This window comes from Leiobunum rupestre, chromosome 1 (assembly GCF_980474605.1).
Source record: "Leiobunum rupestre chromosome 1, qqLeiRupe1.1.hap1, whole genome shotgun sequence".
NCBI classification, from domain to species: Eukaryota; Metazoa; Arthropoda; class Arachnida; order Opiliones; family Sclerosomatidae; genus Leiobunum; species Leiobunum rupestre.
This window is the reverse complement of record NC_143384.1, coordinates 98,158,782-98,230,870: the sequence shown is the minus strand read 5'-3', so window position 1 is coordinate 98,230,870 and position 72,089 is coordinate 98,158,782. Positions and strand designations below refer to the sequence as shown.

The window sequence follows — 72,089 nt, the reverse complement described above, 5'->3', positions numbered from 1 at the left end:
ACAAAATCGGTGTGTTACACCTCGGGTAGTCTCCTTGTAAGTGTTGGACACATTCCTAGATGTAATATCATTTTAAAGGAAAAGTCCAGGTTGGGTAAAACTTCGGTCTATTTGAAAGATCATGTTTAAATATACTCAAAAATATCAGTCGTAAAATTGTATATTTTTTTAATGACGATAAATTAATTAATTTGGCTCGTTTAAAAATTAATTTCTCGTCATTAAAAAAAGATACAATTTTACGACTGATATTTTTGAGTTTATTTAAACATGATCTTTCAAATAGACCCAAGTTTTACCCAACCTGGACTTTTCCTTTAATAAAATATTAACTTGCAGATAAAATTGATTTCGGTTGTGTGAGATTGGTAATTTTTGTTAAATAGTCTTTTAAATTTACATAGAGTTACATAATCACTGACAAGTGGGTACTGGGGTTAAAAAAGGTGGTATAAAAACAAGAAGGACAGCCAACATTTTGCTTTACCCGTCAGAATTAGAAAAGGAATTTATTATCACTTGAGCTACATGACTTTGACCGATCACAATATTTTGAGAGGTTTATTTCCTCAGTACTTGTGGTAGTTTTTTGATTTAAGAACTTGCCAATCATTTGAGACCGCTCCCGAATCTGTAGGGGTAATAGAACGAACGTTACAGCCATGTTTGTGCATTTTGACCTCCATTTTCTAAGATGGCGGTGAAAGCACAAACGGGAGAGTGTTAAAACGCATTCACAATTGTATACGAATTGAACGAGAAAAATTATCTTACATTTTGTTTATGGCAACGAAGCTGCGCAATAAAGCTTAAATTGGTTATTCTCTAGTTGCTTAGTACATTTTGGAACATCAAAATAGTTTGACCTTTCCAAACCAATTTTTACGTCCATTTCCATGGTAATCACCATGGCCACCCCATCAGCCTTCTTCAGACATTACACGGGTTTAACTGACGTAGTTAAATGTTTAATTTTAAAGTTATATTATTGAAAAGAAACATCTTAAAACAAAACACGCTTGGTTTTCATTGAGGTTGTTGATCTAGTAATTGGGTCATTATTGGAAAAATTAGCATAATTTAATTTGGTGACTTGGCGTATCAATATCACATAATTGTAAATATTTTTTCCTTATTCAGTGATTTCAGTCTCACGTGACACGACGTCATCCATGCTTTTTCGCATAGATGAAAAAAATCCGCACAAAAGGGCGGTCATAGTCAAAGCTAGGAAGTGAAATTACTCTATAGATAGCCTTAATAATAAAAGATATTTCATTATTACTATTAGCTCTTTTAAACTCAACGAACTCTTGAAACTGGTTTAACCGTGAAAATATACGTGATTTATTTGGTGAGCCTTGAAAATTTTAACTTGAATTATTTTTTCCCTTCGTTTTTTCTGAAGAAAATAATAATCTTGTAGGACGTTTTTAAAATTTTCAAAACATTGAGGGTTGTTTTACTAATAAAATATTTAATTCCATCGCGCCTTAGTTAACGGACTAGATAGATAAAGTATTTGACTTTAAGGTTATACCATAAGTAACATAATACACCTAAGTATGACACTTGAAGCCTTGCTCATGCATTTTATCTTACTTATCCTTTCTTCATTAAAGACAAATCAGTAAAACGACTAGCAACTCTGTGACCCGGAAGTTTAACACTCTTTGTGATTTCAATTTGTCTGTTGGTCATTCAAAAGGAGTCAGAGTTCAAATTCAGCCAATCATTTAGTGCTGTTGCTTGTCCATAGTACGGCTAAATTCGCGTTAAGCCTAAAAATGGCGTTGTTCCAAATCGAGCGCCCAATTCCCGGAATATAACTTTAACGGAAGTTGGGGGTTAGAATAGTTCAAGGCGCCGCTACCGAGGGGCGTTATTTAGAATTTTTTGCCGTCACTGTGAAGAAGGGATGTCGTACTTAGGGGTATTATGTTACTTATGGCTATACCGAGAATGTTCATATTTACGGAGAATATTCTCTTCGTCATGATCGAATTTCCTTCTCGACACGAGAGGGGGGAAGGAAATACGTCACCGGCGAGTGCTTCAATCGCGTCGGGAAACGTCAGTTTTAGACAACCAATGAGATTTGGTTTTAGGGAGGAGGAGCTTACTCTTTGAGCGTGAGGGGGATTCAGAGCAAAGCTACAAATTGTCTCAATATAGTCTTTCTCACTAACCTTGTAAGTAGAAATAACATACATTCATTTTAATATTAATTTCGTTGTATTAACGTTTTAATTTACTATAGAGACACCTAGCGGTCAACGCGAGAAGTACACTTCTTTCACAAATGAATATCTAACAGCAAACTGAGCTTTTAAGTGGCTTTAGAGCCGGATGCAAAAGTATGTTTGTCAAGGATTTGCCAATATAACTTCTATGGTCGAATCCTTGCCAAGCATACTTTTGCAACAGGCCCTTAATAGGCTAATTGACGATTTGTAAATGTTCTGTAATATAAATTTTAGTTCTGTTAAGCTACTATAGTAGCTAAATAATTTAATTTAAATTTAAATTAAATTATTTAGCAACTAGTAAATGAAATGAAATGGTACTTTTTGTAAGCCGATTTTTTAATCGATTTTTATTATTCAGAATATTTTGAATTTTGGAATTTTTAAAATTTAAAATACATTGGGTTATGCCTAAGTATAGGTAAGAAACTTGATCCAAGAAAATGAGGAAATTAAATTATTCTACAGCTAATTATCGTTATTTATATTCAGTTTGCGAAATGGAGATCGATAAAATCAAAAATATATTATTTTTTTACGATTCTGTAAAAGTTTTAAAATGTTACTATAGTAACTAATTTTTACCGCACTATTTATTTTAAAATGTATTTTTAAAAATCAGTGGTAGTCTGCTAAGGTACAGGTTTCAAGCGAATAACATTACGGAGACAGCTTTTCATCTATATGTATAGATTATATTATAAAGATTGTTAACTAAAAAACTGTGCAGGGCCAATAACTGAAAATGTGTTTGAGCTAGGAATTTGAAATTTTCAGGACACAATTTATCTCGAGAACCATTAGAGATACAAATTTGGTTTCAATTAGAAAAGTGTTCGCCGTCACATTTTAAGCCAAAATAGCTTGGACACCACCTAATTTGACCAATAACAAGTCGATGCCATTCAACTCATGGTTCAAGGTCATTCAAATTTATCTCGAGAACCAAAGACAACTCCGCTAAAATCAAAAATTTAACTGTAATAAACCATATTTTCCCGATGAAATACCGTTTTGTTAAAAATCAACCAGAGCCAGCGTTGATAGATGTTTCAAGCGAATAACATATTATATATACTTCTGGTTTTACGTATCACATCATTACAATAATTTATAAGCCAATATTTTTATAGCACTGTTTGAAAATTTCGGGGACATCAGTTTCGTTCCCTACGCAACGAAAAAAAAACTACTTTAAAGAACTTTGTGAAGAAAAAATATTCAGAGTGCAACTAGCCTCCGAGGCCACTAAGCGAGGCGAGCGAGTTGTGCTAAGGTAGTTCCTTTATATTATCTGGGAAGTCGGAAAAAATTTCTTATAATTTCCCCTCTCGTCCACTAAATCGGAGGTTCTATCTTCCAGATAAAACAGGCTTTTGAACCGCCGTTGGAGGAGTTACTGGCCCCATTTCGAGTTCGGCTTTGGCTGCGCGGAATCGCTGTAGTACTTTCTATTTTCGTATTTCCTTGTTACATTTAAAGTAAGGGTTTTTTCGTGGGTGAAATTATGAAAGTTTCGGTTCGAGATCAAACGCGCGTAATTGTGCAGCATATTTTGGAAATACTGGCTTTGTTATTTAAGAATATTTTCCAACTGTTCACCCCGAAGAGTTGGAGGTTTAAGGAGATCAAGGGTGAAATCGCCCTGGTTACCGGTGCGGGGTCCGGCCTGGGACGGTTGCTGGCCGTCGAGTTGGCCCGTCGCGGAGCTGTCGTGGTGCTGTGGGACGTCAACGAAGCCGGAAACGGCGAGACCCAACGGATCATAAACGAAGCAGGAGGCACGGCGCACGCGTTTCATTGCGACGTCTCCAGCCCGGACCAGGTGTACGCCGCCGCCCGATGGGTGAAGAAACGGGTCGGCGCCGTGTCCATCCTCTTCAACAACGCCGGCATCCTGGTCGGCGCTGATTTCCTGGACATACCGGACGCGAAGATTCGCAAAACGTTCGAAGTGAACGCGATGGGACCCATGTGGACTTGCAAGGCGTTTCTTCCGGACATGATGGCGAATAACCACGGGCATATCGTGAACGTGGCCAGTATGGGCGGCCTGTTCGGTTTCCCGAGGTTAACGGACTACTGCGCCACCAAGTTCGCCCTGGTCGGCTTCGACGAATGTCTCAAAGTCGAATTGTTTCTGGCTGGCCACGACGGCATCCGTACCACTCTGGTTTGTCCGACATTCTTTCGTTCTGGAATGTACAAAGGCTTCCGCGGGAATTTCCTCCAAAAGGACTTGTCCGTTGACACCGTTGGTCGGGAAATTATCTCCGGTTTCCTGGCCGAAGATCAAAGAGTGTTGATACCAGAGATTGGTCGTGTCTTCACCCTTCTTAAGCCTTGGGTTCCTATCGATGTGGGTATTAGATTTTTCAAATTGATTGGAATGTACTATCCTATGAAAAACTTTAAAGGTGCTCGATCATTCGCGGGTAGTTCGGTGACAGACCACAATCAAAATTGTCCCGATTTTATTCGTAATAAAATATCTGTAACGGGTTAATTTTTCAGGGAACCTTATATAGTTTTGTAGTCGTGCGTGTGATTTAGAATATTTCTAATTCTTAATTTTAAATATTATCCTACCGAATGTTTTAATCACATTTTGTATTCGTTAAATTTTAAATAACGCATGATAATCACGTTGATCGTGGTTATGAAATCTATTTTACGTTTGACTGTATTAGAAATATAACATGTCATTAATATTCGCGTATCAAAAATAAAATTGATGGCGATTTGGTTCGCATTATGGAACTGGTTTTCTTTTACCACTTTTATTCTCCTAATTAATTGGTGGATTTTAAATTCAGTTTGCGCGTTAAAATACGCCGCATCTTAGGGTAAAATAGCGGATTAATAAGCCTGATATACCACTTGATGTAAAGGTAATGCCAATTGCTGCAATTAACAACCATTATATCTATTGGACGCTAAGGAGAAGTGATAATTTAAACGATGTCAACTTTAAAACTTATGTTTGTTTGGTTAAAACAACGATGAATTTAGGAATCTGAAGACGAAAACAGTTAAAACATTAGTTGTAATATTTTTCGAATTGGAAAATCCAAACGCTTTTAAACGATGTACCAGCTTATTGGTCATCGAATGCTGTTTTCACCTTTTCACCTTATTTTTTTGTGTGATTCAATAGCATTAAAATGATCATCTGTTGAGATTATTAAAATGATCATCTGTTGAAATTATTAAAATGATCATCTGTTGAGATTATTAAAATGATCATCTGTTGAGATTATTAAAATGATCATCTGTTGATATTATTAAAATGATCATCTGTTGAGATTATTAAAATGATCATCTGTTGAGATTATTAAAATGATCATCTGTTGAGATTATTAAAATGATCATCTGTTGAGATTATTACCGATTTTATTATTGTCTGCTATGGTATTACTTGTAGAAAAATTCAGAAATTAGGTTTAGCCTACCGTTAATAACTGAATTTCATTGGTTGAATTTCAAATATCCGTCTTTAAATCATTGTATATAGACAAATCAGTCAGCTATCCGAAAAAGACTGTGGTTCTCCAATAAGTGTACCAACATTTACTATTCACAAAGACCACAGAATCGTTTGAATTTCGTAAAAGTGCCAAATTATCATTTTGAAGATCTGCTACCACGAAGGGGAGGAGCTAGTTCTAATTCTGGGCGAAATTTTTCAAAGGATTCCTGAACGTTTAAACTGCTGAAAAGTTGACCAAAGAAAGTTGTAAAGTGTGAAGACTCATTTTTACATTAAGCTTTGAAATTACAGAAATTAAGCCCGTAGGAGCTATATTTTATATCCATGCATTTAGTCTTAAATTACAATTATTTATTTTAAATTACTTTAATACTTGTATTTTAACAGTAATTATTAAATTAAATACAACATTTTATTAAAAAATACGTAACAAAAATGTATTTTAATATATTCGACTTAAAAGATAATATAAGATTGGTAGCGAAATTTCGGAGAAAAAACATATAATGCTCTCGAGCGGCCAGTCCAGTCCCCTCGGGCCTCGACCCGGAAGTTGTTTCTGTTATTAAAGGCCTAGGATTTCTTCTGCCTGTTTTCCTTTAAGTTTTCTTCCCACCGCGTAATTATCCTGGTGGTAGGCCAACCGCGGAACACGTTGGCCTACCACCAGGATATTTGCGCGGTGGGAAGAAAACTTAAAGGAAAACAGGCAGAAGAAATCCTAGGCCTTTATAAGTCCGGCTTTCCACAGCAACAAAGGCGCTCGAACAAAGGATAACTCTTTCCTCGTCAAAGTGTGCGGGCTTGGGAATTCCGAAAGTAAACCAGCTGCGCTTCTATAGAGTATAGACTCTTCTTTTTTTTATTTTTCTGGGCGCGTTCATGTTGAGTTTACGCCCCTTAACCCCCATTCTCCATATCCTGGGACCAAAGACCCGAGCCTAGACCCCCCACCGGTGGTTCCAGGTAATGGCCGACTAGCGGGCGGCCAAAAAGAGGGGTCGAAAAGACCGTCCCCCCCCTTTACAATATCCCATGTGGCGGCCGCCATGGGCGTACTACCTATGCCTCCACTATTGAAATTTCTTTCCTCTAACGGGTCCTCTCCTCATGTAGTCAAGCTATGGATTCCCCCACGACTATTCCGTCCAGATTATATTCTTGTGGCATTTGACTAATATTTTTAAAATATCACGTAAATAAAATTAAAGCAAATTGTGGTAAAATAGAATATAAAATTTCATTTTTCTACACTGGAAATGTTACAGATTTAGGCCGCGTTCAGTAACAGCAAACGGTTGGACGCTACTGTACGACTTTTTTCACTTCCGGATTGACGTCACGTTTGCAAACGGAGAGCAAAGATAATATAACTACGTACCCTAGATTCGAAATCAAGCTGCTTTCACGTAACGCAGGCTCTTACTGAGTTCCCAAAAAACTGCCTCCATGGAGCTGGCAATACTACCGACATCTAGTTAAAACGTAAAGTTTTAGTGAAAATTGCGCCGTGGTTTTTGACTCGCGGTTTTCAAGATACCAGATATTTTGGCGTTATATTGTTAAACAATAATGGATCATGCCTGTAGCTCTAAAAATGTTTCTAAATGAAAGAAAACTAAAGGTGAGTAATATAATCTTGTGTTATCTATTGAAATTCCTTATTTCTCACCGTGCTATGGAGCCCGATTTTTCCGACTTCCGGCGCGAACTCGGTAAAAGCCTCACGAGAAAACGCGCTATCTAGAAACGCCGTGATTTCGAATCTAGGGTACGTAGTTATATTATCTTTGCGGAGAGTCAACGAAATAAGAGGCTGGAAGAGCCGGTTATTTTGTTGATAAACGCAATCGTGACGTCACAGCACGCGGGAAGGCTAGTTGCAGACGACACGACAGACGATATTTTATAAAATTTACAACAATCGTAAAAAAGCGTTCAACAGACGTGGCGTCACGATTGCAAACGGAGATCAACGGTTAATTAACAATTTCCCCTCTGTTGAGCGTCACTGAACGCGGCCGTTGACCTAAGAGACACTAAAAATTTAAAATACAAAATTCTCTTCTCTGATTGGATAGTTTAAAATTGTATTATAATGCCATCTATGGCGGAGAGTGCTAACTACTCTTAAAATTAATGGTTAATTTAAATTACAAAAATTATATATTTTTAATAAGAATTTAAAGTACTATAATTTAGTAATTAATTAATAACTTTTTAAAAAGTTTATTTTTCATAAACTTTATAGTGTTGCCATCTACCTCAAACATTATTAAATAGGAAGGTACCTCGGGTGGATTTCGCCCATTTTTGCATATTTCCCTGTAGGCAATATGTGAATGCGTCTATTGTATACCGATCTAAAAGTTCATAATGAATTACAGATTCTCCACTTTAGTGGAGTTACTTATTAAATTCCTTAACATTATGTACCACAACGGCCAAACATGAACTCATGTTAACACAAAATTTATATTTCATTTCATTTAAATAAAAATTAATGTTTTTTAGATCAAAAATAAAGATTTTAACTAAAGGCTAAATATGTTTCAATTTTAAGGGGAAACCACTTTACAGTGTGCTGGGAGACCGAATTTGTGGCCAAAAATCCAATGCGTATCTACCTATAACATTTATACATATTTGGCTTTGTTTTGGTGAGGTGATGTCTAAATTATAACTTTGGAGACGATAGCGCCAGCTGGTGGCTACTTCGCCTGCAAGGAGCGCTACATGTCCGTGCTTTTGATTATTGATATATATCAATATCATAAACCTATCATACGTTGATTTTTACACGAAGTTAGGTTTTATTTGGACTTAATCAACACTTCCAAAAATTGGGATTTATGTTGAAAACAACTGAAATTTGGCCGTTTCAGTCAACTTTAACCCTAAATATCTAAAAATGCGCAGCTACAAATGCCATAGAAACATTTTGCGGTATTTTGTAATTTGATTTCGAAAGTTTCAGCTCGGTAACTCATGGAACTTTTAAGCAACTAATTTTTAAAGTAACGAGTAAACTACCTGAAAATGGCGGGTGTCTTCCATAAATAATAATTGCAAATGAACAAAAAAATACAAACGAAAATAAGAAAATCATTTATTCGTTTGAATTTAATTCTAAATTATCCAGAACATTAAAGTTCTCCGAGAGGAATGCAGATGTTGGTTCTAAAATTTCACTTTCTTCGTCGTCGTCTATATGTTATAGAAAGAACGTGAGTTTGTGGCTCAGTCAACGATTGACGTACTCCTTGAGGTAAATCTTAATGAATAGTTCGAGATGACAGGGTCAGACGATTCCAAAGATCTATTAAAAACGTCTAATAAATTAGCGATGCTACTAGACTTTCTAGCGTTAAATTCTCTATACTGCCGATATAATTTATTTCTAGATTCGCCGGCTTGTTCGCTCAACATTCCGACTGGTAACGTTGAGTTTAAAATTATGTCTCCTCCAAATATCAACACCTTGTGTAAAGTAACCGGCATTTAGTACCAAGAATAATTTGTGAGGTACTTTTTAGCGACGTTTAGACGGAATTGGCCAAATAGTTTCGGATCAATAGGTAGACCACACGAAATTGTTGACAGTATGACAGAAAGATCCTCTACTAGCCACTTTTCTAAGTTAAGGATTTCTGCAAACAAATTTCTATACTTGTCGCAGAAAGCTATTCTGGCAGTATTGCCGTCATTTGTCGTTCCACTGCCTCCAGATTTAGACTCTTAATCCCATTTCTTTTAGAAATCTAGTTTGAATGCCTTGTTTTCTCTGGGAAAATATATTTTTATTTTCGGTTCCCTCAACTCTCCAGCAATATAACCCTGGAAAATTCCTATACCCAAGATATAGACAAAATTCAAAAAAACGTATCCACGCATGAAGTGTGTGTCAGAATTTATAGCCCGGAGTACCTAGTAACAGAGACCATACCACCGGAGGTCTATCATCATGTGCCCTACGCCAGCGTCCACCTACCCCGGACAGGTGACAAATCCAGCACGGGTAGTAGTACCCTACTACTGATGGTCGCACCGTTGACGCAAGCCACTCAACCCAGCAGAAGTTGCAGCAATGGGTGGACTATTTCCCACTTCGCACACAGCAGTGGGATTAAGAGTGGATGCTGTAGCAACTCCAGCCGACACCCTACCTACGTAGGTAAAGAGTCAAACCCTTTGGAGAGAGCTCCTAAAGGGGAACGCCGAGCACACAGCAGCCCAAGTAACCCGGCACAGCTGGCACCGGAGATCCCGGTGTGGCTCCAAAAGGCTGGGAAACAGGACCGCCGTGCCCTCATACGGAGGCCCGCCGCCCCACAGCAGGCCACTCAATCCGCCGAGGTGGCCAGTTTCGACGCATGAAGTGGACTAATGCCGTAATGCAAATTTTCAGGTTTTGGTTTAAACCTGAGAGAAGCATTTTCAAGGCGGTTAAACATTGTTGGTTGAGCGCCACAAACAGGCCACGTTACCTGAGATTTAGTATTAGTCAAAATACTTAATACTTTTTCATCAATCACGGTCATATGAAAGTTCACTTTAGTCGGTACGTTTAATTCAAGATCTTTGTCACATGTAAATTCTTGAAGATTTTCTATTTCGAGTCCACTGAATGTTTTTCAGCCAATATCGTTTCTTTAGTTTCCTTCAAGAACTTCAAAGAAAGAGGTCGACAGTAGCGAACCGACTGAGGTGCAGGGTTCTGCCATAGTACTACGTCCAACGATTTTAGCTGAAGTGGTGTGACAGTGGTCGCTAGCAAAGAATTCGGATCAAAGGGTTCATTACCAGTGTGGATTTGCTTGTATATTGATTGGCCTGTACTGCCATCAAAACCCCAGGAGCAAACCAAAACCAGATCGATCATTTATATTGAGGTAGACTTAGAAAATTGGTTCAATACTTCACGCTGTATCTCGATAATTCTTTTAGCGGTATGGTGCAGTAGAGAGTTAAGAGAAACCGATATACAAGTTTCACTGACCAACTTGAATTATTGAGGATAAACTTTTTCTTTATCTTGAGCTACCTTAGTATAAGGAGGGTATAATTGAAATCCACGACTATTAGCACCTTTTCTTAAAATTTTGTAAAGGTTTACGGAAATATCGCCATCTATCAAAAGAGCTAGCGCTTCTTCTGGAGTGTAAGAAGACAAAGTGCTCGTCATACATGCTCCCTTGTTCTTTTTCAATTTTTCTGCAATTTTGTTTGCTCGGTTTGGGCTCTTCAACGATTCGTTTAATACGTAAGCAAGCCCTGAATTACCTTGATCTTCGGCTACCTTGGCGACCGCTTTGGAAAGTTTCAAAATTGGTTCTGAACTTATTTGGTCTTGGAGTTCAGTGACAAGACGCCGTTTAGAACGACTCGAACCTTCTTCCCAGCAGTGGCGGCGCCAGGATATTACTATGGGTAGGCTACTTAATTCTTTAATTTGGCCCCCCCCCTTTACATACACTAACTAAACAAAACTGTGACAAAACCGGTTTATTTTTAATAATTTACAAAAGAAATGTACATGACTGTTTAAATGTACTCGGAAGTTATTTTTTTTAGTCGATGAGCATAACAATGCACATATGGGCAACATCCTCCAACAGAATTCTCCATTTTCACTTACAATTGTTGCAAAAACACTTGCCAGTTGCCACGCTTTATTTTATCTTTATTTTGGAAATTGGGACTCGGTCAGCGATGCCAGATCGAAAATCTGAAATTATCGTATCTAGGCCAAAAAATTATCTATTTTCCTGGAAAATTATCGTACATTTCTTTTTGGCGCTAAATTTTAATTCATACAAAAATGCGTTGAATTTAGATGATTTTTTTAAAGCACTACAGGAGTTTAATTTCGGGGAAATAAACAAAATGTCTATTATCATAATTAACTGAACTGAATATGATTAAAAATGTATTAAAAAATGCGGTAATAGCTAGAAGTAATAAACTCACACTCAGGACTACGCGTACAGAAAATGTATATCATTCATTTTTAAGAAGAAAAGTTATATAAATTAATAATATAATAATCGTTCGTAGGTTTTTAAAAAAATCTAAAGATTATCGTACATTATAGTACGTTAAGGCAGAATTATCGAAATAATGGTACGATATCGTACGCCATGAAAATTATAGTACGCCCTAAAAATATTGATTAAATTATCGCACTGTGCCATAATTATCGTACGTCTGGCAACGCTGGACTCGGTCCCTCGGAGAGTCGGAAAACCGCGCAATTTATCATCTGTCTAACGATGCAACACTTTTTGAAGTAGCTAGTTTAGCAACTACAACGAATCAAGGCTGCGTTCGAAAAAATATTAGAAATCACTGTTCAGTGTTCGCAACTTAAAAACAGCAGGCTTTTAATTCGGATTTTGATATTTCTAGTTTCGCAAGTCATTTTAGGGGGCTGTTCGGGGCCCCTTCATCTAGATTTGGGGCCCTTACAAGCGAAATAAAAGTAGACTGTAGGGGTAGCCTGGCGCCGCCACTGCTTCCCAGGATACTTCTGGTCGACCCTTCTCCAATTGAGGCGCTTCCTCGACTCCAAAATGTAAGTTAAAACTCAACCACTTTTCATTAGCTGCGAAGAACCTTTCTCTATGACGATGACTATCACTCCATTTGTTTTTTAAATTTCGGTTTTAAAAGCCTAATTTGATCTTGAATTTGTTTTTCAATTGACGGCTTTTAAAATTCATTTTGCGCGTGAAAATACCTCTACATGTTATGGTCAAAAAAGCAGGCTGTGTTCCCAAGACATGTAACTGTAGTGTCGCGCGCTAAAACGTCATTTCAAAATCCGTCAATTGAAATATTTGTATATTCAAAAAGATTTTGAATTTCGTGAAGCTCATCTGCGGGGTTTAACCGTTTTAGAAATACTGTACAAATATCTCCCCGAGAAACGATACTTTTGTTAAACGCCATCTTCTTCGGCACGTTTCAAAATGCTGGTCTACTTTACGGTTAATCATTGATTTCAATCTTAAGCCAATTTTTTACTCGTTTGCGTTTTTAAAAGACGGAAATACGTTAAGCAATAAAATAATAAAAACAGGCAATCGAAAGGTTTTCCGACGCTTGTGTAATAAAATTTAAGTGATGCCCCCCACCATTTTCAGGTAGTTTACTCGTTACTTTAAAAATTAATTGCTTAAAAGTTTCACGAGTTACCGAGCTGAAACTTTCGAAATCAACTTACAAAATACCCCAAAATGTTTCTATGGCATTTGTAGCTGCGCATTCTCGCGCCATTTTCAGATATTTAGGGTTAAAGTTGACTGAAAAGGCCAAATTTCAGTTGTTTTCAACCTAAATCCCAATTTTTGCAAGTGTCGATTAAGTCCAAATAAAACCCAACTTCGTGTAAAAATCAACGTATGATAGGTTTATGATATATCAAAAGCACGGACATGTAGCGCCCCTTGCAGGCGAAGTAGCCACCAGCTGGCGCTATCGTCTCCAAAGTTATATTTTTGACATCACCTCACCAAAACAAAGCCAAATATGTTTAAATGTTATAGGTAGATACGCATTGAATTTTTGGCCACAAATTCGGTCTCCCAGCACACTGTGCACTTTCACCACATAGGGTTTTATAAAGACTTTTAATATTAAAGTAACTAATCTCTTAATGATTTAGAAGAAGTACATATGTTTTTGGAATTGGTTTAGAAATATACGATTAAGGGTGTAAAAATATACTTAATATTTTGCTTAACCCTATGTCTCATACGGTTTTCGGTAATGGTTTATTTATAAACTAAAATAAGTTAAAATGTCGAAAAATAATATTTTTAATGCACTTAATGTAAATAACATTATTTTGAAAGGTCTTTTAATAAAACCTATTGGACCCCTACATTACATTACATTTACATTACATTCTATTATATTAATTTACATTATATTTTATTATATTGTATTGTATTGTATTATTCTACATTATATAACAGTTACATAACATTACATTGCAATGGTCAATTCAGAATACATCTACATAAATTCAAAATTAGTTTACGATTACGAAACGTCCACGAAGCACCGTGTAAAAACTAGGCGCCCACTGGCTCTCCGTTTCGTATCCGTCCTGCCTTCCACAAGGCATTGTCTCCGTTACGAAGCAAAGGCTTGTGGAAGCTAGGACGGAGACGTTACGAAGAGCAGTGAGTGCTTGGTCTTTTTGTAACGTAGCTGCTAAGCCTGTATACTACACAAATGAGTGTGCGGTGTACGTTTATAATTATAGTTGTGACGAGTTCACTGACGGCCTCAAACCGCTGTACGCCGTACGCTCTCACTTGTTTGCTATTATACAGCGCCACATTTCATATTGTGAAATATGGAGTCTTCGCTTGGCGTAGTTTTGCAGCGAATTTTGGAAATATGGGCGCTGTTATTTAAAAATATCTTCAACCTGTTAACACCGAAGAGTTGGAGGTTTAAGGAGATCAAGGGTGAAATCGCCCTGGTGACCGGTGCGGGGTCCGGCCTGGGACGAATGCTGGCCGTCGAGTTGGCCCGTCGCGGAGCTGTCGTGGTGCTGTGGGACGTCAACGAAGCCGGAAACGGCGAGACCCAACGGATCATCAACGAAGCAGGAGGCACGGCGCACGCGTTCCATTGCGACGTCTCCAGCCCGGACCAGGTGTACGCCGCCGCCCGACAGGTGAAGGAACGGGTCGGCGCCGTGTCCATCCTCTTCAACAACGCCGGCATCCTGGTCGGCGCCGATTTCCTGGACATACCGGACTGGAAAATTAAAAAAATGTTCGAAGTAAACGCGATGGGACCCATGTGGACTTGCAAGGCGTTTCTTCCGGACATGATGGCGAATAACCACGGACATATCGTGAACGTGGCCAGTATGGGCGGACTGCTCGGCTCCCCCAAGTTATCCGATTACTGCGCCACCAAGTTTGCCCTGGTCGGCTTCGACGAAACTCTCAAAATCGAGCTGTTTCTGGCTGGTCTCGACGGCATCCGTACCACTCTGGTTTGTCCGAATCCGTTCCGCTCCGGACTGTACCAAGGCTTAGACAAACATTTTCTGAGACTGGAGTGTTCGGTTAGAACCGTTTGTCGCTACACTATGGCGGCTTTTCTCGCCGAAGAACAGGTGGTGCTGATTCCCCCCCTTGCTCAGGTTCTGATCCTGATGAAGCCGTGGATTCCAGTCGATGTTTTTTTGAGAATTTTCAAGTTGATGGGATTTTACGATATCTCGAAGAACATGAAGGGTGCTAGATCTTTTGACATCCAGAATAAAAATAATCTAAATTAAATTCGCGATAATCTTCGAGTTACGGTTTGATTTTGATTGTTTCGCAATTTTTGATTTAAAGCTCACGATTTGAAATAATTTACAGGTTAATTAGTTCACAGATCACCTATTTTTTATTTCGTAATGTAAAGGATTTTCTGGTTGCTGTAAAAAAAGCCAAGCCACTTTTGAGACACCTTTTTCGAGGTTGATGCTAGTCCTTCTTGGGGTAGGTGGTCTGTAATTAGGTTGGCCCTCAAATTTGTCAGACCAATTGGGAGTTAAATAAAGCAGTGTGAACATTTAAAGTTGGTACCCTTTTTGTGGTCTACTGACACAACGGTTTTCTGGTACTAACTTTTGGGTGTACAATTTATTTGAGATATACAACTATTTGAAATATCAACTATTGAAATTGAGTTATTCCGTGACGTCGTCTGCTTAGTGCTTACTATATAATATGGTTTTTTTTATCAAAGTAGCCGCATTTTGTTTAATTTCTAAATTTTTTACAGGAAATAATGTAGCAGATTCAATCGGAGAAAACACGAATAACTATACTTTACTTTTCAATATTATGGTATAGATCCCTTGCCTACGTTGTTAAAAAGACCCGTGTACGGGAAATATTTTGTCAATTCTGACCAAGTGATTCTCTAGTATCCGCACCTCGATTCGTGTCATTGAAAAAGTTTTAATGGACACACTGGCGTTTGAGTTTAAACTGTTTCAAGCGCTTGTGGCCTTGTTTCCAGAATATAATTAGCCGTATTGGTTACCACCTAGGAGCAACAAACACAAGGAGAACGCAACTAGTCTTTAAACGCGCTAACGCAGTACATATGTTGCGAACTAATTTTATTGGACGAGCCTTAAGCCTTTACGCTGAACGTTTTACGGAAAGGGGGAAGACAATTTCCGAATTTTCCCCTTCCGACGGCAGCAGGCGCTAAAGCGTCTAACCAATGAAAACTGTACGCAAGAAAATCCACGACTTTTGACGGGTTGCGTTCTCCTTGTGTGGGGTACTGTGTTTGTTGCTCCTAGGTTACCACGTGGGAAAATCGAGGCCGAATTTTTTCAAACGCCGGTTTGGCCCTTTTTTTTTATTCGATTGTGACGTGTGGGACAATTCAGTCCTCTCGTCCATTTGATTAATCAGGGCGAGATATGTGTAACGGCCACGCCAACGGGGGGATACGTGGGGACAGGGGTGGGGACACCCGTGGCGGAAGTATTCCGACCACCCGTTGGGGGATTGGTGGTCGTCCTCACACGGCCATCCACAAACTCTGCCTCCCGGACGCCTGGGATTACAGGAGTGAGCCACTACTCCCGGCGTGTGGCCCTTTAATCTGAACTTTTTGAAACCCCTTATTAACGCTAGATAAGGGAGCCATCTTCCGTGAATCAGCGTCGTTAAAATAAATCCTTCCATGTTGCGAAGCGTGCACGTGTCTTTACTATAAAGTAGGCAACTATTGTACTTGTACCTTTAGATTGTTTACACTTTCAGCAAGTTTAATTTTTTGAAAACTCTAGTGACGTACAAAGATAAAAAAAATCTCAATGCATTCTACTATAATACAGATTACAGAGTCAAGCAGACGATAGACTAGTTCTATTTTGTAAATGTAGATAGGGTGACTGTATTTTGAATATTCGTTTGTACTGATTTTTCTTTAAAACAATATAGTGTATAGGCGTTGTATTTATTTCTTTATCATAAAATAAATGTTTTCATAATTTGTCGTTAAAGGGGAACGGCCAAACTTTTCCAAATACAATACAATTTACATACACGTACCTTATTTTGTCTTGAAAAAATAGTTTTTTTCCTAAAAAGTTGAAACGCAAAATAACGCCAAGTATTTGAGTTGGAATTTTCGCCGCCATCTTAAGGTGTATCGCCAGCGCCAGCAGCACTTTAGTGAGCTATTTGCGAACTATCCTAACTTTTAAAATCGCCCAATTTAGGATTATGTCTCGTATAACTGGAACACGCCGCGCGTACCAAACAAACAGTGCTTCCACTTGGACGATCTCATTTCTCCCTCTGTCGGTTCTAATAAATCCCTTTTTATCCCTTTCACATTTTTTTAACGAAAACAATAATATTTATAATTTTTAGGTCTTATATAAAGAAAAAATTCTTAAAAATATTTTAAAATCTATGACACACTTCCGAATCCCAGTTTATTTCATTCGTTGATTCCAGTAAAGGTAGAGGCGCGGTATTTTAAATACTAGACCAAAATATTTCTAGCGAAAATTAGAAAAATTCCCAAAATCCTTAATTTTCGAAATATCCCTCAATTTTCTAATTTTCCCTCTCTTCCAAAATGAAATCACTTTTAGGTCTGAAAATCCCTAAAAAGGGATAAAATCCCTCAAAGTGGAAGCACTGCAAACAAATCTTTCGCGTCTTCAGCAGCGCGCGCTTCACCGATTTCTCACCAGGTGTCGCAGCGAACGCGCGCTTTACAATTTCCCGAAATTTCTTTATTTTATTAAACATTAACCGCTTAATATTTTTATGTGGTTTTCGCCATAAATTTTAATTTTTAACGTGCTATATGGCTATCTAACTGGTTAAAGCTTGACCGTTCCCCTTTAAATTTATTTGACTAATTATTTCGGGTTTAAACAGAGCTTGAAATAGGCACAGTTTTAATTTCCGTGTAGACTACCATGTTTTTTAAGAGTCCGATGTCGTTATCTAGTGAGCGGAATCGAAAGTATTAACAATGAAAGCTTTCACAAATATATAATTTTATAAATTTGTAGCGAGCTGCGACGTACTTCTAAATAAATTTTTGGAAAATTCTGTAACAATAGTTTTTTTTATAAACTGACGTCGTGAGTGCTTTTTATAATATTAATTTATATTGAATTTAATTCGGATAGCGACTCTAGAGAAAAGATTGCTTTCCGTCGTATGCCAAAGAAGTTGGGGGAAAGGGGGAGCTTCGGAAAGTGACTCGAGATAAAAGATTGCTGTCCGTCGGAAGCCAAAGGAGTTGGGGGAAAAGGGGAGCTTCGGAAAGTGACTCGAGATAAAAGATTGCTGTCCGTCGGAAGCCAAAGGAGTTGGGGGAAAGGGGGAGCTTCGGAAAATGACTCGAGATAAAAGATTGCTGTCCGTCGTAAGCCAAAGGAGTTGGGGGAAAAGGGGAGCTTCGGAAAGTGACTCGAGATAAAAGATTGCTGTCCGTCGGAAGCCAAAGGAGTTGGGGGAAAAGGGGAGCTTCGGAAAGTGACTCGAGATAAAAGATTGCTGTCCGTCGGAAGCCAAAGGAGTTGGGGGAAAGGGGGAGCTTCGGAAAGTGACTCGAGATAAAAGATTGCTGTCCGTCGGAAGCCAAGGGAGTTGGGGGAAAAGGGGAGCTTCGGAAAGTGACTCTAGAGAAAAGATTGCTGTCCGTCGGAAGCCAAAGGAGTTGGGGGAAAGGGGGAGCTTCGGAAAGTGACTCGAGATAAAAGATTGCTGTCCGTCGGAAGCCAAAGGAGTTGGGGGGAAAGGGGAGCTTCGGATAGCGACTCTAGAGAAAAGATTGCTGTCCGTCGGAAGCCAAGGGAGTTGGGGGAAAAGGGGAGCTTCGGAAAGTGACTCTAGAGAAAAGATTGCTGTCCGTCGGAAGCCAAAGGAGTTGGGGGAAAAGGGGAGCTTCGGAAAGCGACTCTAGAGAAAGATTGCTGACCATTGGAAGCCAAAGGAGTTGGGGGAAAAGGGGAGCTTCGGAAAGCGACTCTAGATAAAAGATTTCTGTCCGTCGGAAGCCAAAGGAGTTGGGGGAAAAGGGGAGCTCCGGAAAACGACTCGAGAGAAAAGATTGCTGTCCGTCGGAAGCCAAAAGAGCTGGGGGAAAAGGGGAGCTTCGGAAAGCGACTCTAGAGAAAAGATTGCTGTCCGTCGGAAGCCAAAGGAGTTGGGGGAAAAGGGGAGCTTCGGAAAGCGACTCTAGAGAAAAGATTGCTGTCCGTCGGAAGCCAAGGGAGTTGGGGAAAAAGGGGAGCTTCGGAAAGTGACTGTAGAGAAAAGATTGCTGTCCGTCGGAAGCCAAAGGAGTTGGGGGAAAAGGAGAGCTTCGGAAAGCGACTCTAGAGAAAGATTGCTGTCCATTGGAAGCCAAAGGAGTTGGGGGAAAAGGGGAGCTCCGGAAAATGACTCTAGATAAAAGATTGCTGTCCGTCGGAAGCCAAAGGAGTTGGGGGAAAAGGGGAGCTTCGGAAAGCGACTCTTGAGAAAAGATTGCTGTCCGTCGGAAGCCAAAGGAGTTGGGGGAAAAGGGGAGCTCCGGAAAACGACTCGAGAGAAAAGATTGCTGTCCGTCGGAAGCCAAAGGAGTTGGGATAAAATTGGAGCTTCGGAAAGCGACTCTAGAGAAAAGATTGCTGTCCGTCGGAAGCCAAAGGAGTTGGGGGAAAAGGGGAGCTCCGGAAAACGACTCTAGAGAAAAGATTGCTGTCCGTCGGAAGCCAAAGGAGTTGGGGGAAAAGGGGAGCTCCGGAAAACGACTCTAGAGAAAAGATTGCTGTCCGTCGGAAGCCAAAGGAGTTGGGGGAAAGGGGGAGCTTCGGAAAGCGACTCGAGAGAAAAGATTGCTGTCCGTCGGAAGCCAAAGGAGTTGAGGGAAAAGGGGAGCTTCGGAAAGCGACCCGAGATAAAAGATTGCTGTCCGTCGGAAGTCAAAGAAGTTGGGGGAAAAGGGGAGCTTCGGATAGCGACTCAAGAGAAAAGATTGCTGTCCGTCGGAACCCAGGTTTTAATATTGCGCGCCTTTTAAAAATTAACAATAAGAGTGGACTATCTGCCAAAAATACAGAACTTGAAAGGCTTAAGATATATGCAATGGCTGTGTACAGATATTTTTATTTTGTTTTATCTTTACCAAATAAACAGTAATCTTTGGTAAATTATTTATCTCGCTTTTCTTTCTCTACTTGGGTTTAATTAATCTAAGCATAATTAACCACTGGATTTGCAGCTCAAGTCAGCGTTGAAAATGCCGTTTTCGGTTTTTGCGAAGACCTAGTTTAAATAATAATACTTTTGTATAATGCCTCGTGTTGCGTTAAAGAGATCTAAAATCAAGATGAACACTGAAATAGGGTCGAACGTCGGTATAACCATGGACGAATTAACAACAGGGATGAATCATTTTGAACAGATAAGTGTAAATTTTAGTTTCATATCGAATATATATTCGAAGTGACACTATTGCTATGGACGGAATGTCGTTAAGTTTTGTTCTTTGTTTGTTTGTCGTGGAAAAGCGACGACACGGTAGATGGAGCTGCGAAAAATAGTTTCTTGTATAGAAGACACCGGAATTCGAACTGAGATTTCTGGCCGCATAGTCTCCAAAACCGACGCCTTTATCAAGTGATTCACGCCGTCTTTTTCGGAAACCTCGCTTGAATTTTTAGCGTTGAACACTTTTATAGTTTGTATAGTTGGTCCAGAGATTTTCCGCCCCCTCCAACCAACCCCCTTTAAGGGAGAGTGACCGAAAAAACAAGTTGGTCTCATTTTATAGAACTCTTTGACGCGCACGCAGTGCCGTTAATTTCCGCCCCCTCCAACCAACCCCCTTTAAGGGAGAACGACCGAAAAAACAAGTTGGTCTCATTCGATAGAACTCTTTGACGCGCACGCAGTGCCGTTAATTTCAGCCCCCTCCGACCAGCCCCCTTAAAGAGAGTGACCGAAAAAACAAGTTGGTCTCATTCGATAGAACTCTTTGACGCAGTTGGTCTCTCTTTTTTCCGCCCCCTCCGACCAACCCCCTTAAAGCGAGAGTGATTGAAAAAAAAAGTTGGTCTCATTCGATCGAGGGGTCGGACATTTGCCAAAATCCCGTACACTTTGTCGAAAATCGCATAATCTTTTAACTCTCTCTATGGTAAACTAACATTGAAATCACAAAATCACTTCAAAAAGTATTGATAAAATCGCCAAAATTTCTACGAAATCCCTAAATCCCGTACAAAATAATGGCAAGTGTCCGACCCCTCGCATTCGATAGAACTCTTTGACGCGCACGCAGTGCCGTTAATTTCCGCCCCCTCCGACCAGCCCCCTTAAAGGGAGAGTCACCGAATGGTACGATATCGTACCCCACGAAAATTGTAATACGCCCTAAAAATTGCGATGAAATCATCGGACTGACGACGCCTTCAACTGATTTCCTATTTCCCGCAAAATTACATTCATGGGTATTTTTATTATGAATTGGCGAATTTACATGACTTTTGGTGCCTAAACTACCCAAATGTTTGATATAAATTTCCTAAAATAAACACATTTGAATCCCAGTTTAAGAATTTCTTTAAATCATATTTCCACCATAGAAACTACCACAGGAATAGAAGGCCCTGCCATTGTACGTACTTTACTAAGATGACACGGGCAACAGGTTCTCCCTTCATTTCCGGTTATCTCTGGTCCAATCAAAAAAAGCTTTGGAAATGACGGTCAATTAGATTCAAGCGGAAATGAACGGAGAACCTTTTGCCCGTACCGAGACCGTAACACTTTCATCGACTCTTTCTATTCCTCTTGTAGTTTCTGTTTCCACTAATTTCAATAATTTAAAAGAATTATGTTCGTCGTGTTTTGCTTACCTATTTCACCTTTGATACTTTCCGTCTATCAAACGATAGGAAATCACATGGCCTCAACAGCTTTTGTATTGGTTTGCCCACCCGGGTATCCTGAGGGTGGGCGGTGGCCACTCTTTAACATAGGATGGTAAATTATATATCAAACGATAGGAAATTACATGGCCTTGTAGCGAAATTTTGGGTAGACCTCGATGATTATACTGTGATCACCCCAAATAATGAAACTTATTGGGGTTGTGGCCTATCTGGACGTGAAGAATCAACCCCACGCTACAACCTAAAACATATCCGGGTACACGTCTGGCTTTTACTATTGGGGCCAACGTTAAAATATAAATTAAAAATAAAACTTTGTCTATAGGGTATGATTTGGAATAAACACTAAAATGGATTTAAAGGTTACCAACTAAAACATTTAATAAGCTTAGAAAATATAATTCAACACTACCTAAAACTAAAACTACGATGCACCTAGATAATTAACTAACTAATAAAATAATACTTAAATCTAGAACAATAAACAAACCTGTTAGGCAGGCTGTACTACGCGGATATAAAAGTTACAACGCACACCCGTTAAGTGAAATGGGCTGATTCGAATTGGGATGTTAAACTAACAATGAAGCAAAGAGGAGATTTAGCTTATAGTTTTTAGCATAACGATACTCAAGTGTTCGAGATGTCGAAGAGGTGGATCATACGCTACTGGTGTAACACGTTGGAGCTTTGGTCCGCTAACTCTCAGGAACACAGCAGTTACACACCAGGCCTGCGGTTGACTAAACGACGGCGATTTCGAGGTGCCGGCCTCAGTGGTCGAGTATCAACTTGACGTCCTCGAATACACTGGCGGGTTAACTGTAGATTTCCGATTATGTTCCGTCCACTCCTCAGAACATTTGCCACGTTTCTGGTACTGACCGTATTAAATATGGGACTTCTTCACCAAGAGTTTAGCGGTACAAATAGAGGTGGGAACTTGGGACTGCTATTAATTACAGTTCTTCGATCCGCGAGCAAGATTAACGATCTCCTTTCCTCCTATTATCAAGAATCTTCTCAACGACTTTTTCTCCTTTTTAAACGCCAGAAATGGATGGAAACATTCCACGGTCAAGCGTGGGGATCGGAACTCCCTGGCCAGAAAATGTCTCGAATACCCAAAACACAATCTCTGAGTGACCAGCGCCCAGAAATATAGGTTTTAAACGACCGTGGATTTCTGGATGGTAGAATTAATAATAACATTAAAATAGTCAATCAAATTTCGAAAACATCAGAATTCCACGTTACAACTTCAACAGCTTTTGTATTGCTTTGCCCACCCGGGTCTACTGAGAGTGGGTGGCGCCCAAGTTTTAATCCTTCAACTTACGATGGTAATTTATATATCTAACGATAGGAAATCACATGGCCTCAACAGCTTTTGTATTGGTTTGCCCACCCGTGTATCCTGAGGGTGAGCGGGGCCCACTCTTTAACATAGGATGATAAATTATATATCAAACAATAGGAAATCACATGGCCTCAACAGCTTTCCACGTTACAACTTCAACAGCTTTTATATTAGTTGGCCCACCCCGGTCTCCTGATGGTGGGCGGCATCCACTCTTTAACTTAGGATGGCAATTTATATATCAAACGATAAGAAATATAATATTACGGCCTGGGCCGACTTGTTAGTTTTAAAGCGATAAAATTGAGAATAAGCCTCGGCTACGGTGCTAAGGGCTCGTGGCGAAGATTAAAAACTTTCGCGCACGGCTTGTGCGCATTCATAATGCATTTCTCGAAATTTATTCCATAAATGCATAGTTGAGGACGTAGCCACTAGGACAATGCCGTTTTAAGGCACAGTCTCACAGGTGAGCGAGGCAACTGCCTTGGGGCCCGCACCACAAGGGGCCCCGCACCACAAACGTTTCAGAAAAAATGGTTTTCAAAACACTAGATCAAGGATTGAGTGTGCATTTTACCATATGTTTGATGGTCTGAATAAATTCTTACAAGATAAGGGCCTAGATTTTCAGGACGGCCGTGGCCAATCTTTTGGGTGAAAATAATTTAGCAGTCTGCATTCCATGCGCTGCCCACTCACTCAATCTAGTTTTGAAAGATGCAGATGAGTGCTACCTAAAGACCTTTTCACACGAGCCAACTTTTCAAATCAAAATGCTGAGTCAGCAAAAATGGATCAGTGATCCATTTTTTTCTCGCGTACTTTTTTGGTGGATCAACTCATCGAATTTTTATTCACACGAACCAACTAGTTGACTCAACTCAAGTTGACTCATCTAGTTGTATCAAAAAGTTGGCTCGTGTGAAAAGGCCTTAAGTGCTGCGAGTTTCTTCTATTTTCTTGAGGAACTGTATGTATATTTCACTGCTTCAACCTCAAGATACCAAATCCTCAATTATTGCATTAAAAAGACAAACCCATTCTTGTTCCAAAAAGGACAACTTCAACTTGATGGGCATGCCGGGCAGATGCTACAAGAGCACTACTGCAAAACTATAAAGAAATTCAAGCTGCCCTTCTGAAGATCTCCCAAGATAAGGAAGATTCAGGAAAATCCCGCGTTGCTGCTCAAGGCCTTCACAAAAGAATGTCAAAAATGCAATATTTTGGGACGATGTCTTGACGCAAGTTAATAGAACAAGTGAAACCTTACAATCCTAAACTCGATGTCAATACAGCTGCTGCATCATTAATATCATTGAAGAATTTCATAGAAATGAAGCGTGACAGTTTTGAAGAATATGAAACAAAAGTCAGGGAATTGATGGACTGTGAATATGAAGCTCAACCACAGCGCAACCGTAGAATCAATGTCCGGTTAGCCACACTTGACTGTCCACAAGCACCAGAAGCTGAGCTCACACCATCCCAAAAATTCCGTGTTCAAAGTTTTTTACCAGTCATTGATCAACTTCTAAATTTCCGTCATGATGCCTACAAATTAGTTGACCACAGATTTGGATTTCTGAACAAGTTGGATACCTGCAGTAATCTTATATGTAATCCTCAATGTTTGTGTGTTTGTGGCCTCCTGTCCGCCGTCTGTCCGTACACCGATCGTTTTCTCCTCCTCCCTCTCGGTCTGCGAACGGGCGATCGTCTCCTAAGTCCCCCCCTCGCTCTCGGTCTCTCGCTCTCTCGCTCTCTCTTGAACCCGTTCCGGTTGTCCCCTACGTTTTCGCCCTCCCGCCGCCGCTAATTATTCCCCGGCCAACAAATTATAAAGGCTCCAAAGTTAGCAAAGTTAGCGGGGAAAACCGCGTGTGGAAAGTTAGCGAGTTTTGCTTTTCGCGTACCCTATTATTTTTCGGTATTCTTTCGCGTATTGAAAGTTAGCGGGTTTTGCTGGGTTTTCCTCGAGGTTTTGCTTTTCGCCCGTATTCTTTTTCGGTATTCTTTTTGGGGTCACATGATTGCGTAGCTAGCCAGTCACATGTTTTCTGTCGGCTATTTTTTCACGTGTTTTCGGTCGGCTATTTTTTCACGTGTTTTCTTTCAGCTATTTTTTCGGTCGTTCACTCGATGCGAGTTATAAACCGCGTCGTTTGCGGGTTTTGCGAGGCAAGTTTTAATATTTGTTTTCGTCCGTATTTTTTCCCCGGTTTCACATGATTTCGTCAAGCGTACATATGCGTGAATCGCGAGGTGAATCGAGTACTGAAACTGCCCAGCACAGAGAAGAACGAGTTGCTGGTTCGCGCGCGCGCGATATGCCAACGAAACACCAGACGATAAGGCAGTACGGCTTGCTGCTCAGCGTACGCGATATGCCGAGAAACGGGCCAACGAAACACCAGACGATAACGCAGTACGGCTTGTTGCTCAGCGTACGCGATATGCCGAGAAACGGGCCAACGAAACACCAGACGATAAGGCAGTACGGCTTGCTGCTCAGCGTACGCGATATGCCGAGAAACGGGCCAACGAAACACCAGACGATAACGCAGTACGGCTTGCTGCTCAGCGTACGCGATATGCCGAGAAACGGGCCAACGAAACACCAGACGATAAGGCAGTACGGCTTGCTGCTCAGCGTACGCGATATGCCGAGAAACGGGCCAACGAAACACCAGACGATAAGGCAGTACGGCTTGCTGCTCAGCGTACGCGATATGCCGAGAAACGGGCCAACGAAACACCAGACGATAAGGCAGTACGGCTTGCTGCTCAGCGTACGCGATATGCCGAGAAACGGGCCAACGAAACACCAGACGATAAGGCAGTACGGCTTGCTGCTCAGCGTACGCGATATGCCGAGAAACGGGCCAACGAAACACCAGACGATAAGGCAGTACGGCTTGCTGCTCAGCGTACGCGATATGCCGAGAAACGGGCCAACGAAACACCAGACGATAAGGCAGTACGGCTTGCTGCTCAGCGTACGCGATATGCCGAGAAACGGGCCAACGAAACACCATACGATAAGGCAGTACGGCTTGCTGCTCAGCGTACGCGATATGCCGAGAAACGGGCCAATGATACAGATTGAGTATTGAAAATGACCATGCCACAATAATTACTAACTTCATAAATTCAAAGACTAGGAAGAAGCCCATAAGTTGTTCCTAAAATTACCAAATGAGTGGTTTTTGTCTTTATGTAATAACTCATACTCATTAATACCATACCAAATGATTGTAATCCTAATTTTGTAATTTCAGCATTGTTTTCTTTTTATCTTAATAAATGAAACTCAGAGTCATACCAATCTCTCAAACCAGTTTGATTATATAACTGTTTTTTTCATATTATAGTTGGCACACAATAAGCTTCGCCCTCAAGTCTGGCAACATTGCATATGCTGACTAGTGGAAGTTAAAAACAAGGCATTCTTACAATGTTTTATTTTTTGTCACTTGTACTATACTATACAATTGGATATTTGAGTGGTTGCAACTCTGGCAGGGAGGGCCCACAGTGGCCTGCACACTACAAGTCTGCCTTGGGGCCCAAATTTAGTTGAAACGGCCCTGTACTAGGAGGTGCGGATTTGTCAAAAATTTGTCCTAGACCTTTGCTTATGGGGACCTTATGATAGGCTTATGACTATGATAATAATAATTACCGTAAAAATTTGCGAAGGTAAGCAGAAAACTTTACTATAAGTATAAAAGCTCGACGTACTAAATTTTTAAAACGATTAATTTAAAAGACTAATATATTAGCACCGCATGGTAATCTCGTGGTTCGACTTCTAAATGGCCCGCTTTCCAACGAAGCTTTTTTCCCTATTTTTCTTATTAAGGCATTAGTGAAAATGAAAAACCGACTGCCGTTTTGTAAACAATATTATCAAAGATAATAAGGAACCAAACTTTCCTCTTCATCAATATTATTCTCTATAATAATATTTATTATTCACAATTTTTATGAATTCAAGTGAAAAAGTGGAATTGATTTAATGGTAATATTGAAATGCAGAAAAGTTCTATTAATTTTAATAATTTGACGTTTTTCACATAATTATGAAGTATAATAATATTTTTTATTGATTTTAAATGTAAGGCTTAGTTTTTAAATCTTACCTTGGAATTAATAACTTCCTTTAAATCTGTACAGTTTTTGGCAATGCTAAATCCTTAATCATATACGTAATTACTTTAAGCAAAACAGCCACGTAGTTTTGCTTAAAGTAATTACGTATATGCATTTCAATATTACCATTAAATCAATTCCAGTTTTTCAATTGAATTCATAAAAATTGTGAATAATAAATATTATTATAGAGAATAATATTGATGATGAGGAAAGTTTGGTTCCTTATTATCTTTGATAATAAGGAAAAGGTGTATGATTATATCGTTTACAAAGCGGCAGTCGGTTTTTAATTTTCACTAATGCCTTAATAAGAAAAATAGGGAAAAAAGCTTCGTTGGAAAGCGGGCCATTTAGAAGTCGAACCACGAGATTACCATGCGGTGCTAATATATTAGTCTTTTAAATTAATCGTTTTAAAAATTTAGTACGTCGAGCTTTTATACTTATAGTAAAGTTTTCTGCTTACCTTCGCAAATTTGTTACGGTAATTATTATTATCATAGTCATAAGCCTATCATAAGGTCCCCATAAGCAAAGGTCTAGGACAAATTTTTGACAAATCCGCACCTCCTAGTACAGGGCCGTTTCAACTAAATTTGGGCCCCAAGGCAGACTTGTAGTGTGCAGGCCACTGTGGGCCCTCCCTGCCAGAGTTGCAACCACTCAAATATCCAATTGTATAGTCAGTGGCGTAGCCAGGGGGGGCACAGGGGGCACATTCCCCCGAAACGTATGGTCGTACGTACAAATATTTTTATTTTTTTACTTTTTTTTCAATGGTGTGCCCATCCCCCCCCCCCCCCCGAAACAAAATCCTGGCTACGCTACGGTGTATAGTACAAGTGACAAAAAACAAAACATTGTAAGAATGCATTGTTTTTAACTTCCACTAGTCAGCATATGATTAGGTGTACCCTGGCATGGGTGCAGTGTTGCCAGACTTGAGGGTGAAGTTTATTGTGTGCCAACTATAAAATGAAAAAACAGTTATATAATCAAACTGGTTTGAGAGATTGGTATGACTCTGAGTTTCATTTATTAAGATAAAAAGAAAACAATGCTGAAATTACAAAATTAGGATTACAATCATTTGGTATGGTATGAATGAGTATGAGTTAATACATAAAGACAAAAAACACTCATTTGGTAATTTTAGGAACAACTTATGGGCTTCTTCCTAGTCTTTGAATTTATGAAACAGCTAGAGCAAAAACACGAGAACCACCAATGGTCTAGAGAGTGAGGAGTAAAAACGCGAACAAGTAAAGAGACCAAGTTTTTCGCCTTGAAGGCCTATCGGCCGAAGTACCGCATATTTTTCCCCAATAAAGCTTAGTTTTCTCCCCCACTTCTTGGTCTCTTTACCTATTCGCGTTTTTACTCCTCTCTTTGAATTTATGAAGTTAGTAATTATTGTGTCATGGTCATTTTCAATACTCAATCTGTTTCATTGGCCCGTTTCTCGGCATATCGCGTACGCTGAGCAGCAAGCCGTACTGCCTTATCGTATGGTGTTTCGTTGGCCCGTTTCTCGGCATATCGCGCACGCTGAGCAGCAAGCCGTACTGCCTTATCGTCTGGTGTTTCGTTGGCCCGTTTCTCGGCATATCGCGTACGCTGAGCAGCAAGCCGTACTGCCTTATCGTCTGGTGTTTCGTTGGCCCGTTTCTCGGCATATCGCGTACCCTGAGCAGCAAGCCGTACTGCCTTATCGTCTGGTGTTTCGTTAGCCCGTTTCTCGGCATATCGCGTACGCTGAGCAGCAAGCCGTACTGCCTTATCGTCTGGTGTTTCGTTGGCCCGTTTCTCGGCATATCGCGTACGCTGAGCAGCAAGCCATACTGCCTTATCGTCTGGTGTTTCGTTGGCCCGTTTCTCGGCATATCGCGTACGCTGAGCAGCAAGCCGTACTGCCTTATCGTCTGGTGTTTCGTTGGCCCGTTTCTCGGCATAACGACCAGCAAGTCGTTCTTCTCTGTGCTGGGCAGTTTCAGTACTCGATTCACCTCGCGATTCACGCATATGTACGCTTGACGAAATCATGTGAAACCGGGAAAAAAATACGGACGAAAATAAATATTAAAACTCGTCTCGCAAAACCCGCAAACGACGCGGTTTATAACTCGCATCGAGTGAACGACCGAAAAAATAGCCGACCGAAAACACGTGAAAAAATAGCCGACAGAAAACATGTGACTGGCTAGCTACGCAATCATGTGAAACCAAAAAGAATACCGAAAAAGAATACGGGCGAAAAGCAAAACCCAGCAAAACCCGCTAACTTTCAATACGCGAAAGAATACCGAAAAATAATACGGTACGCGAAAAGCAAAACTCGCTAACTTTCCATACGCGGTTTTCCCCGCTAACTTTGCTAATTTTGGAGCGTTTATAATTTGTTGGCCGGGGAATAATTAGCGGCGGCGGGAGGGCGAAAACGTAGGGGACAACCGGAACGGGTTCAAGAGAGAGCGAGAGAGCGAGAGACCGAGAGCGAGGGGGGGACTTAGGAGACGATCGCCCGTTCGCAGACCGAGAGGGAGGAGGAGAAAACGATCGGTGTACGGACAGACGGCGGACAGGAGGCCACAAACACACAAACATTGAGGATTACATATAAGATTACTGCAGGTATCCAACTTGTTCAGAAATCCAAATCTGTGGTCAACTAATTTGTAGGCATCATGAAGGAAATTTAGAAGTTGATCAATGACTGGTAAAAAACTTTGAACACGGAATTTTTGGGATGGTGTGAGCTCAGCTTCTGGTGCTTGTGGACAGTCAAGTGTGGCTAACCGGACATTGATTCTACGGTTGCGCTGTGGTTGAGCTTCATATTCACAGTCCATCAATTCCCTGACTTTTGTTTCATATTCTTCAAAACTGTCACGCTTCATTTCTATGAAATTCTTCAATGATATTAATGATGCAGCAGCTGTATTGACATCGAGTTTAGGATTGTAAGGTTTCACTTGTTCTATTAACTTGCGTCAAGACATCGTCCCAAAATATTGCATTTTTGACATTCTTTTGTGAAGGCCTTGAGCAGCAACGCGGGATTTTCCTGAATCTTCCTTATCTTGGGAGATCTTCAGAAGGGCAGCTTGAATTTCTTTATAGTTTTGCAGTAGTGCTCTTGTAGCATCTGCCCGGCATGCCCATCAAGTTGAAGTTGTCCTTTTTGGAACAAGAATGGGTTTGTCTTTTTAATGCAATAATTGAGGATTTGGTATCTTGAGGTTGAAGCAGTGAAATATACATACAGTTCCTCAAGAAAATAGAAGAAACTCGCAGCACTTAGGCAGCACTCATCTGCATCTTTCAAAACTAGATTGAGTGAGTGGGCAGCGCATGGAATCCAGACTGCTAAATTATTTTCACCCAAAAGATTGGCCACGGCAGTGCTGAAAATCTAGGCCCTTATCTTGTAAGAATTTATTCAGACCATCAAACATATGGTAAAATGCACACTCAATCCTTGATCTAGTGTTTTGAAAACCATTTTTTCTGAAACGCTTGTGGTGCGGGCCCCCTTGTGGTGCGGGCCCCAAGGCAGTTGCCTCGCTCACCTGTGAGACTGTGCCTTAAAACGGCATTGTCCTAGTGGCTACGTCCTCAACTATGCATTTATGGAATAAATTTCGAGAAATGCATTATGAATGCGCACAAGCCGTGCGCGAAAGTTTTTAATCTTCGCCACGAGCCCTTAGCACCGTAGCCGAGGCTTATTCTCAATTTTATCGCTTTAAAACTAACAAGTCGGCCCAGGCCGTAATATTATATTTCTTATCCTAAGTTAAAGAGTGGATGCCGCCCACCATCAGGAGACCGGGGTGGGCCAACTAATATAAAAGCTGTTGAAGTTGTAACGTGGAAAGCTGTTGAGGCCATGTGATTTCCTATTGTTTGATATATAATTTATCATCCTATGTTAAAGAGTGGGCCCCGCTCACCCTCAGGATACACGGGTGGGCAAACCAATACAAAAGCTGTTGAGGCCATGTGATTTCCTATCGTTAGATATATAAATTACCATCGTAAGTTGAAGGATTAAAACTTGGGCGCCACCCACTCTCAGTAGACCCGGGTGGGCAAAGCAATACAAAAGCTGTTGAAGTTGTAACGTGGAATTCTGATGTTTTCGAAATTTGATTGACTATTTTAATGTTATTATTAATTCTACCATCCAGAAATCCACGGTCGTTTAAAACCTATATTTCTGGGCGCTGGTCACTCAGAGATTGTGTTTTGGGTATTCGAGACATTTTCTGGCCAGGGAGTTCCGATCCCCACGCTTGACCGTGGAATGTTTCCATCCATTTCTGGCGTTTAAAAAGGAGAAAAAGTCGTTGAGAAGATTCTTGATAATAGGAGGAAAGGAGATCGTTAATCTTGCTCGCGGATCGAAGAACTGTAATTAATAGCAGTCCCAAGTTCCCACCTCTATTTGTACCGCTAAACTCTTGGTGAAGAAGTCCCATATTTAATACGGTCAGTACCAGAAACGTGGCAAATGTTCAGAGGAGTGGACGGAACATAATCGGAAATCTACAGTCAACCCGCCAGTGTATTCGAGGACGTCAAGTTGATACTCGACCACTGAGGCCGGCACCTCCAAATCGCCGTCGTTTAGTCAACCGCAGGCCTGGTGTGTAACTGCTGTGTTCCTGAGAGTGAGCGGACCAAAGCTCCAACGTGTTACACCAGTAGCGTATGATCCACCTCCTCGACATCTCGAACACTAGAGTATCGTAATGCTAAAAACTATAAGCTAAATCTCCTCTTTGCTTCATTGTTAGTTTAACATCCCAATTCGAATCAGCCCATTACACTTAACGGGTGTGCGTTGTAACTTTTATATCCGCGTAGTACAGCCTGCCTAACAGGTTTGTTTATTGTTCTAGATTTAAATATTATTTTATAAGTTAGTTAATTATCTAGGTGCACCGTAGTTTTAGTTTTAGGTAGTGTTGAATTATATTTTCTAAGCTTATTAAATGTTTTAGTTGGTAACCTTTAAATCCATTTTAGTGTTTATTCCAAATCATACCCTATAGACAAAGCTTTGTTTTTAATTTATATTTTAACGTTGGCCCCAATAGTAAAAGCCAGACGTGTACCCGGATATGTTTTAGGTTGTAGCGTGGGGTTGATTCTTCACGTCCAGATAGGCCACAACCCCAATAAGTTTCATTATTGGGGGTGATCACAGTATAATCATCGAGGTCTACCCAAAATTTCGCTACAAGGCCATGTAATTTCCTATCGTTTGATATATAATTTACCATCCTATGTTAAAGAGTGGCCACCGCCCACCCTCAGGATACCCAGGTGGGCAAACCAATACAAAAGCTGTTGAGGCCATGTGATTTCCTATCGTTTGATAGACGGAAAGTATCAAAGGTGAAATAGGTAAGGAAAACACGACGAACATAATTCTTTTAAATTATTGAAATTAGTGGAAACAGAAACTACAAGAGGAATAGAAAGAGTCGATGAAAGTGTTACGGTGTCGGTACGGGCAAAAGGTTCTCCGTTCATTTCCGCTTGAATCTAATTGACCGTCATTTCCAAAGCTTTTTTTTGATTGGACCAGAGATAACCGGAAATGAAGGGAGAACCTGTTGCCCGTGTCATCTTAGTAAAGTACGTACAATGGCAGGGCCTTCTATTCCTGTGGTAGTTTCTATGGTGGAAATATGATTTAAAGAAATTCTTAAACTGGGATTCAAATGTGTTTATTTTAGGAAATTTATATCAAACATTTGGGTAGTTTAGGCACCAAAAGTCATGTAAATTCGCCAATTCATAATAAAAAAACCCATGAATGTAATTTTGCGGGAAATAGTAAATCAGTTGAAGGCGTCGTCAGTGCGATGATATCATCGCAATTTTTAGGGCGTATTACAATTTTCGTGGGGTACAATATCGTACCATTCGGTGACTCTCCCTTTAAGGGGGCTGGTCGGAGGGGGCGGAAATTAACGGCATTGCGTGAGTGTCAAAGAGTTCTATCGAATGCGAGGGGTCGGACACTTGCCATTATTTTGTACGGGATTTAGGGATTTCGTAGAAATTTTGGCGATTTTATCAGTACTTTTTGAAGTGATTTTGTGATTTCAATGTTAATTTACCATAGAGAGAGTTAAAAGATTTTGCGATTTTCGACAAAGTGTACGGGATTTTGGCAAATGTCCGACCCCTCGATCGAATGAGACCAACTTTTTTTTTCAATCACTCTCGCTTTAAGGGGGTTGGTGGGAGGGGGCGGAAAAAAGAGAGACCAACTGCGTCAAAGAGTTCTATCGAATGAAACCAACTGGTTTTTTTCGGTCACTCTCCCTTTTAGGGGGTTGGTCGGAGGGGGGACGGAAATTAACCGCACTGCGAACACGTCAAAGAGTTCTATCGAATGAGACCACCTTGTTTTTTTCGGTCACTCTCCCTTAAATGGTCGGAGGGGGCGGAAATTGACGGCACTGCGTGCGCTTCAAAGAGTTCTATAAAATGAGACCAACTTGTTTTTCGGTCATTCTCCCTTAAAGGGGGTTGGTTGGAGGGGGCGGAAAATCTCTGGACCAACTATACAAACTATAAAAGTGTTCAACGCTAAAAATTCAAGCGAGGTTTCCGAAAAAGACGGCGTGAATCACTTGATAAAGGCGTCGGTTTTGGAGACTATGCGGCCAGAAATCTCAGTTTGAATTCCGGTGTCGTCTATACAAGAAACTATTTTTCGCAGCTCCATCTACCGTGTCGTCGCTTTTCCACGACAAACAAACAAAGAACAACACTTAACGACATTCCGTCCATAGCAATAGTGTCACTTCGAATATATATTCGATATGAAACTAAAATTTACACTTATCTGTTCAAAATGATTCATCCCTGTTGTTAATTCGTCCATGGTTATACCGACGTTCGGCCCCATTTCAGTGTTCATCTTGATTTTAGATCTCTTTAACGCAACACGAGGAATTATACAAAAGTATTATTATTTAAACTAGGTCTTCGCAAAAACCGAAAACGGCATTTTCAACGCTGACTTGAGCTGCAAATCCAGTGGTTAATTATGCTTAGATTAATTAAACCCAAGTAGAGAAAGAAAAACGAGATAAATAATTTACCAAAGATTACTGTTTACTTGGTAAAGATAAAACAAAATAAAAATATCTGTACACAGCCATTGCATATATCTTAAGCCTTTCAAGTTCTGTATTTTTGGCAGATAGTCCACTCTTATTGTTAATTTTTAAAAGGCGCGCAATATTAAAACCTGGGTTCCGACGGACAGCAATCTTTTCTCTTGAGTCGCTATCCGAAGCTCCCCTTTTCCCCCAACTTCTTTGACTTCCGACGGACAGCAATCTTTTATCTCGGGTCGCTTTCCGAAGCTCCCCCTTTCCCTCAACTCCTTTGGCTTCCGACGGACAGCAATCTTTTCTCTCGAGTCGCTATCCGAAGCTCCCCTTTTCCCTCAACTCCTTTGGCTTCCGACGGACAGCAATCTTTCTCTAGAGTCGCTATCCGAAGCTCCCCCTTTCCCTCAACTCCTTTGGCTTCCGACGGACAGCAATCTTTTCTCTCGAGTCGCTATCCGAAGCTCCCCCTTTCCCTCAACTCCTTTGGCTTCCGACGGACAGCAATCTTTTCTCTCGAGTCGCTATCCGAAGCTCCCCTTTTCCCCCAACTTCTTTGACTTCCGACGGACAGCAATCTTTTATCTCGGGTCGCTTTCCGAAGCTCCCCCTTTCCCTCAACTCCTTTGGCTTCCGACGGACAGCAATCTTTTCTCTCGAGTCGCTATCCGAAGCTCCCCTTTTCCCTCAACTCCTTTGGCTTCCGACGGATAGCAATCTTTTCTCTCGAGTCGCTTTCCGAAGCTCCCCTTTTCCCCCAACTCCCTTGGCTTCCAACGGACAGCAATCTTTTCTCTAGAGTCGCTATCCGAAGCTCCCCTTTTCCCCCAACTTCTTTGACTTCCGACGGACAGCAATCTTTTCTCTCGAGTCGCTATCCGAAGCTCCCCTTTTCCCCCAACTTCTTTGACTTCCGACGGACAGCAATCTTTTCTCTCGAGTCGCTATCCGAAGCTCCCCTTTTCCCTCAACTCCTTTGGCTTCTGACGGACAGCAATCTTTTCTCTCGAGTCGCTATCCGAAGCTCCCCTTTTCCCTCAACTCCTTTGGCTTCCGACGGACAGCAATCTTTTCTCTCGAGTCGCTTTCCGAAGCTCCCCTTTTCCCCCAACTCCCTTGGCTTCCAACGGACAGCAATCTTTTCTTTAGAGTCGCTATCCGAAGCTCCCCTTTTCCCCCAACTTCTTTGACTTCCGACGGACAGCAATCTTTTATCTCGGGTCGCTTTCCGAAGCTCCCCCTTTCCCTCAACTCCTTTGGCTTCCGACGGACAGCAATCTTTTCTCTCGAGTCGCTATCCGAAGCTCCCCTTTTCCCCCAACTTCTTTGACTTCCGACGGACAGCAATCTTTTCTCTAGAGCCGCTATCCGAAGCTCCCCTTTTCCCCCAACTTCTTTGACTTCCGACGGACAGCAATCTTTTCTCTCGAGTCGCTTTCCGAAGCTCCCCTTTTCCCTCAACTCCTTTGGCTTCCGACGGACAGCAATCTTTTCTCTCGAGTCGCTTTCCGAAGCTCCCCTTTTCCCCCAACTCCCTTGGCTTCCAACGGACAGCAATCTTTTCTCTAGAGTCGCTATCCGAAGCTCCCCTTTTCCCCCAACTTCTTTGACTTCCGACGGACAGCAATCTTTTCTCTCGAGTCGCTATCCGAAGCTCCCCTTTTCCCCCAACTTCTTTGACTTCCGACGGACAGCAATCTTTTCTCTCGAGTCGCTATCCGAAGCTCCCCTTTTCCCCCAACTTCTTTGACTTCCGACGGACAGCAATCTTTTCTCTCGAGTCGCTATCCGAAGCTCCCCTTTTCCCCCAACTTCTTTGACTTCCGACGGACAGCAATCTTTTCTCTCGAGTCGCTATCCGAAGCTCCCCTTTTCCCTCAACTCCTTTGGCTTCCGACGGACAGCAATCTTTTCTCTAGAGTCGCTTCCCGAAGCTCCCCTTTTCCCTCAACTCCTTTGGCTTCCGACGGACAGCAATCTTTTCTCTCGAGTCGCTTTCCGAAGCTCCCCTTTTCCCCCAACTCCCTTGGCTTCCAACGGACAGCAATCTTTTCTCTAGAGTCGCTATCCGAAGCTCCCCTTTTCCCTCAACTCCTTTGGCTTCCGACGGACAGCAATCTTTTCTCTCGAGTCGCTATCCGAAGCTCCCCTTTTCCCCCAACTCCTTTGGCTTCCGACGGACAGCAATCTTTTCTCTAGAGTCGCTATCCGAAGCTCCCCTTTTCCCTCAACTCCTTTGGCTTCCGACGGACAGCAATCTTTTCTCTCGAGTCGCTTTCCGAAGCTCCCCTTTTCCCCCAACTCCCTTGGCTTCCAACGGACAGCAATCTTTTCTCTAGAGTCGCTATCCGAAGCTCCCCTTTTCCCCCAACTTCTTTGACTTCCGACGGACAGCAATCTTTTATATCGGGTCGCTTTCCGAAGCTCCCCCTTTCCCTCAACTCCTTTGGCTTCCGACGGACAGCAATCTTTTCTCTCGAGTCGCTATCCGAAGCTCCCCTTTTCCCTCAACTCCTTTGGCTTCCGACGGACAGCAATCTTTTCTCTCGAGTCGCTATCCGAAGCTCCCCTTTTCCCTCAACTCCTTTGGCTTCCGACGGACAGCAATCTTTTCTCTAGAGTCGCTATCCGAAGCTCCCCTTTTCCCTCAACTCCTTTGGCTTCCGACGGACAGCAATCTTTTCTCTAGAGTCGCTTTCCGAAGCTCCCCTTTTCCCTCAACTCCTTTGGCTTCCAACGGACAGCAATCTTTTCTCTCGAGTCGCTTTCCGAAGCTCCCCTTTTCCCCCAACTCCCTTGGCTTCCAACGGACAGCAATCTTTTCTCTAGAGTCGCTATCCGAAGCTCCCCTTTTCCCCCAACTTCTTTGACTTCCGACGGACAGCAATCTTTTATCTCGGGTCGCTTTCCGAAGCTCCCCCTTTCCCTCAACTCCTTTGGCTTCCGACGGACAGCAATCTTTTCTCTCGAGTCGCTATCCGAAGCTCCCCTTTTCCCCCAACTTCTTTGACTTCCGACGGACAGCAATCTTTTCTCTAGAGTCGCTATCCGAAGCTCCCCTTTTCCCCCAACTTCTTTGACTTCCGACGGACAGCAATCTTTTCTCTCGAGTCGCTATCCGAAGCTCCCCTTTTCCCTCAACTCCTTTGGCTTCCGACGGACAGCAATCTTTTCTCTAGAGTCGCTATCCGAAGCTCCCCTTTTCCCCCAACTTCTTTGACTTCCGACGGACAGCAATCTTTTCTCTCGAGTCGCTATCCGAAGCTCCCCTTTTCCCTCAACTCCTTTGGCTTCCGACGGACAGCAATCTTTTCTCTCGAGTCGCTATCCGAAGCTCCCCTTTTCCCTCAACTCCTTTGGCTTCCGACGGACAGCAATCTTTTCTCTCGAGTCGCTTTCCGAAGCTCCCCTTTTCCCCCAACTCCCTTGGCTTCCAACGGACAGCAATCTTTTCTCTAGAGTCGCTATCCGAAGCTCCCCTTTTCCCCCAACTTCTTTGACTTCCGACGGACAGCAATCTTTTCTCTCGAGTCGCTATCCGAAGCTCCCCTTTTCCCTCAACTCCTTTGGCTTCCGACGGACAGCAATCTTTTCTCTCGAGTCGCTATCCGAAGCTCCCCTTTTCCCTCAACTCCTTTGGCTTCCGACGGACAGCAATCTTTTCTCTCGAGTCGCTATCCGAAGCTCCCCTTTTCCCCCAACTTCTTTGACTTCCGACGGACAGCAATCTTTTCTCTAGAGTCGCTATCCGAAGCTCCCCTTTTCCCTCAACTCCTTTGGCTTCCGACGGACAGCAATCTTTTCTCTAGAGTCGCTTCCCGAAGCTCCCCTTTTCCCTCAACTCCTTTGGCTTCCGACGGACAGCAATCTTTTCTCTCGAGTCGCTTTCCGAAGCTCCCCTTTTCCCCCAACTCCCTTGGCTTCCAACGGACAGCAATCTTTTCTCTAGAGTCGCTATCCGAAGCTCCCCTTTTCCCTCAACTCCTTTGGCTTCCGACGGACAGCAATCTTTTCTCTCGAGTTGCTATCCGAAGCTCCCCTTTTCCCCCAACTCCTTTGGCTTCCGACGGACAGCAATCTTTTCTCTAGAGTCGCTATCCGAAGCTCCCCTTTTCCCTCAACTCCTTTGGCTTCCGACGGACAGCAATCTTTTCTCTCGAGTCGCTTTCCGAAGCTCCCATTTTCCCCCAACTCCCTTGGCTTCCAACGGACAGCAATCTTTTCTCTAGAGTCGCTATCCGAAGCTCCCCTTTTCCCTCAACTCCTTTGGCTTCCGACGGACAGCAATCTTTTCTCTAGAGTCGCTTCCCGAAGCTCCCCTTTTCCCTCAACTCCTTTGGCTTCCGACGGACAGCAATCTTTTCTCTCGAGTCGCTTTCCGAAGCTCCCCTTTTCCCCCAACTCCCTTGGCTTCCAACGGACAGCAATCTTTTCTCTAGAGTCGCTATCCGAAGCTCCCCTTTTCCCTCAACTCCTTTGGCTTCCGACGGACAGCAATCTTTTCTCTCGAGTCGCTATCCGAAGCTCCCCTTTTCCCCCAACTCCTTTGGCTTCCGACGGACAGCAATCTTTTCTCTAGAGTCGCTATCCGAAGCTCCCCTTTTCCCTCAACTCCTTTGGCTTCCGACGGACAGCAATCTTTTCTCTCGAGTCGCTTTCCGAAGCTCCCCTTTTCCCCCAACTCCCTTGGCTTCCAACGGACAGCAATCTTTTCTCTAGAGTCGCTATCCGAAGCTCCCCTTTTCCCCCAACTTCTTTGACTTCCGACGGACAGCAATCTTTTATCTCGGGTCGCTTTCCGAAGCTCCCCCTTTCCCTCAACTCCTTTGGCTTCCGACGGACAGCAATCTTTTCTCTCGAGTCGCTATCCGAAGCTCCCCTTTTCCCTCAACTCCTTTGGCTTCCGACGGACAGCAATCTTTTCTCTCGAGTCGCTATCCGAAGCTCCCCTTTTCCCTCAACTCCTTTGGCTTCCGACGGACAGCAATCTTTTCTCTCGAGTCGCTATCCGAAGCTCCCCTTTTCCCCCAACTTCTTTGACTTCCGACGGACAGCAATCTTTTCTCTAGAGTCGCTATCCGAAGCTCCCCTTTTCCCTCAACTCCTTTGGCTTCCGACGGACAGCAATCTTTTCTCTAGAGTCGCTTTCCGAAGCTCCCCTTTTCCCTCAACTCCTTTGGCTTCCGACGGACAGCAATCTTTTCTCTCGAGTCGCTTTCCGAAGCTCCCCTTTTCCCCCAACTCCCTTGGCTTCCAACGGACAGCAATCTTTTCTCTAGAGTCGCTATCCGAAGCTCCCCTTTTCCCCCAACTTCTTTGACTTCCGACGGACAGCAATCTTTTATCTCGGGTCGCTTTCCGAAGCTCCCCCTTTCCCTCAACTCCTTTGGCTTCCGACGGACAGCAATCTTTTCTCTCGAGTCGCTATCCGAAGCTCCCCTTTTCCCCCAACTTCTTTGACTTCCGACGGACAGCAATCTTTTCTCTAGAGTCGCTATCCGAAGCTCCCCTTTTCCCCCAACTTCTTTGGCTTCCGACGGACAGCAATCTTTTCTCTCGAGTCGCTATCCGAAGCTCCCCTTTTCCCCCAACTCCTTTGGCTTCCGACGGACAGCAATCTTTTCTCTAGAGTCGCTATCCGAAGCTCCCCTTTTCCCTCAACTCCTTTGGCTTCCGACGGACAGCAATCTTTTCTCTCGAGTCGCTATCCGAAGCTCCCCTTTTCCCTCAACTCCTTTGGCTTCCGACGGACAGCAATCTTTTCTCTCGAGTCGCTATCCGAAGCTCCCCTTTTCCCCCAACTTCTTTGACTTCCGACGGACAGCAATCTTTTCTCTAGAGTCGCTATCCGAAGCTCCCCTTTTCCCCCAACTTCTTTGACTTCCGACGGACAGCAATCTTTTCTCTCGAGTCGCTATCCGAAGCTCCCCTTTTCCCTCAACTCCTTTGACTTCCGACGGACAGCAATCTTTTCTCTAGAGTCGTTTTCCGGAGCTCCCGTTTTCCCCCAACTCCTTTGGCTTCCGACGGACAGCAATCTTTTCTCTAGAGTCGTTTTCCGGAGCTCCCCTTTTCCCCCAACTCCTTTGGCTTCCGACGGACAGCAATCTTTTCTCTAGAGTCGCTTTCCGAAGCTCCCCTTTTCCCCCAACTCCTTTGGCTTCCGACGGACAGCAATCTTTTCTCTCGAGTCGTTTTCCGGAGCTCCCCTTTTCCCCCAACTCCTTTGGCTTCCGACGGACAGCAATCTTTTCTCAAGAGTCGCTTTCCGAAGCTCCCCTTTTCCCCCAACTCCTTTGGCTTCCGACGGACAGCAATCTTTTCTCTAGAGTCGCTTTTCGAAGCTCCCCTTTTCCCTCAACTCCTTTGGCTTCCGACGGACAGCAATCCTTTCTCTCGAGTCGTTTTCCGGAGCTCCCCTTTTCCCCCAACTCCTTTGGCTTCCGACGGACAGCAATCTTCTCTCTAGAGTCGCTTTCCGAAGCTCCCCTTTTCCCCCAACTCCTTTGGCTTCCGACGGACAGCAATCTTCTCTCTAGAGTCGCTTTCCGAAGCTCCCCTTTTCCCCCAACTCCTTTGGCTTCCGACGGACAGCAATCTTCTCTCTAGAGTCGCTTTCCGAAGCTCCCCTTTTCCCCCAACTCCTTTGGCTTCCAATGGACAGCAATCTTTCTCTAGAGTCGCTTTCCGAAGCTCCCCTTTTCCCCCAACTCCTTTGGCTTCCGACGGACAGCAATCTTTTCTCTAGAGTCGCTTTCCGAAGCTCCCCTTTTCCCCCAACTCCTTTGGCTTCCAATGGACAGCAATCTTTTCTCTAGAGTCGTTTTCCGGAGCTCCCCTTTTCCCCCAACTCCTTTGGCTTCCGACGGACAGCAATCTTTTCTCTAGAGTCGCTTTCCGAAGCTCCCCTTTTCCCCCAACTCCTTTGGCTTCCGACGGACAGCAATCTTTTCTCTCGAGTCGTTTTCCGGAGCTCCCCTTTTCCCCCAACTCCTTTGGCTTCCGACGGACAGCAATCTTCTCTCTAGAGTCGCTTTCCGAAGCTCCCCTTTTCCCCCAACTCCTTTGGCTTCCGACGGACAGCAATCTTTTCTCTAGAGTCGCTTTCCGAAGCTCCCCTTTTCCCCCAACTCCTTTGTCTTCCGACGGACAGCAATCTTTTCTCTAGAGTCACTTTCCGAAGCTCCCCTTTTCCCCCAACTCCCTTGGCTTCCGACGGACAGCAATCTTTTCTCTAGAGTCGCTTTCCGAAGCTCCCCTTTTCCCCCAACTCCTTTGCCTCCGACGGACAGCAATCTTTTCTCTAGAGTCGCTTTCCGAAGCTCCCCTTTTCCCCCAACTCCTTTGGCCTCCGACGGACAGCAATCTTTTCTCTAGAGTTGCTTTTTGAAGCTCCCCTTTTCCCCCAGCTCCTTTGGCTTCCGACGGACAGCAATCTTTTCTCTAGAGTCGCTATCCGAAGCTCCCCTTTTCCCCCAACTCCCTTGGCTTCCGACGGACAGCAATCTTTTCTCTAGAGTCGCTATCCGTAGCTCCCCTTTTCCCCCAACTCCTTTGGCCTCCGACGGACAGCAATCTTTTCTCTAGAGTCGCTTTCCGAAGCTCCCCTTTTCCCCCAACTCCTTTGGCCTCCGACGGACAGCAATCTTTTCTCTAGAGTCGCTTTTTGAAGCTCCCCTTTTCCCCCAGCTCCTTTGGCTTCCGACGGACAGAAATCTTTTCTCTAGAGTCGCTTTTTGAAGCTCCCCTTTTCCCCCAGCTCCTTTGGCTTCCGACGGACAGCAATCTTTTCTCTAGAGTCGCTATCCGAAGCTCCCCTTTTCCCCCAACTCCCTTGGCTTCCGACGGACAGCAATCTTTTCTCTAGAGTCGCTATCCGAAGCTCCCCTTTTCCCCCAACTCCTTTGGCTTCCGACGGACAGCAATCTTTTCTAAAATAATTTAGAACTAACAAAGTTCTAAATTATTTTAGCATTACCAAATAGCGGTACTCAATTTCATTTTAGAAAAATAAACTACGGGACCCGAATCATAAGCAAAAACCCTGTTCTTATACAGGGTGTTTTTTATTTCTCGAAAAAGTATTTTTTTTCAAAAACTATGTTTTCTAGAAAGTTGAAATTTGGACTGTACATTATACGTGCCTGGGGACACTTTCTACCAAAATTGAATCTAATTCGAAAAATATTTTCACGTTTTTTGAAATTTAAAAATTTTAACCGCTAGGTGCTATAAGAAATTTGTCAATGAGAAAATTGTAGAGCGTCACCGAAAACGTACAAATAGCGTTGGCGTGAAAAAAATAGACGTCTTTTTCACTGAAAAAATACGACTTGAAAAAGTGACAAGTTGGGCAAGCTAAAATAACTTTTTTTTTAATTCCATTGGGAGAGTAGTGTAACTTTATGAAAGTCAGAAATTTGTTAATCTGGTGTTTAATGCAATAAACACCGCTGAAAAATCGAGGAAACAATGGCGAAGAAGGTATTACACGATTTAATTTCGTAGGATGAAAAATGCGAATTTTTTGAAAAACAAAGAGACATTTTATTTATCTACTTACAAACAAAATTTATAAGTACGTTGGGCGCGAACAATCATATTGTCGAAGGTGGCTTGAATCATTTCCGGGGTTACTTCCCGGCAAGCGCTTACAATTCGTTGACGCAGCTCTTCAAGGGTCTCAAGCGAAGTGACGTACACCTTGTCCCAGACGAAGCCCCAAAGAAAGAAATCCAACGGAGTCAGATCGGGCGACCCTTTCTGGCCATAGCTGAACGGGCTCGTCTCACACTAAGAGCCCAAGCTTGATTTGAGACTGAGCCCAGGCTTTATTATGATAATGATACGAGCCCGAGAAGAGACCAAAACGTTGTGGTCCTTTTATTTGAGCCCGAGATGATACTTTTATAATATAGCGTATTTTTGTGAGCTTGAGATGAGACCCTTAAAATATAGTAAATTTCTTTGAGCCTGAGCTGAGTCCTATATAGTATAGTGCATTACTACGAGCCCGAGCTGAGACCATATTTTTGTAACGAGCCCGATATGAGACCTTATAATTTTGAAGAGACGGTTGTGTCCGTTTTTGCTCGATTATGTTTCCCTTGGCCGCTGGGGAGCGCTGTGGCGCAGAGCAAAACGGCCGTAACCGTAACGCTTTCTTTCTCACCGATACGACCAACTTTGATTACGTGCTGTTTGCGCTATGGCTAAAGCGTGAACAGCACGTGATCGCAGTTGGCCGTGTCGCCCTTGAATAGAGCTCTCACCTACTGGGTTAACACGGAATTTACGTAATTGGCTATTTCGGATAACGTGAGTTAACCCACTCGTTTTCTGATTTATCCAAAGTAAACTAGCTTCTAGAATTTTCGAAGATTGTTGTAATGAAGAAAATACTAGGCCTGGTCGTCCGGCTGTTTCGTTTAACTTTTGTATCGTGCTGTGCCGCGTCACCGGCGTGTGTAAGGTAGCCTAGCCCTTGCTCCTACTCCTAGAGGGAAAGGCAATGACCCGGCGGACGGTTTTTATGACGTCACTATGTTAACTTAACAAACAACAACGTGAGAGGGGAGCGCGCGCAGAAGGGATTTTTTCTCTCGTAGGCGGGGCCAAAACCGTCAGAGTGATCTTACCATACGCGGTACGGAAGGATAAGCATTCCGAGTAGAGGTATGGATTCTTGATTGAGTTGATAGTTGATAGGGGATAGGAAAGAAAAACATCCGATTTAAAAAGGTGATGTAACAACTGAATATCAGTTACGTTATAATATTTGCTAATTTTCGTACTTATGGAATTATTTATTTATCTATATGAAAAAATATTAAGACTTAAAAAGTTATTAAAAGATTGGAATGAGTTATGCAAATTCTTATGAGACTGACACGAGCCCTTGTTAGTAACAGAAAAATATATGTGCCCAGCCCGAGACGATCTCTCGTGTTTCAAAAAAATATTAATGAGCCCGAGACGAGCTCTTGTATTTAGGAGAAAAACGTATGAGCCCGAGACGAGCTCTTGTATTTAGGAGAAAAACGTATGAGCCCGAGACGAGCTCTCGAATTTAGGAAAAAAAAACCTATGAGCCCGAGACGAGCTCTCGTATTTAGGAAAAAAAAACGTATGAGCCCGAGACGAGCTCTCGTATTTAGGAAAAAAAAACGTATGAGCCCGAGACGAGCTCTCGTATTTAGGAAAAAAAACCTATGAACCCGAGTCTTGCTCGTTGCGCCAACGGCAGTTCGTCAAGTTGTTGTTCTAGCTCATTTCTCAAGAAATCTAAATAACTATGGCCATTTAGATTTTGCGGTAAGAATACTGGACCAATTAACCGGTTTCCAACAAGACCAATCCAAACATTCAAGCGCCCGAATTGAAATTGGTGATGGTGTTCATATCCCCAGTGTGGATTTGTGTCTTCTCAAACATGATTATTTTGGTGATTGTAAGGGCCGTCTCTTGCAAACGAGGATTCATCCGAGAATAGCATGTTGCGGAGAAATTGTGGGTCGTCGTGCACGGAATTTAGCAGCCAGTTGCAAAAATCCAGCCGTTGTTGAGCGTCTCCATCTCGTAAACCATGGTGAAACGGTTCGGCACATTGGCCAGCAAGGTCGCCAGATCTTACGTAATTTAAATCGCAATTAATAATTTAATTAATTAATTTAATTTCTTCGCCATTGTCTCCTCGATTTTTCAGCGGTGTTTATTGCATTAAACACCAGATTAACAAATTTCTGACTTTCATAAAGTTACACAACTCTCCCAATGGAATTAAAAAAAAAGTTATTTTAGCTTGCCCAACTTGTCACTTTTTCAAGTTGTATTTTGTCAGTGAAAAAGAAGTCTATTTTTTCGCGCCAACGCTATTTGTACGTTTTCGGTGACGCTCTACAATTTTTTCATTGAAAATTTTCTTATAGCACCTAGCGGTTAAAATTTAAAGTTTCAAAAAACGTTAAAATATTTTTCGATTTAGATGCAATTTTGGTAGAAAGTGTCCCCCGGCACGTATAATGTACAGTAAAAATATCAACTTTCTAGAAAACATTGTTTTTGAAAAAAACAACACCCTGTATATAAATACATCACCCACCAGCGCCCCTACCGAGAAAACCGCGAAAACTTTCCACCCAATTACAGATCTAAAGCGTAAAAACATTAGATAATAAGCTTAATATTTGGGTAAAGTTCTTTCCAATATTGGACACCGTGGCGCTACAAACGGTACTGCTCTAAAGATATCCATACTCAGTTGCGGGTTAAGAAAGGCCAAACATCTAGTACATTTGGCGGAAAGGTACTAGCACTTATTTTTGGTAAATCGGCTGCGGGAATTCCTAATTTCGCCTATTTTCTGTTGAATTCCTAAGGGTTATATTAAATGTTATATTAATCCATTTTAGAACTGTCTATTGCGTAAATTTCAAAGTGATCAACAAATATTTAATGTAGATCATTATTTTTAAGCAGCATTATAACGTATTTTAAGTATTACGCTCCTATGTACGCCAACGTGGTAATCTCGGCATTACCCGCTCTATACTTACCCTGGACTCGCCAAACGGAATTTTTTAGAAATTCAACCGTAAATAGGCGATATTCGAAATTCCCGCCGCCGATTTACCGGAAATCCGATTATATGTATTAAATCGTGTTAATCGCGATTAAATTTTTAATCCGATCTAATCATGATTTAATCTCTTAATCTTGATTTAATCTTTTAGTTCTTGATTTCATTTTTTAATTTGAATTTAATCCTTATTCTTGATTTAATCTTTTTAACCGCGATTTAATCAGATTAATCGCGATTTAATCAGATTAATCACGATTTAATCAGATTAATCGTGATTTAATCAACTTAACCGTGATTTAATAAGCCAAATGGCGATTAAACCATCTCAACCGTGATTTAATCCTGATTTAATCGTGATTTAATCCTGATTTAATCGTGATTTAATCCTTACTTAATCATGATTTAATCCTGATTTAATCGCGATTTAATCAGATTAATCGCGATTTAATCAGATTAATCGTGATTTAATCAACTTAACCGCGATTTAATAGCCTAATCGCAATTAAACCATCTCAACCGTGATTTAATCGTGATTTAATCCTGACTTAATCATGATTTAATCGTGATTTAATCCTTACTTAATCATGATTTAATCCTGATTTAATCGTGATTTAATCGTGATTTAATCCTAACTTAATCATGATTTAATCCTGATTTAATCGTGATTTAATCCTGACTTAATCCAGATTGAATCCTGATTTAATCGTGATTTAATCCTGACTTAATCATGATTTAATCCTGATTGAATCCTGACTTAATCATGACTTAACCGTGATTTAATCGTGATTTAATCCGGACTTAATCGTGATTTAATGCTGACTTAATCTTGATTTAATCCTGACTTAATCGTGATTTAATCTTGACTTAATCATGATTTAATCCTGACTTAATCATGATTTAATCCTGACTTAATCATGATTTAATCCTGACTTATTTTCGTTAGGTTACTTACGATGATATTTATTTAATTATTCATACTTCTTGTCATTAGGTTCCTTATAATGATATTTATTTAATTTTTCATACTTATTGTCATTAGGTTCCTTATAATGATATTTATTTAATTTTTCATTCTTATTGTCATTAGGTTCCTTATAATGATATTTATTTAATTTTTCATACTTATTGTCATTAGGTTCCTTATAATGATATTTATTTAATTTTTCATACTTATTGTCATTAGGTTCCTTATAATGATATTTATTTAATTTTTCATACTTATTGTCATTAGGTTCCTTATGATGATATTTATTTAATTTTTCATACTTAGTGTCATTAGGTTCCTTATGATGATATTTATTTAATTTTTCATACTTATTGTCATTAGGTTCCTTATGATGATATTTATTTAATTTTCAATTTATTGAAACTGAATATACTTTACACTGGGTAACTGGGGTGGTCTTTGGATATCTGGGGCACTTCTGTGGGCCTCGCGTGTAGATAAAATAGCGCCATCATTTTTATTAATTGTCAACTAAAAGTAGGCGACTGGCATTTGCATGTTTCCAATTTAATTTTACAAATTATTAGAAGAATTAAATTTGATTGAGCACTGACCCGTCGCATTTGTTACATCTAATTTAAAAACTAACCAATTTAAAACACTAACGGCGAAAATTTAAACTACACACAAATAGAGCATAGCGCCGATTTGATTTGGGTCGGCGGCGGCGTTTGGTGAAAAACACCCGGCGGCGGCGGCGGCGCAAAGGGGCAAAAGTGTCTCCCCCCTTGGAAACAAAATTCAAAAATATTTTTGAAGAGAAAAAAAATAAAGTTACATAGAAAATCTTTAAAAAAAAACATTCGGCGCCGGAACAAACATTTTCGGCGGCGCGCCGAAAAGTAAATCACTTGGCGGCGGCGGTTCGGCGCTAGAGAAAATATCAGCAACGCCGGCGTTGGATCGGCGGCGCTAGGCTCTACACACAAATGCCATACTTCATGGGTTCCCAACCTTACAAAATTTAGTGGGTTTTCTACCGACCCAAATAAAATTTGAAATAATTGAACTTCTGATAACTTCAAAACCAACCTAGAATCTAATTTTTGGTCTTCCAACCACTACAAAGTCGTCCTAGAATATAATAGTTGGTATTCCGACTACTTCAAAACCGTCCTAGAATCTAATCGTTGGTCTTTTGACCACAACAAAACCGTAATAGAATCTAACAGTTGGTTTTTTGACCACTCCAAAGCCTTCTTAGACTTTAAAAAGTGGTCTTCCGACCACAAAAAAACCGTCGGAAAATATAATAGTTAGTCTACCGACCACGACAATAGTTGTTCATCCGTCCACTCAAAAGACGTCGTAAATTGTACTAATTGTTCTTCCGACCACAACCAACCCTACGCTATTGGTATTTGCGACCGCAACGAGTAACAAGGAGACATCCCGAAGTGTAACCCACCGACTTTGTTCAAACTCGGGGGATTGGTAGACCTTCGTGTAACTTGAAAAATCCTAAAGGGAATTTATTCAATGGGCAACCGTTTTGCCATGGCAACGAAAAAGGTTTTTGACAACAAAAAATTGAAATTTTCCCATTGAAAATAACATGGGATTCTGACCGATTCCTAGGCGGGGCTGTTAAAAATTTGAACAAATTTCAAAATTTCGAAAATGCCAAAAATAGAAAAAATAGATAAAAATTTAAAAAAAAACATCAAAGTTGATCAACTATTGATCAATTTGAGGTCGAAATCCCATGTTATTTTCAATGGGAAAATTTTATATTTAGTATTGTCAAAAACATTTTTCGTTGCCATGGCAAAACGGTTGCCCATTGAATAAATTCCCTTTAGGATTTTTTAAGTTACATGAAGGTCTACCAATCCCCCCAGTTTGAACAAAATTGGTGGGTTACACTTCGGGATGTCTCCTTGTAAGTTCTTGACGTTTTTCGAAGTTTTCAAATTTAAAGCTGTACTTTCGGATTTTCCGCGAGTGTTGCTAAGGGAAACTTACAATAAATTACGAAATACACGAATAATTTTCTTGTTTTCGAATAAATCGCGTGCCGACTCAAAAAATGAACTTTTCGGACCCTGAAACTACTTGTAGAATGTAGACAGTGTTTAGAGTAATTTATCATTACTAATTTCCCCTATACGTACCAACGTTACTAATAGCTATCGAAAACCACCAAAGAAAACTTTGTATTGCTTAAATGAAGCTAACTTCGCTAATATGATAATAACAAGAATGTATTGAAGTTACTAAGAATATTGGACTACAGGATTCTGATTCCCATCCTCTCAGCCTTTGTAGGTTAAATTCGTCCGCTTTCCCATTCACGTTTGCTATATGGTATGACCTTGAATGCGCCTTAAATGCAGACGAACTTTCTCCACAAAAGCGGTGAGGATGGTACCAGGGGTTAATGCTATGCTGAAATATTCTTAGTAACTTCAATACATTCCTGATAATAATAATAAACAGCTAGGCTCAGTACCAAATTTACTGAAGCTGGGGCCCTAGGCAATAAAAAGGAGAGTACCCGAGGCGTTTATTGCCAATTTTGTTCAAAGTCGTTCGTAATGTAGACCTATATGAGATATGAAATTTCCCAAAAGGAGACGTTGCACTACCCATTCGATTTGCTATGGCAACCGAAAATGTTTTTGACTTGTTAAAAAAAAGATAAGATTTTATCCTTATTTTACCCAAAAATTGTTCCAATTTACCGAAACTTGATGAAATTTACCTAAATGTGGTCCAAATACCCATTTTGTGATTTTAAAAACCATTGATATATCTAAAACTAAAACTGTTTTCAAGAACTAAGTCTAAGAGATGGCTGCTTAGACGTCTGCTACAAATAAAACAGGGCAGACTGATAATAGGATATTTATTATTCTGTTTTTTTTTATTCATGCACACAAAAACAATTGGCAGTTGGTGCGGGCATTCTGTTGGTGGGGGCCCATAGGTCTGTGCCTAGTAGGCCTAGCCCTTAATCCTGTACTGGCTAAGCTAATACCCAAGGCACCACCTTAGGCCCAAGTCATCCAGCGACTTATAATACAAGTAGCCGGGAAGGAGTGAACTATATGCCCCAAAGAGTTAGAAATCAGTCACTCCAGGGGGCTGATAATCCTCTCTCCGCTACCTTTGGCTGTACAGCGTAGTTAGAGAAACCTCCGCTACTCTCATTGTCGCTACTATCGAATGGAAAATATTGAAAGAAAATAAGTAGTCCCGAACTCGACGATAACACAAATTTTGAGCTTGCGAGAGTGCGTTTAAAGGTTTTTAATATCAGATTTCTATAGATTGTACGTGATTTTGGCCAATGTCGAACCCTTCGAATATTTAAATATTATTTAAATCTGACAACTATTTTACAGAAATGGTAAAGAATATATTCGTTTTAAAAGCGTAAAAATCGAGTGACGCGAAATACTACATTATCCTCGTTCCTTTTATTAGATAATTTCACTCACTTGTTTGTGTCACTTAATATTCTGCGAACTTTTAACCGGGCTGATGAAAGTTTATTCAGTTCCAAAATGGAAATTATTCAACAAAACGAATAATGATACCAGAAGCTTATGAGATATCTCTGACGAGATAAGTACCCGTCTATGCCATTTAAAACGACACATGTACCGTCGCAGGCTCGACGTAAATCCCGATCGACTAAATTTTCGCTAAACGCCGCCGCCGACCGAAATTCAATCGGCGCTATGCTTGTGCCGGAAGATTAAAATCCCAAAATTGCGAATTCATAGAACTTAACATATCAATGTTTCAAAAGATCAATCCAGATGTATACGTACGTTTTTAAGTCAAGATATTTCAAAAATCTAATTTAATAAAAATTGTATCAGGATCAGAAACAAATCAAATTTAATCAAGATTATATCTAGATCTGAAACAAATCTAATTTAATCAAGGTGATATTAACGGGGTAGGTACATTTGTTCGAATTTCAATCGTCCGAAGGGTGGAACAAATGTTCGAATTTCATTCGTCCGAAATAACAAATGTTTCAATTGTTCGAATTGGGCAACTTGTTTGTTTCATTCGTCCGAATCGGTAGCATCACTTGTCCGAATTCTGTCGCTAAATTAGTATTTCTTATTTCTGTTTTTTGTGGGAATTGCGTTGAATGTTGTGGATATTTAAGGTTAGGTTAGGTTAGGTTAGGTTAGGTTAGGCTCACGTTAATGTTACTATTTTCTTATATTAACAATATTTAAAAAAAAAACAACCAATTCCTAATGTTCGAAAAAACGGACAAACGAATATTCGAACAAATGAAATTCGCCAGTAAAGTTAACATAAATTGAACGACTAAATCACCAACAAAAGTTGTGATACATTTTTCGGGCAAATGAAATACGTTTTCGGACATACGATCCTGTTTTCCGGCATTCGGACAAATGACCATTCGGACATTTGTACCACCGTTCGGACGAATGAAATTCGAACAAATGTATCCAAATCGATATTAACACCTGAAACCAATCTTATTTAATCAAGGTGATATTAACACCGGAAAAAAACCTAATTGAATCAAGCTCTGAAAAAAATCTCATTGAATATCAACAACAAAAGCAATCAGCTAGGCTAGTACCCAAGACAGCACCTTAAGCCCAAGTCATCGAGCGACTTTTAAAGCCATTAATTCAGGTGGCCGGGTTACAATGCGTAGGAAGGTGGTGGCAAGCCCTTCATACCACGCGAGCCAACAGCTCCCTACACTCACTATTACCGTTAACCTCTACAAGTTTTTATGGAAGGGGAAACCCTTCTAACCAGTGGGGAGAGAACTTACAAACTCAACTCGGAAGAATGATATCCAGATCTGAAACAAATCTAAGCGAATAACGTGAGTAAGATAGGAAGACGAAGACTTATCTCGCGAGAGAGATATTATATTCTTCTGATTATACGCATATTACCCGTCGCATTAACTACATGTTCCACGAGTAAAATGAAAAGCTTAGCGAGACGGGCGATTTGCATGGGAATTAAGCCTTTAACCAATCACGTGTGAGCCGCTAGTAATAAGGAAATTAGGAGTACCGGTTCTCGTCCACAGAGAACGCTGAACGCTGGGGGTTTTTTTTTTATTTTTTCAATTCTACAACTCACAACAATCGTAACATCCGCTCTTCAACGTAAAGCATACTGTGTAAAGCCCACTACTTCGCAGTGTCAATTTTGACCCTGAGCCAAACGGGGGCCAAGGACCAAATTGTTTCTACCTAAAATGAGGGAAACTGAGTTACAAAACAGTTCGAAATTTGACCCCATTTAGAGTATTTGAACGAAACTACCACCCTTTTTCAAGGTAGAGATAAAGGAAAATTTTAATAATTTTTCTCTTTCCCTTTTCATTTTATATTTTTTAAAATGTCGACGTAGGATACTTTTCGATTTTTGCCTACCGAATTTCTTAATTTATTGAAAAATATGCAAAATAAAACTAAACCCGAATACAAATATGAACGTTTCGTATTTCTTAATGTCTTGAAAAATTCCCCGAAGTAATATATACTATTTATTTTTATTTGAATAATTCAATAATCCATAATTCAAATAAATATACTCCTAAAATGAAATTAGGGATAATGATTTAACTGCCTAAGAAATTAAATATCGTTTGCAATTATAATTTTTCTAAACTTACCAATATCGGTTGGTTTTTTATTTTTAATCTAAATTTATGAAATTATGAAAAATATGCAAAAGATAATTTAGCATTTACACGGCTTTGGCGGCGAAAACAAGATAAAAATTAAAGTTTCTTATTGACTCCTAATTTTCTAAACTTAATATAATTGGTTTTCATTTTCATAATTTAAAATAAAAATATATTACAAAGAAAAATATTTCAATTGACGAAATAAAATTAAAAATTTATTTCTCGTTTGATATAATTAAAAATTTAAACTTGCTATTGCCAAAAGCTATAGATTAAATTGAGATTAACGATTTCCAAAAATTCGAAAAATGATTTTAAAACGAGCTTTCGAGTAAAAATTATTAATTTTGCATTTCAAATTATTTTTGACAACCGAATGCGAGTGACGCATGTATCAAGTTACTGCGAGTTGTCATAAAAATGCACCTAAGGTCTCTAAACATTGCGCCATAAGCTAGAAATAACGACAAAAATTGTAATTATTCCAAGAAAAATAACTTCAGGAATGTCACAATTTATTGTCTTTCAGAATTTAATTTACGCACGATTTATGTGACTAAAGTTATTAAAATAATAATTGAAATTATACGCAAATGTTCACCATATGAATTTGATTAATAGTATCAAATAAATATTTTGAAAAGAAAAACTAACGCAAATTTTAGGTTTATGGTAAAAATTCAAACGATACCGTTAACCTTTAAAGGGAGAATGAACGAAATCGAAAAATCGTAACGTAGCTAGCGCCAATCATCACTAGCTTATGTTAAACCTGGTGGCAAATACCCGAAACTTGTTGATTCACTCTTTAAAGTAGCTAATTAAAAACTAACACAGCATACCCTTGAAGAGCTTCAAAACAAATATTTAAGATTTGTATTTAGTTCATCGTAATAAATAAAAAATGAAATAAAAAAAATAATTAAAGTTCGGTAATTTTTCCAAACGTTGAATATGTATCGCTGTTAATTGAAAGAAAAAAATTAGAAACAAAACGACCTTAGTTTATAGGGGTCAAGTTACGTAAAAAAATAAAATAAATATGAATTTAGAAGGAGGATAAATACGAAGAACTTTCACGGCCGAGTACCCATAAGGGTCACTACCATTCGGGGTCAAAGGTCGAAAAAAATCTCGAAATAATACTAATTTAACACCGAAATATTTCCTCGTAAAACGAGGTCAACAATTTAATTATATTACAAGAATAATATTAATAAGACAAGGTCGTTCAGATATTTAAATAACCCAATTATTTGATTAAAACTACAATCAGTATTTCAAACGAATCGTACATTTTAAAAATATCGGGAGCTAATATACGACTCCAATCAAAGAAATAGTAAAAATGACGTCATCGAAATTAGGTGACGTAACGCCGTGACGTGTTGGCGGGAGGCAAATACTGTGCCGCTTACAGGCAGCGGGGGCTGGGGGGGGGGGGGGTTAGCGCTGAATGGGAACAATATATATAACTTCGGCACCGGAGGAAAAATTTAACATTGCCGGAGATATTTCGGTTGAGATAGGATACAGTTCGTACCTCTTCTTAAGTTATTCGAAATTATTTATATTCTTCAACAGTTATTTATAAAATTAAATAATTTGTTTTCGAAAATTTGAAACTATAAAGTTAAAATAAAATGAAAATAAATTTTGGATATCGACCGTTAGTGGTCATTTTCTTGGTGCTAATAGGGGGCCACACGATAGCCACTGGACGTCGAGTAGCCACGGTTTACGATATTTTGCAGTTAATTTATAGACTATGCGGTAAGTGTTATTTTCATATTTTAATTTAGGTATTATTTTAACATTAAAATAAGACATAATTTAGGTAAGATTTTGACATTAAAATAAGACCTAATTTGGGTAATATTTTAACATTAAAATAAGACGTAATTTGGGTAATATTTTAACATTAAAATAAGACATAATTTAGGTAAGATTTTGACATTAAAATAAGACGAAATTTGGGTAATATTTTAACATTAAAATGAAACGTAATTTGGGTAATATTTTAACATTAAAATAAGACGTAATTTTGGTAGAATTTTAACATTAAAATAAAACGTAATTTAGGTAGAATTTTAACATTAAAATAAGTAAGACGTAATTTTAGCTAATATTATAACTTATACTTTAAAATTAAATAATTAAATAAATACCAATTAAAATTAGGAATATTACTAGAAGTATCCTCCATGAACGAATTTTTCTATTTATAGTTTGTAAAAATCCCGAATTCCAAAAGTTAATAAAATTAAGAATATATTTGAAAATTTGCATGTTTTAAACAAACTTAAAAATCAGGAACTTTAAACAATGGCCCTCGCGAAGAACCAGTTATATCGGTAAATATTTTATTTTTAGAGTGATTTTTCACGCTTTTTAAGGATTATTAGAGAAGCAGTTATTTAATTCGCCGCCGATAAAACCAGATTTCTTCAATTCAAAAAATGATCCTGTTAATTTTGTAAAGAACTTTATGGTCGAATGATTATTTTTAAAGATAGAAAAAACACCGGACGCGCATTTCCAATAACTTGCTTCTGCCCATAACAACTTGAACGGTGCAGTAAAAATATTTTCGGAAGAAAGAAATGAAATGAAATACACCGTGGAAATCCGGTAATTGAATACGCTAGTAACAAATATTCCTCGGATTTTTTTTAAATATAATATTTATTTTGCTTATTAAATAAATAAAATATATCCTTTAAAATATCCAAAATTAATTTTAAATCAAACAACATATTTTTATCCTGCTTTTCGCGTAACTTACTAATTTTAAATATATAAACTAAATAAATAATAACTTAATTTTAAAATCTAATTCCTAAGAAGGTATTTTTAATAAAAAAATAATTGTTATCCATTTAATAAATTTAAAATAAAATATTATTTTTAAATTTAAATTTCGTTGGACAGTAAAATAATTTCCTATAAGACTTAAGTAATATCAGAAGTATATAAGAAGCTTCTTACGAGAGAAGTATCCATTTACTTCTCTTTTAAGAGATATATTAATTATGTACTTCTGAAAATACGAACTTGTTGCAAGGGCACCTGTACCGGACAAAATAAAGCCGTTGACATCCAAAACTCACCGAAAGAGGCCCTGTCGTAATTACTTTTAGTTACCACCTCTAAAGTTTTTGAAAAATCCACAAACGTCAAAAAATCAGATGCAAGAAATTAATTTTAATTTGTCTTTTCGGTCAAAAAAACATTACTTTATCTTAAATCTAACATTCAAATCTTAGTTTGAAAACATGTTCGTAAGTTTTCAAATCAATCTCGTGTAAAAATCCAACACAAAAACTAAAACAATGATAATTAATTCAAATTTGTAGACCGTTCTTTTGAATTTGAAATTTAAAAATGAAATTCTTACCGAAAGGTTTTTAAATTAATTAAAATAATTATAAAAAATATTTAACCTTTTAAAATTAATTGAACGTGTCCAAAGAAAGTAATGTAAAAAGAATTTATGGAATGTTGGAAAGATTTGTACAAAATCCTTTCTCTCGATTTCCATCGTTAAATATTTGACCGTGAAAGCAAAAATGATATTCTAGAGGTATTTAAAACATCGTTGAAATATGGGATATTTAAAACATCGTTGAAATGTGGGATATTTAAAACATCGTTGAAATGTGGGATATTTAAAACATCGTTGAAATGTGGGATATTTAAAACATCGTTGAAATGTGGGATATTTAAAACATCGTTGAAATGTGGGATATTTAAAACATCGTTGAAATATGGAATATTTAAAACATCGTTGAAATATGGGATATTTAAAACAACGTTGAAATATGGGATATTTAAAACATCGTTGAAATATGGGATATTTAAAACATCGTTGAAATATGGGATATTTAAAACAACGTTGAAATATGGGATATTTAAAACATCGTTGAAATATGGGATATTTAAAACATCGTTGAAATGTGGGATATTTAAAACATCGTTGAAATATGGGATATTTAAAACATCGTTGAAATATGGGATATTTAAAACATCGTTGAAATATGGGATATTTAAAACATCGTTGAAATATGGGATATTTAAAATATCATTGAAATACAGATTATTTCAAAAATGGTAAAAGCTATGAAATAGGGCTATTTGATAAATTGGAAAAGTAAAAAACCATTTAAGAAATCGGTTAAAAAACTATTTAAGAAATTGGTTAAAAGGGGCTATTTAAGAAATCGGTTAAAAGGGGCTATTTAAGAAATGCGTTTAAATGTGCTTATTAAGAAATTGCTTAAAGGGGCTATTTGAAAAACGGTTAAATAATTGCTTTTTATATGCAAAATAAGGGGATATTTAAATATGGAGCCATTTTAAACAAGATATTACAAACATTTGAGTAAACCCAATCGCTTCTGATAGTTTAAATTTTTTCTAAATTTTCAATCAGTTTAGCGTACTCAGCATTAAGAACCTAATTTTATTACTCAAACAAAATCAATCGAAAGTACGTGAAACTAATACTCACAAACCCTAACCGATTTGTTTGAAATAAGAGGTCTGTTTTGAAAAAATAATAGCGAAGTTTTTTAAGGGTCAATGTTTTGGAGATATTTCGCGAAGCTAATGCCGGAGGCGGCCGGAGCTTGAGGAAAGTGATTGGGAATTCCGCTGTCATTTCTTGGTCATTCCTAAAATAGATACACAATAAATAACATCACGTTACCGTTACTTTGAACACATTTACATTCGGAAATTCAAAATGAAAATAAGAAATTGGGACCGATAGTTGGCTACAGGCTCTAAATGCCTAAGAGTTAAAAATATAGTTAAAATTTTAAATTATTACATCATGGTCGAATTTTCTCCCGGCTACAGAGGAGGGGGAGGAAATATCTCACCAGCTTACGCCAGTTTCAGAGAACCAATGAGATACCAGGTTCGTTTGATTGATGCTTAAGGGGGAAGAATACAGTAAAAGCCTCTTTTTTGTTCAAGCTGAACGTTTCTGTTTTAACAATTACATAATTTAATTATATTTTTCTTATTAGGCTGAACCTTCCTCTAGTGCTTAAAATAATTTTGATAATTCAAATATTAATAGTTAACGAGACATAAGGTCCTAACTAAAGGGTAGTTTGGGCGCTTGCCCAACTTGTTTAGCTCCGGGGGTCCGAATTAAAACGTAATAACTTAATTACTTTTAAATAAAAAATTGTGAAAATTATTTTAGTCACTAAACAAGAGGTTGTTCTACACTGAAATATTAATTTTATAAGTTAAAATACAAAATTAAAAGAGTTCAGCTTGAAATAGCGCGAAAGTAGACAATGGCCACTGTAGTCTTCTCCCTTACTCAACATAATAATTCTCTCGAAATAAAAATTAATTCTTGATACGTCCTTTTTAATGCTAATAAGAACCAATTAAAAAATTGGTCTTTTCTCATTTATCAATCTAAATTATCTAAGACCGTAATTTAAATTTTAGTCATTCCTATACATTAATTAATTTAATTATTAAAATAATAACTGTGACGTTATACTCCCTTTTTTGAAATAAGGAAGTGATGCTGAAAATATTTCCAACAATCCTTTTTGGGGACATTACTTCGTATTAAATCTGACACCCACTCGCTTATTAAATTCAATTAACGTATTCTAGGGTTACAATTAAATTTAATTACATCGGCGTTGCCAAATTAAGGTCAATTCTAATAGGTCAAATGGAAGGGGACCCGGTTTGTAAAAGGCCGATGACCATCTTCGTTCGATTGATCTCATTGACCCGCAAAATGAACGCCAATTTCACTGACCCATTGACCATTCACGTACTAGTCCTACGTCACGCGTTACTGGTCATCGAACCATATCCAAGTGGTTTCGAAGGAAAACCCGGTTAATTTTAATTACCGGTATTCAACGTTTCAGAAAACTTTCTCGGGGAATTTTTTTTCTAATCTCTTTATCTATGACAAACTTTTCCTTTAGTTTGGGTTTAGTTTTCGTTTGAACTTCTGACCGGATAGATCGAATACATCGGGGATATTAGGCGGGCCTAGTTTCAAGCTCACCTTCTTTTTCAACAGCGTAAGTAACATAATACCCATAAGTATGACACTTCTTATTATTTCAATTAATTATTTAATGGTAATCGCTGTTTCGCCAAGGTACGTCATTTTAGGATTTTTCGGGATTGGGCAGATTTTGAGTGTCCGCGGGTGTGGGAAAACACATTTTTTTATAGGCCAAAAAAAAACGAGTCAAATTTAATATATATTGGATTTTTAATCGAAATAGTTAAGGCATAATTGCTAGTTATTTTCAGGACAATAGACAGAACAAAACAAAACGTTTCTCAAGGGGTCGGACACTTGCCATTATTTTGTACAGGATTTCGTAGAGATTTTGGCGATTTTATCATTATTTTTGAAGTGATTTTGGGATTTCAATGTTAATTTACCATAGAGAGAGTTAAAAGATTTTGCGATTTTAGACAAAGTGTACGGGATTTTGGTAAATGTCCGACCCCTCGACGTTTCTAATGTAGTTAAATGCAAATTTATTCGTGAACTTCTTAAGCTCGTAAAAATTCAGGAGGAGAGGGCTATACTATAGTCTTTGGAAGTGCCCCAAAAAATGGTACAAGCCACTTTTTTGACGAAGTAGAAATCAAACGGACTTTAAAAATATAATAATTAATTGTTGAATTGGAACGTAAAATTTACTATTATTGTTCAGTGTCAAACTTATAACTATTACATTACTTATGCTAAGGTTTAGTACATTCCTTTTTCGTAAATGAAGGTAATTTCCAAATGTTTGCCTAGTTTGTAAAAGCACAGGGCGTCGCCATTCTGTCAGAATATTTTTCAGTTTACTTTCTACCTTTATATTGTCGTTACGTCATGTTTTAATCCCGATATTTACTCGCTTGTAGTTCAAATTTAAAGGGTTAAAGGTCTTCAATTCTATGTCCAATTTCAAGGTTTTATTTTTACAGAAATTATCGCATTATCGCTTCGTCATCAGAATATAATATTTTAATTTTTAAATAACACCATTCGTCTAACTACTAATTTTGCGCTAGTCGTTAACCAAACAACACTAAATAGCTATTTTACATATATTGAAATTTTTAATCATTAGATATAAAATAATTTTCATTAATCACTTTTGTGCTAAAAAATTAAAAAAAATTCTAATTTGCAATCATTAAAACTTGGAAAGTCAGTTAAACTTAAATGGTTTTATATCGTAAATAATTTTAATATATTATTCGAGAATAACGTTTGTCAAGTTTCCGGCTTTAGATACGTTAAATCATTAACTATTCACTTAAAATTAATAATAATAATAATAATAATAACAATTTTCGACGTTTTGGGGCTTTCACTCAGACTTTTGCCAACTCTCCTAGCTGTTTAGAATTAAGTTAAAATACGAACCATTAGTGGAAATTTTTCAACATTTTTTTTGAAACATTTAGTTAAATCATTAGTTTAAAAGTATCAACTCCCTCATTTGAAAGTCGTTAGAATAATCGTATATACCATTTTCAACCTTGAGATAAAATCTATCTATTACCTCGAACTTGGAATTTTTTTATAATTATTTATGCCGTTAATCAACGTACTCTGTATAAGACAATAATGCAAAAACCACGTATAACTATAATTTAAATAATAATAAATTTATACCGTGTGATCTTCTCCAGTTTCATTGGGTTTTTTTAGTATAATTACGGCAAAAACCACGTATAACTAAAATTACGAGTTCTTTTACATTTTACCTTGAATTCTGATACCGATTATCTAACCCGCAGTTCATTTATCACAAATATTCGTCATAACAAGTTCTACTATATGTCCTTATCTTTTAAATATTTAAATGAATATTTGAAGAAGAAAAAAAGCTCACCATAACAGTTAAATAGATTTTGCTTTCAGACGACTTCGCCCGACGTGGAATAAAATGGCTTTTTGACATCTGTCTACTCGCTCTCGTGACTTATATTAAAAGACATAATAAGGATGTCCCCAATATCGTGGACGAAATGTTACGAAACCCAAGTGATAGCGTCGGATAATGGTTACCTATATATTTATATATATGAGTAAGTGTTATCAAACTTGGTAGTTTTCACCGGGAACAATTTAAAGATGATTAGAATATCCTTACACGAAGATGCTGGTCACGTTTACTTGGAAAGGATTTTGCTCCGAGCACAAGGTCGCAGTTCGCAATAATGCCTTCGATGGCTTAACACTTGTTGGACCCTGGTGTTACCATAAGTGGATAATATCGTTACATAATTGTGACACTTCCTATTCTTCGCGTGTAATAGTTTTACTGAGAGCTATTAAGTATTCACAAGACAGACTGCATTACGGGCTTCGTCACCGTTTTGCGTCCGCTTGCTAACGCGTCACACGTAGCCTTTGACAGCGCCTCGCTAGGAGCAGACTTTCTAATGGTGATGACGTCACTTCGTTACTAGCTCTCAGTAAAATATTCCCCAAAGTGACAAACTTATGAAACAATATTATAGATTTATGGTGTTACCCACGGGAAACTGATTATGTTATCAAATCACAATCAAATCAAGTTTATTAAGAAATAGTTATTAGAGTTTATTATTAATTTTATTTTTTAATTATTATTTATTTCGGCTCGGAATTCTCAGATACCTGAGGATAATCAGTTCAAGTTAATCTTTGGTATCCACCTCATACAGCAATCTTATTTCAAACTGTATCTGATCCATTATCCCAAGTAACCGATACGAACTGGTCTGTTATAATTAATCTGACCAGATTCCGTTAGCTGAACAGTTATCTGACTTCTACGTTTAGTATATTTATAATCTTTTATTTTACAAGTAAAATCGGTAACTCGGAAATCTGCTCGCAATCTGAGTTTACATTGAATTCACATTAATTTAGGGTTTAAACTATCTGATTTGTATTTTGACCAATATCAATTGATCTGATAATATCTGAACTATCTTAACTATTTCTCCAATTTAGATAATGCAATTTTATAATAATAATAATAATAATAATAATAATCAGCTAGGCAAATACCCAAGGCACCACCTTAGGCCCATGCAAGTCATCAAGCGACTTTTAAAGCCATAAATTCCCCGCTTTGGGTAATTTGAAGGATGATTTCGTATTTTGTTAAATAATCGGCTAGGGATAGGCTTTAGATTTATACAAAAAATTCCATAATTTTTGGAATCAGCTTCCTTGAATTACGCGAAGAAATTAATCATTAAAATTAATTTTAATTGGGGGTCGAAATAGGGTTTTTTCGATCGACTCTGCTTAACTACAAATGACCCTTAATACTAGCGACAAATTTACTGTTCTGAGTACGCAATGACTTTGCGACAGACTATTGTTACCCAGTTTCGTCCAGTGTCATACTTATAGGTTATTATGTTACTTACATGTGTAATCTTTCAAAAACGAGAACAAGATTTCACGTATGTTTTAAGTATATCTTGCGTATTAATTATAAATTGGAATAAATTTTCAATCTCCTTGTACATTATTTTAATAATCTAAGAAGAATTTGGTCGAAAATGAGCGTTTTTTCAACCACTCGGTTAAGAACAATATTTTAATCACCTTGTTAATAAGAAACAATTTTTCAATCACCCTGTTAATAAGGAGCAATTTTTCAATCACCTTGTTAATAAGGAACAATATTCCAATCACCCTGTTAATAAGGAACAATTTTTCAATCACCCTGTTAATAAGGAACAATATTACAATCACCCTGTTAATAAGGAACAATTTTTCAATCACCCTGTTAATAAGGAACAATATTCCAATCATCCTGTTAATAAGGAGCAATTTTTCAATCACCCTGTTAATAAGGAACAATATTTTAATAACCCTGTTCTTGATAAGCGCAAAATAACAACCTAAGAGGAATTGAATTGTGTATAAGAAAGGGCGAAACGCAGTTCTTATAATATAACCACCAATCTAAAAAACAAATTCGGTAAAACCTTTAAAGTATTTTTCTCTTCCATCTCATCCGTTTCTACACCCCCAAAAAAATTTAAAACATTTAACAGAGAAAATGAAAGTGAAGTAGAACCAAAAGACAAACTTGCGCAAGCGTCTAGCAAAATATGGGACAAATAACCGACGACAAATATTTAAATAACGAAAGCGTGAACAGTATAATCATTCGAAAAGGAAGTACACCCTGTCAAAATTCGCCGGATCTCGTTACTAGGGGGCGCGAAAATTTCTATACACTACTGGGTTAAATTTGAACCGAACCCCCCGTCGCGTGAGATTTACAATTTCCTCTCCAATGATTTGTTAATTTACTTATGTTAATATAACATATATTGCGTAAGAGGAATTTCATTGGAATTCCGAGTTTAGCGGTTCTTTTGGGCGCGTTGGGTCGAATTCACGTCTTGTAATTTAATGCGCGGTTACTAAAAGGGAATTTGCATCCGGCGCCTTGTTGGCTGGGGCGGACTTAGGCATGGTCTTTAAGGGCTGCAGCCCAGGGCCCCGTTCAATCAAAGGGCCCCCTTCGTGATCAGATATTAAATAAAAACCTTTTAAATTAAAAATTAAAAAGGGGTATAAAAATAATTTTTACCGTGTTGAATGAATCGCCACAACTTGCCCAAAGTTGGGTAGGCCCCAAACAGTGTTAGTCCAGGGCCCCCAAAGTTAACGGTCCGCCCCTGCTTGTTGGCCTCATGATTCCCTGGAAGAAGACCACACCCTCTCTGCCTTCCCCACGCCCTTCCAAATGCCAACTAATCAGGTTATTCCGACGGCATTTTCAGATATCTAAAGACAATTAGATAGATAAGATTAATCTTTTATATTTCTTTCACCCAACAATCTGATTCTCAAACTGAATCCGATACATAAGTCATAAACCCTAAAAAACCGATCTGAACTCATTCGCTATAGACTAGACAAGGTGAATTTTGTAAAATTATAATTTTCAATGAAGAAAATCAGAATTTAAGTTTGTAAAAATAGCGATTTCACTAAATATTTATTTACCGAAAAATTCCCCTTTTTGGGTAATTGTATAATTTGCAGGATAACTTTTTGTGAAATAATAGGTCAGGGACTTAAAATTATAGGCTTTAGATTTATACAAAAAAATCCCCAATTTTTGAAATCGACTTCCTTGAAGTACGTGAAGAAATTAAGCATTAAAATTAGTTTTATTAGAGGGTCAAAATAATAACGTTGCTTTTATCTGAGAATCGGTATATTTTGAACTGTGATGCGCTAAAATAACGTCGATTTGAGCCTGCGAAGGTACTTGTTTCAGTTTTATAGCCTCGACACTTTTGGAAAAGTTTTGACAATTACTGTATGTTGAAATCTTTTGAAATTTTCCAAAAAGGATTTAATATATTGTAATATACAATGTATAGGATAGATCGATTTTCAATTTTTAACCGGCAAAGACGACTTTAAAGGGGTAAAATTAATCCGAGGTAACGTGCTGATGGCGTTATTTGTTAGTAGATGGCGCTCTTATAGCAACATGACGTCATAATTTTGATTTTCAACGATTGGTTGAAAGTTTTCAGTTTTTAGTGGAGAAAGTTTTGTCGAGATTTAAAATACAAAATTATCTTCCCTGATTGGATAGTTTAAAATTGTATTATATCGCCATCTATGGCGGAGAGTGTTAACTACTGTTAAAATTAATTGTTAATTTAAATTACAAAAATTATATATTTTTAATAAGAATTTAAAGTACTATAATTTAGTAATTAATTAATAACTTTTTAAAACAAGTTATTTTTCATAAACTTTATACTGTCGCCATCTACCTCAAACATTATTAAATAGGAAGGCACCTCGGGTGGATTTCGCCCCTTTTTGCATATTTCCCTGTAGGCAATATGTGAATGCGTCTATAGCATATAAAATATTAAATATTAAATAGCATATTATACAATATAAAACCGACAGCTTAATGTTTTTCGGGTCAAACATTCAAACACGTTTTTAAAACATCAAACTTAATTATGACTGTCTTGTGTCCGAAATGAACCATTTCGAAGCCAGGTGCAATGTAACCACGCGAGCTCTACATCTATTGCAATTTTTATAAATGGTATAGCGTAAGCGAATTTATTCATCATAGAACGGCTAGTGTAGTTTTTGGGACTCTGGTAGCATTGATTTATATTAGTTAGATCAGTGTTAGAGAACCGATCAGATACCAGGTGGATATCTGGGAACCTTGCAAAACTCCAATTGTTTTCTGGTATTTCAAACATTCAGCCAATCTATAGTTGAATTTATATTCGGTTTATTTTAAATACTAAATCACTAAATTTAAGGGGAATTTATAAGCTGATTATTATTAAGCTTACAAAAGTTTTAAAATTATTATTTTTTAAATTTTAAAAGGAGTGGAGTTTTTAAAGAAAGTGAAAATTATATTAATGATTTTAAAATAATTTTAAGTCAATAGTTAATAATTTAACGTATCTAAAGCCGGAAACTTGCCAAATATTATTCACGAATAATACGAGGGGTAAGTCACTCTCGGATGACCTGTACACCGAGTACGCGTACTTAGTACTGTTAAAGGTACGGATTTTAAAGAGTTCACGAACTTTTATTAGCACCGTCAGAGGTACGGCAATGTACACCGAGTTCGCGGAGTGACCAACTCCTCGGAATAATATATTAAAATTATTTACGATATAAAACCATTTAAGTTTAACTGACTTTCCAATTTTTAATGATTCCAAATTAGAATTTTTTAATTTTTTGGCACAATAGTAATTAAAGGAAATAATTTTATATTTAATGATTAAAAATTTCCATACATGGAAAATGTTTAAAAGTGCGCAACAAATGGTTTTATTTAAAAATTGAAGTATAAATGACGGAGCAATGATGCCATTTCTTGCGCACTTTTAAACATCGTTGTCTTTATACCTTGTCTAACTAGGAAAATGTTAATTGTACCATAAGTAACATAGATCCAAAACGTGTTTCATAATAGTTATAGACAGTTTATCACTATCGAATACTATTGAATTTCGAGGTCTTTATTAAATCAATTTGATTAAAACTAGTAATTTAAAAAATATTGATTTCAATCAGTGATTACACTTCAATGTATTTATGAAAATGTCAATTCGGAGAAAACTCAATTAAATTTAATTTTTAATTAATAATTTAAAATTGTTTACATTACCGCTGCGCTCAAATTAACAAACAGTTATAAAACCCTTAAAAAATCAAATAATAAAAAAATTCAATTAAAACCCATAAAAATTATATTTAAATCAAATAGATCGATTTTTGAAATTAAAAACTTCAAATAATTCTATTTTTCTTTTAAATTCAAATAAACTGATTTTTTTTAAATAAAACGTTTTTTTTAATAAAAAAAATCGAACCACCATTTTCAAGGCTTTTAGGTATACACTTGGAATGTCTGCGGAAGATTTTTACGGCCGTGATGAAGCTCGCAGAAACGGGCGTGTCTGAAAGCGGGAAAACTCACGATAAAAACTTTCGCGCCTCGCTACCCTCATTCGACGAAAACTCGTCATTAAGCCTAGTCATGGTTATGATATTATTAGCTTACCCGATTATCTCTTTTATAACCATACAAATACCTGAAATTAGGTATCACTACGCTTCTTTCGCGAAGAAAATTATAATTACTTCAAAATATCAAGTACGATAACAAATTGAGGTTTTTAAATCCATTGTTTCATAAGCCTTTTTTGCGCGGGAAACTCGCCTATTTGTTACCATGACGACGCATTCTCGAGCCAATGAATTTGAAATGTCGCGTTACGTCTTACACTTGACGTAGTTAAGCCCCGCCTTTTTCTCGACGCGCTTTCGTATCACCGTCCCAATGGAACCTTAGACATTCCAAGTGTATACCTCTATAGTTTCCTGCTAATACCTATTTCTCGGTGTTAAGAATATGTTTTATTAGCAAAAAATGCTAGTGGTTATACTTACGAGGAGACTACCCTAGGTGATAATCACCGATTTTGTTGAAACTAGGTAACATGAAATTATACGAAGGGAAAAGTTGCAATTTGCATTATTTTTGCCATGGCAACCGAAAATGTTTTTGACAACACAGTATGTATATTTTCCCATTGAAAATAACTTGGGAATCTGAGCACTTCTAAGGGTCCCCCTGTAAAAAATAATTATAATTAAAATTGTTAATTTTGATCAAATTCAAACAACGTAATTGAATTTTATTAATTTCGATAAAATTCATTTATTATTGTCGATTCAGCGATTAGTTGGCAAATACAACTTTTTTATCTTCATATTTCGCTTTTCTCCATTTTTACCGATTCTGATCAATTTTTACATGTTTTAATCAAATTGACCAAAATTCCTCAAAATATCATAAAATTAATTTAATTTGTCAATTTTGATCTATTTTTTTTTGGTTTGGAAATTTTTATGTGTAAGAGGCGTTGAACGTTTTATATACTTAGGATTGTTACATTACTTATGATTTTCCTGACGTTAATTTTGTTTTCAGTGGCCGAGGGCGAACAGCGATCGACCGGGTTACAGTGCGTGGATTATCACATGGCGGCCGAGGTGAGTTCCTTTTCCTTCCCCGAAGAAGAATATTACTCGAAGCAATTTCAGATCTATTCCAAGGTTTTCCTCATATTCCTCATGTCATTTAACATCCCAACACTAAAAACATTTTATAGATTATTCTATTACGCTAATAGGATATTTAAAAAAATATAAGGTAGTAGAACTGCACGTATTTCCGATGAAATACGATATTTGTTATGAAATATTTTAAGATAAGAAATTTATATTATCTGAAATTTTTAAACGCGAAAATGATTTAAATTGATGTAGGCCTATGTCTTTTTCTTACTTCAGTCACTTCAGTGTAAAAGAAATTCACAGTCGGTTTAAATTGAGATGTTTTTTAATTATACTTAATTATATTAAAATAATTGATCTAAAGTAATATAAAAGTATTTAACTAAATTACAATTATTTAACCAAATTAAAGTTACCGAACTAAACGAAATAAAAGTTACCGAACTAAATGATATCAAAGTTACCGAACTAAATGATATCAAAAATACCGAGCTAAATTAAATTAAAGTTACCGAGTTAAATTAAATTAAAGTTACCGAGCTAATTTAAATTAAAGTTACCGAACTAAATGATATTAAAGTTACCGAGTCAAATTTAAACAAAGTTAGTGAGTGAGTTTAAATTAGAGTTACCGAGCTAGATTAAATTAAAATTACCGTACTAAATTAAATTAAGTCTATTTAATTAAAATAAATATAAAATATTTAACTAAATTGAATTAGGTCTTTAACTAATTTGAATTAAGATTTTAACTAAATTGAATTAAGTATTTAACTAAGTAACTTAATGAAATTAAAAGTCTTTAACTTAATGAAATTAAGTCTTTTACTTAATGAAATTAAGTCTTTTACTTAATGAAATTAAGTCTTTTACTTAATGAAATTAAGTCTTTAACTTGATGAAATTAAGTCTTTAACTTGATGAAATTAAGTCTTTAACTTGATGAAATTAAGTCTTTAACTTGATGAAATTAAGTCTTTAACTTGATGAAATTAAGTCTTTAACTTGATGAAATTAAGTCTTTAACTTGATGAAATTAAGTCTTTAACTTGATGAAATTAAAAGTCTTTAACTTGATGAAATTAAAAGTCTTTAACTTGATGAAATTAAAAGTCTTTAACTTGATGAAATTAAAAGTCTTTAACTTGATGAAATTAAAAGTCTTAACTTTATGAAATTAAAAGTTTTTAACTTGATGAATTTAAAGCTATTTATCTAAACAAAATTAAAATTATCTAAATAAAATTAATTATATTTAATATGGTGTTTTTAACGACTTAGGTATCTGATGTACTTGAACAATGTATGGCTAAGCACAAAATTCGAGGGGAGGAAACCACGACGACTGCCGCCCCAAGCAACGACACTATCATCATCCCCAACACAGCCAGCGGCGTTGCCAGGCTTTGTGATAAATTGACCTTGGTTGAAGAATGGTCAGAGAAGCATACCAAGCCACCCAGCCAGCTGACAACGGTCAGTATATTACATTAATACTTTCTAAAACCAGTCAAAATGTGAAATCAAAAATTGATAATATCTAACTATGAATTGTATAAATAATACACAGGTAATTGGAATCGAAGCTCTGGGCCGTATGACTTGCGTTATGGGTAGTGTCCATCGACCCTTGACCACTTGGACAGCCGCCTTTTCAGTAAGTTTTAATTCATATTACTTAAAAATTAAAAATATAATATTAAAATATTTTTCTAATTAATTTAAAAAATAGAAATGCTTTCCAAACCAAGAACTAGAATGGGCAAAAAGCAAAACTAAGTAAGTTATATCTAAATTGAAATAATTAATTAGTATTAATTAAATTATACAATTTAAATATTTTATAATAAAATGTAATTTTCTTTTTTTAGAGGAAAGTTGACACCAGCCGCTATCGGCTCAAATTTATAATCATAAAACATCACGAAAATATCGCATTTTGTAAAATCACCACCACATAATATCATTGCAAATTTTTAAAAATTTCACCATATATTTTTGTCGCCCAATTAAATCTTTTTAAGAATCTAAATACTACGTTTAGAAAAAATGCTATTTTAAAATTAAATTTTTAAGGAAACCAAGAAGCTATATATATATATATAATAAATTTAATAATATTATTATAATTATATAATTATAATATATTATTATTATTAATTATATATATATATATATATATATTAGTTTTAATTAAACCCTTTAATTGCACTCACTGCAATTAAAAAATGAATAAATATTATTTATATTAGATCAAAAATCCGATTTACTTTTTATGTAAATATGTTTTTGTAAATATTTTATACTATTATTATTATTATTTTTTATTATTAACCTTGTGTATATACGGAAAAAAAACGTCGGAATGTTTTGTAGTCTCATTTGAAAAAAATAAACAGTTCTTAGGAGAACTAGATATACATTGAAAGAAGCCTTGAAATTTTCCACCACCATGTAACACCAAAAGTAAATGAACCGAAGTTATCAGACTGCTATACTCCCCATGTTGGAGGCGTTTTCCTTATGAAGTTACATTTTTACCAAAAATGTATAATTTGGCGCGCACCTAGCCCGAAAAAAATGTTTTTGTTTTTATGAAACCATTGTTATACATAGAAATAGCTATACCCACAATTCCAAGTGAAATTTATCCCGTCAAAAGACGGGGATGGAAATTAGCTTTTATTCGACTCGATTTTCTCATCGATTTCATAAGGAAGACGCCCTCCGAATCTGAGCGCTGTTTCGATGACCTCGGTTAATTTACTTCTGGTAACACCAATAATTTATTTATTTATACTCACAGTGAATGACTATGTTGAGAGGGTGCCATGGTCTAAATCCCCCTCCGTCACGAGAGGGGGAAGGTATTACGTCACCCGCGTCCGTTTTAATCTCATCTTAAGACGTCAGTTACAGGGAACCAATGAGATACCGGCTCAATTTGATTGACGATTAAGGGGAGGACCATACTGTTTGAGCGTGAGGAGGATTGGGAGCAACAGTAGAAATAAATAATTTCTTGGTAATAAATTAGTCCTAATTACCGAGTAATCCTCAACTTTAATTTTCCATAAGAATAAATAATTAAGGAATTCGAAATATTCGGAAAGGCTCAAGGTTATTCAACTCACGATTATGTTATATTTTGCAACTGTATGCACGTTTATTATCTCCAACGAAATCGTGAAATAGCTATTAGTGAAACTGCTAGTTTAAATATTTGTTTCTTCGCATATATTCTTAGTAGAAACCGTTTTCTTTCAACGAAGACTCAAAAGAGAAAAGGTCTAATTGCAATCTCATTACATTGGTTGTCTAGATATCTAGTTAAATGTCTATTATCTAAATATGTGTAATGAAAGAACTCGGGAGTCAAAATTTCTTAAAATACATACGAAAAAAGCGAATATTTAAATGATGTGTAAATTCATTATGCATTGCTCCCATTTTATACTAGAATTTCATTAAATATTCTACATTAGTAATACCAGAAGTTCATAATATTACGAGGGAAGTGACATTATTTTGTACGGGATTTCGGTACTTTTTGAAGTGATTTTGGGATTTCAATGTTAATTTACCATAGAGAGAGTTAAAAGATTTTGCTTCAAATCTTAAAATCTGGGTGAAAATCAGTTCCAATATCTCAAAAACAGCCTATAAAAACAACAAATCAACACGAAAATTGTATTCTGAAATTTCAAAATTAGTTTCTGATTTCTGAAATCACTTTGAGATTCAAAATCCAGAACGCAAATTTTGCAAATGACGCACCCCACGGAAAAATAGCCGGAACTTGTGAAGGTTTATGTTTCATGGATACTTATCTCGTCAGAGACGTATTATATACTTCTGATAAAGTGTAAGTTTAAAATGAATATCTGCTAGATTAAGAGGCTTGGAATACAAGAGATCGACTTTTTCGAATTTTCAAACGCCTTCGATATCCTAGCTTATAACCCGCGGCTAGGTGTCGCTAGAAATAAGGCTCATTGGCTGAAACAGTAAAGTCATCAGTACTGAATGTATTTGAAATTGCTATAGGCTATTGTAATATTTTTTTTAAATTAATCTCATAAATATCATAATTAACCATAAGTATGTCATAAGATTATTATTAATAATATTTTTTAATTCGGTGAAGATTTTTTGAACTTTATATAAAGTGACGTGTATTGTATCCAATTGGACTTCTTAAATTTGCTAATAGCCAATTATTAATAATTATTAATTATGATTACAAAGAGAGTACCCGAAGTGTTTAATGCCGATTTTGTTCGAAGTCGGGCGTAATGTAGACCTATATGAGATATAAGATTTTTTCCTTATTTTACCCAAAAATGATTACAATTTTACCCCACAAATTTCCAATTTACCCAAACTTGATGAAATTTACCTAAATGTGGTCCAAATTACCCATTTTCAAATTGTCAAAAAATTTTCGTAGGTGTGAAATCGAGAAAATCCCATGCTTTTTTTAATCGAGAATTTTTGTTTTAAGTGTCAAAACATTTTCGGTTGCCATGGCAAATCGAATGGGTAGTGCAACGTCTCCTTTTTGGGAAATTTCATATCTCATATAAGTCTACATTACGTCTGACGTTGAACAAAATCGGAAATAAACACCTCGGGTACTCTCCAGTGGCGTAGACAAGGGGGGGGGGTTTCCGGGTCCAGACCACCCGCTGGGCCTACCTTTGACTGTACTAAATTTCCACCCTCTTCTCGACCCCCCCCCCCTTTGACGAATTTCTGGCTACGTCACTGGTACTCTCCTCGTACAGGTACAGGAATTGTAATAAGTAGAAGGATTATCGTGGCCATTTTGAGTTTGAAAAAGTTAGTAAAATTACGCATAAAAATACCAAAATTAAAATA

At 38.3% G+C, this 72,089-nt stretch overlaps 1 protein-coding gene and 1 pseudogene across 2 annotated transcripts; both read left to right on the top strand.

Moving 5' to 3' along the window:
- Positions 1-14,101: 14,101 nt before the first annotated feature.
- On the top strand, positions 14,102-15,043 carry LOC149969097 (epidermal retinol dehydrogenase 2 pseudogene; annotated as a pseudogene).
- A 39,055-nt stretch (positions 15,044-54,098) lies between these two features.
- On the top strand, positions 54,099-69,639 carry LOC149969096 (uncharacterized). Of its 2 annotated transcripts, none has more exons than XM_090174282.1 (6): positions 54,099-54,358; positions 67,123-67,184; positions 68,490-68,684; positions 68,779-68,865; positions 68,941-68,987; positions 69,080-69,639. In XM_090174282.1, exons 1-6 carry the CDS (start codon positions 54,229-54,231, stop codon positions 69,117-69,119), a joined length of 561 nt encoding a protein of 186 aa, XP_090030408.1. In that variant the 5' UTR covers positions 54,099-54,228; the 3' UTR covers positions 69,120-69,639. The 2 variants fall into 2 exon arrangements, with proteins under 2 accessions (XP_090030408.1, XP_090030410.1); XM_090174284.1 differs by lacking the exon at positions 54,099-54,358 and adding an exon at positions 66,682-66,704.
- The last annotated feature ends 2,450 nt before the right edge of the window (positions 69,640-72,089 follow it).

Coding starts and splice junctions, on each gene's coding strand:
- LOC149969096 (XM_090174282.1), top strand. CDS start 54,229: ATGAAAATAAATTTTGGATATCGACCGTTAGTGGTCATTTTCTTGGTG. Junction 68,866..68,940: donor CTTGGACAGCCGCCTTTTCA/GTAAGTTTTAAT, acceptor TTTAAAAAATAG/AAATGCTTTCCAAACCAAGA. Junction 68,988..69,079: donor TGGGCAAAAAGCAAAACTAA/GTAAGTTATATC, acceptor TTCTTTTTTTAG/AGGAAAGTTGACACCAGCCG.